The sequence below is a fragment of the Alnus glutinosa genome, chromosome 7 (genome assembly GCF_958979055.1).
Source record: "Alnus glutinosa chromosome 7, dhAlnGlut1.1, whole genome shotgun sequence".
Lineage (NCBI taxonomy): Eukaryota > Viridiplantae > Streptophyta > Magnoliopsida > Fagales > Betulaceae > Alnus > Alnus glutinosa.
This window is the reverse complement of record NC_084892.1, coordinates 24437229-24507308: the sequence shown is the minus strand read 5'-3', so window position 1 is coordinate 24507308 and position 70080 is coordinate 24437229. Positions and strand designations below refer to the sequence as shown.

Genomic DNA, 70080 nt, shown 5'->3' with positions numbered 1-70080 from the left:
AGGAAGTGAGGGAACTCAGGGAAGCACCCCGAGAAGCTAAGCCAGGTTCTAAGAAAGCTTCCACTAGAGCCAAAAAACGATTCCGGGAGAGCATGGAGTGGTTAAAATGGTTGATGTTCGAGGGTGAACCTGCTGCTGCCCTGAGGCACCTCTCCAAAATGAGTGTTGGCCAGCGTGGTGTTTGTGGCGCTGTTTGGGGAAACAATGATGTAGCATACAGATGTCGGACTTGTGAACACGACCCGACATGTGCAATTTGTGTTCCTTGTTTTCAGAACGGGAACCACAAGGACCACGATTATTCTATTATCTATACGGGTGGCGGTTGCTGTGATTGTGGGGATATTACGGCATGGAAACGTGAGGGCTTCTGCTCAAAGCATAAAGGTGCAGAACAAATACGACCCCTTCCGGAGGAACTTGCAAAATCTGTGGGCCCAATCCTTAATGCTCTCTTCATTTGTTGGAAAGAGAAGTTATTGCTTGCAGAAACTACTTCCCAAGAAAATTCTAGAGCAGTTGATCGTAATGGAGAGCGAATGGAGGTTGCAAATGAGCTAACATTAATGGTGGTTGAGATGCTTTTAGAGTTTTGCAAGTATAGTGAGAGTTTGCTCAGTTTTGTTTCTAGGATTGCCTTTTCTTCTGTTGGCTTATTGGAAAATCTGGTGAGGGCAGAGAGGTTTTTGAGAGAAGACGTTGTGAAGAAGCTCAGTGACTTGCTTCTGAAACTACTTGGAGAACCTCTTTTCAAATATGAATTTGCTAAAGTATTTTTGAGCTACTATCCAACTGTTGTAAATGATGTCATAAAAGAGGGCACTGATAATTCTTTCAAGAAATATCCTCTACTGTCCAATTTCTCTGTGCAAATCTTGACTGTGCCTACTCTAACACCGCGTCTTGTGAAGGAAATGAACCTACTGGCCATTCTGTTGGAATGTTTGGGAGACATTTTTGTTTCGTGTGCTGGTGAAGAAGGTCGTTTACAGGTAATGCATTTTTGTTTCTACTTTGCAAGCTGGTGGAATTAATGATACCTGTTAAATCATACATGGAGATAATTATTGCCTTAGAAAATTAATTTTTTGATAATTATTTCCCTTCTAAACAGCAGAAATATTTCTGTGTTTTTGAAATATATTCTATTCTTTTCTTAGGAGATAGAATTCCCCCCTCTTCATTCAATTATCAAAAAAAAAAAGAATACCCCTTCTTCATTTCCACTCTTTATAAAAAGATTGTTGATGAATTATTCCTTTGCAGGTTGCTAAGTGGGGAAATTTGTATGACACAACCATTCGTGTGGTTGAAGATATTCGGTTTGTTATGAGCCATGCAGCAGTGGCCAAATACATGACCCATGACCAGAAAAATATATCAAGAACTTGGATGAGACTTTTAGCTTTTGTGCAAGGGATGAACCCTCAAAAGAGAGAAACAGGCCTCCATATAGAAGAAGATAACGAGAATATCTTTTTTTCTCCTTTTGCTTTATGTAATTCTATTGCTAATATTAATTCTCTCTTAGTGGATGGGGCGTTTTCAGCTGCTAGTAGTGAAGAGACGGGTGGTGAAGTTCTTTCTAACACATATAAGGAAGATGTGGTTGATGCGGATGGCCTAAGACATGCAAAAGTAGGACGGTTATCTGAGGAAAGCTCTGCATGTAGTGCAACATGGAGGAGCAGTGCCTTGACTTGTGCTTCAGAGGTGGTTGAGTTTAAACCTGATGCCATCTCTTATCTCTTAATTCCACCGTCTGTCAAGTGGTTAATGTATGAGTGTCTGAGGGCTATCGACAATTGGTTGGTTGTTGATAGCACGTCAGGGGCTGCTCTTAATGAATTATCTCCAAATAGTAGCAGTAATCCTATTCCTGGTAGCAATTTTTCAGCATTGAAGGAAACATTATCTAAGATTAGAAAAGGCAAATATATATTTCGCAGAAATTCAAGTTCAACTGAAGATCATGGTAGGCAATGCTCTTCACATGTAAATAGTGGTTTGGGTATGTTTTTAGAATTGGAGAATGGAAAAGGCAAAGACAATAAACTAATGACCAGTGGTGAAATTGATACTGTTAATACCTGCTGCCCGGCTTGGTCTAATGAGAGTCTGATGGAGGGTGATACCATGGACATAGATGCATTACGTGTTTTGAGTTTATCTGATTGGCCAAATATAAGTTACAATGTTAGTTCACAGGATATATCCATTCACATTCCATTGCACCGGTTACTTTCCTTGCTGTTGCAGAAGGCATTGAGAAGATGTTTTGGTGAATCTGCAGTGCCAAACATGAGTAATGATAGTTCTACTAATTCATTATCCACAAGCTGCATTGATTTCTTTCAACATGTTCTTGGGGGCTGCCACCCATTTGGGTTCTCTGCCTTTGTTATGGAGCATCTGTTACGGGTGAGGGTATTTTGTGCTGAGGTTCATGCTGGAATGTGGAGGAAGAATGGTGATGCTGCCCTGTATTCTTGTGAATGGTATCGTTCAGTTCGGTGGTTAGTAAATCATGCATTATGATAAACGTATGCATGAGATAATAGGAATTTTTTTTTTCTCTTTCCTTTTCTCTCTTTTATTTTTTTGGGAAGAGAGGTGGAGTTGCAATGTGATATGATATGTTGAGTATACATTTGTGAGTGTAAAAAGAAAAAAGAGTTCTTTATTAGAAAGATGTCACAAGTTTGAGTAGTTAATATGTCATAGTTAGACCTAAATCCATAGGCTTAAGCTTTTGGGTTGAGTAGTGTCCCAACATGCTGTATTATGATCGACTGAAATACTCCCCTAGGTCTCAATCGCCCTAACAAGATAAATGTCTTTCTGATAGTAAATCATGCAATGTGATAAATGTCTTTTTGATAGTTTCATGCTGCAGGTCTGGACAGGGTATAGAGCTTGATCTATTTCTGCTGCAGTGCTGTGCTGCATTGGCTCCACCTGATCTTTTCATCAATAGAATTATTGAACGCTTTGGGCTATCAAACTACCTTTCTCTGAATCTTGAACGCTCTAATGAGTATGTGCTCATCTCCTTAATCTCCCTATTTGGTATTACAATTTTGAGCTGTCAGACTTGAATGCTTTATCTCTATCTGGTATTACAATTGTACTCTGTTAGTACCATCAGGTACCGCACCTTTTATTGATGTACAGATATCCTGTACAACTTTTCCCTTGGAATTTTTTTTCCATCATCTGTTGAAGTCTTTGCATCCAAATACTGTTGGTTGGTGTACACTACTACATTGTAGGATTTATGTAAATAATATTCTTACTTTATATCACCTTGAAATTGTCCTCATGATTGTAACCTTTTCTACCTTGAGACGCTTCATAAGGAGACTTATTCCATATTTGATTTATGTTAATCTCTTCATAAAAGTACACTTGTTTTCAGGTATGAACCGGTTCTGGTGCAGGAAATGCTCACTCTTATTATTCAGATTGTAAACGAAAGGCGATTTTGCGGGCTAACTACAGCTGAAAGTTTAAAAAGAGAGTTAATTTCCAAGTTAGCCATTGGAGATGCTACTCGTAGTCAATTGGTTAAATCTCTCCCTCGTGACCTCTCCAAATTTAACCAGCTTCAGGAAATTTTGGATACTGTTGCTGCTTATTCCAATCCATCTGGCTTTAATCAGGTTTCTTTTGTTCCCAAAACCTGTTAGTGTTTCTGAGTTGACACGCACTGGTCCTGATATTTTTTCTGTATCTCAGGGTATGTATTCACTGCGTTGGACATTTTGGAAAGAACTGGATTTGTACCATCCTCGTTGGAATCCAAGGGATTTGCAAATTGCAGAAGAAAGATACTTTCGCTTCTGTAGTGTCTCCCCATTGACCAGTCAGCTGCCCAGGTGGACTAAAATTTATCCTCCTCTCAAAGAGATAGCTAGAGTAGCCACTTGTAAGGCAGTCCTTCAAATTATCCGTGCAGTGCTGTTCTATGCCATTTTCACTGATAAAGGGAGTGAATCACGTGCTCCTCATGGTGTACTTCTTACTGCATTACATTTACTCTCGTTAGCATTAGATATCTGTTATCAGCAGAGAGCATCTAGTGACTGGTCACTTTCGAGTAAGGATGTGGTTCCCATCCTAGCTTTTTCTGGTGAAGAAATTTGGGAGGGATTGAATTATGGTGCTGGTGAACAAAGCTTGTTGTCACTTCTTGTTTTTTTGATGAGGATGGAGAAGAATGAAAATGTCGACAACTTTTTCGACTCAAGCAGTTGCAACCTTTCTTCCCTGATTGCAAGTATATTGAAGAAGTTTGCTGAAATTGATTCTGGATGTATGGCCAAATTGCAACAACTTGCACCCGAAGTGGTCAATGACATTTCACAATCCAAACCCAGTAGTGATACAAATATCTCAGGGTCAGCTTCTGATAGTGAGAAACGGAAGGCAAAAGCTCGAGAGAGACAGGCTGCCATCTTGGTGAGATTTATTTTATTTCTCTTGTACGGATTTCTTCTTGCGACTTTGCAAGAGAATGGGAAAACTAATTTGTATGCTCATATTGAGATGAATGGGATCTAGCCGGAGATGCTCTATTTGAACAGTACATTTAGTACGAGAATTCCTTGTTCCATATTTTGTTGAGCTGGCTATTTTCCTAGATGTAAAAGGAGATAGTTTGTCTGGTTCTATTTGTCACCTGAGTGTATCCCTTCTCCATGCTGACCCCCTGGGTGGTTCACATTTTCCCCAGAAATTATCATAGCTATTTTTTTTTATTTATAAAAACTGAACCTACCATGATTTGGCTGTATCAGTTATTCTTTGATTGCACCAAATTAAGTTGTTCCCAGTTACGAATTAACTTTTAGGTTTGTTATGCAGGAAAAAATGAGAGCTGAGCAATCAAAGTTTTTGGCAAGCATAGATTCTGCTGTGGATGAAGGTCCAAAATCTGGACAAGGAGTGAGTAGCTCTGATGTTGGAAATGATTCAGAAGAGACAGCAGAAGTTGTTTGCTCCCTTTGCCATGATCCTGATTCCAAAGATCCCATGTCATTCCTGATTCTTCTGCAGGTAAGCAACCACTTGGTGTCTATGCTGTACCCTGCAAGGTTTCCTATTGCTGAATAATTGTCCTGCTATCAACTGATGTATACCATTTGTAACTTAAGTGAAAATTGATGGTATACATTTTTTTTGTTGTTGGAACAAGAAATCTAGGCTTGTGAGTTTCGTTGACAGAGGTCCGCCGTCATGGGATCAAATTTGCCGGTTAGAGAAGGAGCATGTTTCTGCTAGCACAGACAAGGTGACTGATCAATCTGGAATAAGCACCTCATCAGGTGGTTCGGGATTGATTTCATCATCCCCATCAGCACAGTTGGTTCAGAATGCAGTCAATGAATACTCTTATTATGGACAACCTGAGGAAGTCGATGCTTTTGTAGATATTGTCAAGGCTTGGTTCCCTGCAGCGAGGGATATTCAAGTGCCACGCGCATCCAGTGATGGAAGGGAGAGGACTGTATATTCCATGGAGACGGTGGAACAAGATATGTACTTCTGCATACGTAGAGAAATGCTTGATACTTTGCTGCATTCAAATTTTCCAGAGGAGGATAATAAACTTTCTACTGCTGAAGGGAGTTCAGAAAGAAGGAAAGATGCTGAATCTGTCTTGCTTGGAAAGTACATAGCTGCTCTTTCAAGAGAGATGAAAGGAAGTCCTTCTGCATCTCAAGATGCTCGTAAGGATAAGGCTTCAGTAGAATCTACTTCAAAGTGTCCAGCATATGATGGATTTGGCCCTTCAGATGGTGATGGAGTTCATATTTCTTCCTGTGGGCATGCTTTGCATCAGGGATGTCTTGATCGCTATTTATCTTCATTGAAGGAGAGGTAAGCCATTATCTATATAAAAAAAAAAAAAAAGGAGAGGTAAGCCATTGGAAATTGGAATTTCATACTATTGTCACCTTTTATGGTTTTGGATCTTCTTGATTGCTTTTTCTCTTAATTTTATTTATTTATTTTTTCTTATCTTTGAAATAGTGGAGTTGAAAATTGAAATATGCCAAATTTTCACAAGTAATATGCCAGATCTTTTTTGTCATGGTTTTGGTGTTGGAATCTTTAAATGCCTTCCCCTTTTTTCCTAGATCGCATATTATGCGTTTTTTTCTTGGTATAACCTCAAATGTGTTTCAAACTACTTCATGCAATTTCTATTTATAACTTTTTTTTCTTTATAAGTAATCGAATTATCATTAAAAGCGTAAGGCGCCCTAGGAACAAAGAACGTATACAAAAGAAAACACCTAACTAGCTAGAAGGAGAAAAAAGAAGAAAGAAATCATGATAACTAAGTTTTAAAGAGGAAACAAATGCAGCAGTCCAAAGATACAATTTCTATATAATTATAAATTATTATCACAAGTCGTGGAGTATTTGGAGAGAAATGAATCGTGAGCTTTTGAGGATAGAGACCAATGTTGGTGCTTCTTAAATCCTTTTTCCTGAGATCTCTTATAGATTGGGCTTTTGCTCATGTTCCAAACTTCTCTTCAAGGAATTTGGTAGATCTGATTGGTTTTCTAGATTGTAATAGTAGCTAGTTCTTTGGTGCTCTTGATTCTCTCGTATAGCAGCTAGTTCTTTGGTGCTCTTGATTCTCTTGTATACTCTTCGTATATGAGGAATTTCTTTTTTCTTCAATAAAATTATTGTTATTCATAAAAAAAAAAGTCATACTACCCTTTTAATTAGGAGCAAGGAATATGGCTCTTGAGTGTCTTAGCTTGTACGCTTAATCTTTATATTAGATTCTGCATTTATAAATAAGGGTTAATAACACTTAATCCCCTTCAATTACCACTTATTTACGTTTGCAGAGTTTTTAATTTCTTGCACTTTTGTTTTCTCTTTTTAGGTGCACTTTTGTATACTTTCTGTGTACTTTAGTTGCACCTTTCTGCGCTTTTTAATGATATGATATTATTTTTCAAAAAAAAGAAAAAAAGAAAATTATCACTTGTCACACCAATCGTGCCCTTTAACTACCAATCGTTCGCAAAAAAAAAAAAAACCTTCCGTTAGTCGAGTGCTTTAAATCAGACGGAAAAAAAAATGTAGATGTGACAGGCACATGCTCATTTTAACATAAAATGACAGAAATACCCTTAGTTTAGAAATTAAATACCCTAAGAATTAAACAATTTCAAGATAAAAGAAATAGAAAATATATTAGAAATCTTAAAATTTGAAAACAAAAAAGGGTGGTTAACCACCCTTGGGGGTGGTGGCCAAACCACCCTTGGGGGTGGTGACCAAACCACCCCCAAGTGATTCTAGGTGGCTCATCCACCCCCCATGTGTTTCGTGGGTGACAGAGCCACCCCCATGTGATTCAAGGAGTGGTCGAGCCACCTCCCATGTGATTGGTGGGTGGCCGAGGGGTGATTCTGTGAAATAGAAAGTAGTTTTGAAGTTTTTTTTTTTTTTTTTTTTTAATTTTTATTTTATTTGAGGGCATTTTCGTAGTTACACAGAAAAAAGATCATGTGCATCTCACGTGTGTTTTGTTGAGCTGGCCTAACGGAAGGCTCAAAGATCACATGCATTTCACATCGTAGGGGCAATGTGTAAATAAGTGGTAGTTGATGGAGGGTAAATGTAATTAACCCTATAAATAAATATTGCTTTATTGAAGCCTTAAATGTATGTCAAACTAGTTTGTGGTATTTCCATGAAATCGGAATTGTAAGCCTGGAAGCAGGAAATAGGCTTTAGAGTGTCTTGCCTTGTATGCTTAAGCTTTGTGATAAAGCTTTGAACTGACGTATCCTTGAAGATGCATGTGTTTATTCACATGGACATGGATATATTATATGGGCACTAGGACAGACAGATATGTGAGGGATAGTTTTGTTGCGACTGTTTTGTAGTTCATTCAGCATGTTTTTATCCTTCTATGCTATGATGTAGAGAAGAATGAAAAATAGTAAAAAAGATAGTGAAAATAATAAATTTCAAAAACTATGTAAAAATTTTTCTTTTGACATATAGATCAATAGTTATATGACAATATTATCTTTTAATGAATTTCTTACAGTTAAATTAGTGACTTGAAAATATAACTAAAGATAGGTCACTTGGTCATATGACAAGTCAAGGTTTAAAATGATGTAGAAGGTGCACCAGCAGGTTGTGGACCATGGTCCAAAGTGTAAAATGATGTAAAAGGTGCACCAGCAGGTTGTAAACCATGGTCCTAGTGAGATAATCTATTGAATTTTATTGCCTGTGGGCATGTCATAACCACCTTGCCGTTTTGGCAAGTATCAAGGCAAGCCTCGACAACACATTTGAAAATCTCAAGTTTGTCTTCTGATTTTTATTTATTTTTTGCTTATAATCTAGATACTTTTGCTTATATTATCACTTTTTATTGGAGAATTGCAATTAAAAAAAATGTTAAATGAAACCTATTAGTGTTTGAAAGGACTTTTGGTGATTCTATGGATTTGTTGCGATGGTTGGAAGAGATATTTATAGGTTTATTGTAACCAGTGTTGTGAAGGAGAGAACTTTGGCTTGTTTGATTATGTAAAGTGCCTAAGATATTGTCTGACATTGGTCTTTTTATTTTTTATTTTTACATTTTTAACCCAGATCTGTCAGAAGAATTGTTTTCGAAGGAGGACATATCGTGGACCCAGCTCTGGTAAATGCTCCCACTGTCTTTTATTTTCTACAGTTGATAAAGAATCACCATTTTGATCTTTCATGTACTCCTTTTGTTAGGGAGAGTTTCTCTGCCCCGTATGTCGTCGACTCGCAAATTCTGTCATGCCTGCTTTACCTGGGGATTTCAAAGATGGTTGGGAGCAGTCTGTAAGTTCAACTGTGAGTTACTCATGTGCTGCTGGCCCTTCAGCCACATCATCTGAAGAAATTAATTCACTTCGCATTCAGCAAGCCTTGGCTCTCTTGCAATCTGCAGCCAATGTGGTTGGGAAGGGTGGAATTCTTAAAGCTTTCCCCCTGCAGGGAAATGGAAGAATGAGGTCAAATCTTGAGTCTGTTCGTCAGGTGCTCGCTAAAATGTATCATCCAAACAAACAGGATAAGTTATCGGAGTCTGAAAGGGTAAGCCACTCGATGCTTATGTGGGACACTCTTAAGTACTCCCTCATAACAATGGAAATTGCTGCACGTTGTGGAAGGACTCATATGACTCCAAATTATGGCCTTAGTGCCATGTATGAGGAACTCAAATCTTCCAGTGGATTCATATTGTCCTTGTTGCTTAAAAATGTCCAAAACACACGAAGTAAGAATGCTCTTCATGTGCTTCAAAGATTTAGAGGTATTCAGCTTTTTGCAGAGTCTATTTGCTCTGGTATATCTTTAGGCTATGCCAGTAGCACTTCTGGACAAGGTACAGTTTTTTAACTTTTCTGCCTTTGCTTATCTTGTGAGTTATCATTGCTTCTGTATGTTTCTTTCGAGCTTTCTACAGAGTTTTTATTTTCTTAGGTTCCTATTAGGTCAGGCATAGAACTTGTGCACTGTAAGTGTGTTTTGTAGGGAGAAGTGGAAGGACGGATAAGGATGAGAGTACAATGGAGAGTGGATTGCCATTTTCTCTTGTTTGTAGGGTAGAAAAAAGGAAGGAGCAGGGGATGGATGGACTTTGTCCAACCAGTCCCACCATATTTCATCCTCCCAAAATGGGAGAAAAAGAGGAGAAAATGGCTTGAATTAGTGGTTTGACAATTTTACCTCTGTAATTTATCAAAAACAATTTCAAACAAGGGTAATTTAATACAAAATACTTTTCATCCTCCCACCTTTCCATCCTCGTACTAAACACTTGTAATGAAAAATGACAATCTCTTCCGTTCTTTCCCCCTCATTCCTACAAAAAACAGATATAAGGTTGCATTTAAAAGATGTAGCATAACAAAAATGTTGATTTGAGTCATATGCGGATTTATTCTTGATTTTTGGGTAGGAAATTTGCTTAGCACTTGTTTATGATGATTAAAATATCTTCTTAAAGATAATACAGTGGCTAGTTGGAGTTTTGGAGGTCAGACCATGTTGCAATTATGAGTCAGATGAAAATAGATGCTTTAGGAACTTCCTACCCATCCCACAGAAGGCAGTTGGAGATGAGGATTGCTGCTGTTTAAGCATGGTTCTTTTGCTTTGCAATTAATTAAACAAATTGCTTGAGAAAAGGGTAGCAGTTCAAAAGTGTATTGACAACAGAGACCTTTTTTCTTTTTCTTTTTCTTTTTTTTCATTTTTAGGGAAGTTGATTATCAATCTCTAGGAACTTCAATAAATTCTATGAATTTACATGCTGATATCATTGTTTCTATGCTTCACAGGTAATATTTTGGGTATCTTGAAGCATCTTGAGATGAAAGAATCCTTTCCTGATACTCAATTTTGGAATCGAGCTTCTGATCCTGTCCTTTCTGGTGACCCTTTTTCATCATTGATGTGGGTCCTCTTTTGTCTTCCATACCCATTTCTATCATGCAAAGAATCCATGTTATCCCTTGTGCATGTCTTCTATGCCGTCTCTATAGTGCAGGTGTGTTAGCAGCACTTAATTCTTTTTACTAATAAATCCAATTTACCATCACTAGTCTAGTTTCCTGATCCTGATAATTGGAATGCAGGCTATAATTACATATTGTGGGTTACATCACTGCAAGACGAGTGAACTAGGATTTAATGATTGCCTGATTTCTGACATCTCCAAAGTTTTGGGGGATTCTGGATGTGCCCAGCAATATTTTGTTTCACATTATATTGGCCCATCTAGTAATATTAGGGATACAATTCGTAGTTTGAGTTTCCCTTATCTGCGGAGGTGTGCACTGCTGTGGAAACTACTCAACGCTTCTGCCCCAGCACCTTTTTATGATAGGGATAATGTGTATGATAGATCATCTATTGCCATCAATGACATGATGGATATCACTGATGGTTCGTTGATCGAGTTCAATGAAATTCAACAGCTGGAGAACTTGTTTAAGATTCCACTGCTAGATGTTGTTTTAAAGGACAAAGCTCTGCGTTCTCTAGCTTCAAAATGGTTTTATCATTTCTGTGAGCAGTTCGAAGTTCGTTGTTTTGGACGTGTAAAGCATGTTACCCCTGCAATTCCATTTAAGTTAATGCATCTTCCCCATGTTTACCAGGATGTCTTGCAGAGGTTTGTTTTTAACTTTTCCACTTCAGATATGCTTACAGAATGTCCTTGTCCTCTTGAAAATCTCCATTTTTAAAAAATATATTTTTTAATCAGGTTGATAAAACAGCGTTGCCCTGACTGCAAATCTATCCTTACTGAGCCCGCATTATGCCTTCTGTGTGGTAGATTATGCTCTCCAAGCTGGAAGTCATGCTGCAGGTTCTTGTGTTCCTCCCATCCTCATAGTTGTTTTTTTTGTTTTTTTTTTTTAATAAATAATGTAAATTCATTCAAAGCGCAGAATCCATAGAGAAAGAACATAAAGCTAAAAATTCAGAAAAAGTAGAAACAAATAGAGTATTTCAAGTCACTCTCCATGTATACAGGGTTTGTAACACCAACTTCTTTAAATCGAGTAAACCATTCTCACAATCGTCAAAGCTGCGTGCATTCCACTCTTGCCATAGACACCACGTCAAAGCTAAAGAAGCATACTCCACATCTCTGTTATAACCTCACAATGAAGGATTAAGTGATCAATGGACTCTCCACAAGTCTTACACACACAACACCACTCAATAATAATAATATTCATCTTACGTAAGTTATCCTTGGTTAACATTTTTCCTAGAGTTGCCACTTTCAGGAGAACCTTAACTTTCCAAATACTCTTCCAAGAAAAAGTGTACCATACAGGAGTAGACAATACCTGATTGTAAGACTTCACTTCAAATGACTTCCTTTCCGATGGGATCCAACAAATTGTGTCATCGCCTCCATACCTTACTTTTTGAGAGTAAAACAACCCAAAAAATCGAGAGACTGCTTTCACCTCCCAATCATGCACAGGTTGAGTAAACAGAATATTCCAATGAAGGTTATCATTTTGGATCTGAATATTCTCCTCCACCAATGCATCCTTACCACATGCAATAGTGAAAATTATGGAAAGAGGATCTTCAAAGGTAGTTCCCCACACTACACATCATGCCAAAACAACACTTTTAAACCATCACCTACTTCATATCGCACATGATCTGCAAAACCAGCCCGCCCCCTCCTTATACGTCTCCACACTCCCACTCCATAGGGTTCCCCTACGTCCTTGGAACACCAACCACCCCTCATAGTACCATATTTGATGTCCACCACCCTCCTCCAAAATGAACTCCTTTCCATAGCAAACCTCCATAACCACTTACCTAGCAATGCTCGATTAAACTGAAGCATGTTTCTCACCCCTAACCCCTCTGAGTCCTTCGGAGTACATACCTTTGACCAATTCGCTAGGTGAAACTTAAATTTATCACCAATACCTACCCAAAGAAAATCCGTCTGAAGTTTTTTCAAATGATTAGCCACTCCCACTGGAAGAGGGAAGATGAACAAATAATATGTGGAAAAGTTCGTAATATTATTACTTTTAATCAAGCCTTATTGGGGAAGTGGATTTGGAGGTTCTCTCAGGAGCGCAATGCTTTGTGGAGATCGGTGATTGAGGTGAAGTATGAGAGTGTGAGGGGAGGTTGGTGTTCTTTACCGGTTTCGGGTCCTTATGGTGTCAGTGTTTGGAAGTTTATTCGAAGGGGGTGGGATAATGTTGCCAAGTATTTGCATTTTGAGGTGGGTGATGGGTCTCATATTTGCTTTTGGCATGATTTATGGTGTGGGGACAAGCCTCTCAAGCTCTGTTATCCAGCTTTGTAATGTATTGCGCGTTCTCCTGATGCTTGGGTGGTGGATAATTTGTCTGTGGTAGGAGGCGTGGTTCATTGGAATGTTCTCTTTACGCGCTATGCTCAGGTTTGGGAGGTGGAGATGGTGATGTCCTTCTATGAACAGTTATATTCTACTCGGGTTTGGCATGGGGAGGGTGATAGGGTGGTGTGGAATCTTTCCAAGAGGAGGAATTTTGAAGTGAAAACTTTCTACAAAGCATTAGTTTGTCACGAGGCGGCTTCTTTTCCTTGGAAGGGTATATGGCGTGTTAAAGCTTCGAAGCGGGTGGCGTTCTTTGTTTGGACAGCGGCTTTAGGAAAGATTTTAACTCATGACAATTTACGTAGGCGTGGTATTGTGGTGGTAGAGTGGTGTGTTATGTGTAAAAAGCACTTCTTCTTCATTGTGATGTGGCACGGGTTGTTTGGAGTTCTTTTTATAGCCTGTTCGGGGTGGAGTGGGTTATGCCTAGTAGTATCTTGGATTTATTGAGTGGTTGGAGCACTTTGCTGGGTCGTGGTCATGTTCTTCGTATTTGGAAGTAGGTTCGTTCATGTGTTTTGTGGGGCTTGTGGCGTGAGAGAAATTCTAGGCTTTTTGAGGATATGGAGGTTTCGGTTGGAGCTCTTTGTAGAAATGTGCTTAAAATGTTATATCTTTGGGTGTCGGTGCATAGCTCGGGTAGTATGTTCGCTGATTTTTTACTTTCTTGTTCGTTTCTTTCCTCTGTTTAAGGGCTCTTTTGTATACTTCATGTGTACTAGGGTTGCGCCCCTCTGCGCTTTTTAATAAATTCTTACTTATCAAAAAAAAAAGTTAGAAAGAGTGCTTTTGATCAACGTTAACCTACCACCCTTTGATAAATACTACCTCTTTCTACCCACCAATATATTCTCCATCTTCTCAATAATGCTACTTCAAATAGTGGAAGCCTTCTATTAAACACCCAAAGGAAGACCCAAATACTTTATTGGCAATGAAACCACACCACATCCAAGAATGCTAGCCAAGCCCTCCACATCGCCTACTGGAACAATCTCAGACTTGGACAAATTTATTTTCATCCCCAATACCATTTGAAAACAAAGCAACAAGCATCTCATGTTTCGGAATTGTTCAACACTAGGCTCACAAAAAAGCAATGTGTCATCTGCAAATAACAAATGTGACACTATCTTTTCCTCCTAATTTCTCGAATTCACAAAGAAACCAAAAAGAAGCCCGCTCTCGACCGTTGCAGACAACATCCTACTTAAAGCCTCATCACCACCACAATCAATAAAGAAGACAAAGGATCCCTCTGTCGTAGTCCCTTGTGAACTACTAAAAAACCCCGAAGGTGACCCATTAATGATAATGAAAAAACGGACACCAATACACCATGGAATCTCCAACATAGTCATCAAACCAACTAGATCATCCCAAAGACCTCTTCTTTCAATATCATCGTTAGGCCCGTAAACACCCGTAAATGCCCATTCAAAATTCTTTGTAACACATCTGAAAGCACATGCTATCACATACCTCTCCACACACTCGATCTTCTCAACCAATCTCATGTCCCACATTAACAAGATATCTCTTGATTCCACCCTCGACCCCAGATACAACCAAACAACATGAATACACCCCCATACGCTACGAACCATCTCCCTACTAAGAACCTCCAAGTTTCTCAAAAGTACAAAATTTCCGCTGTTACATATCATGTTTCTCAAAAGTTTTTAAACTTTTGTGGTTCATGCTGAACATTTGATCTCAATGTCACATGTTTACATGCTTATGCTTTATCAACTAACTGGAAGTTCGGTTATATTTTATTCTTTTAAAGCCAAAGTGGATGTCAGGCTCATGCAATGGCCTGTGGTGCTGGTACTGGAGTGTTCCTATTGATCAGGGTATGCTTTATACCTGAACTAGTTTATTTGTAGGAGGCTCAAAAAGTCTCTCCATAGTTCTATTTCTTCTTTTTCTTACCTTGAGCTTTTTCTTTTGAGTTGATAACTGATAAATCATATTCTTTGTTATGATAGAGGACAACAATCCTGCTACAGAGATCTGCACGCCAGGCTCCTTGGCCATCACCTTACTTGGATGCTTTTGGTGAAGAGGTAAATTTTCTTGCTTTTGTTGTTTTCTTTGTGTCTTGATGAACCCATATTTTCTTGTCCCTTTGAAGGGATTCTTCTTCTGTTCATTTTTCTTCCTCAAAAGGTTTTTTTGTCCATACCAAAAATAAAAAATTCTCAAAACAATAACGCTTTCTTTTTAAATTTCCTCACTTAGACTTAAGTTACAATTGATTGATTGGACGCCAAAGTTTTAAAGTTTTCTGTCTGAGGTTTTGATTTGTTTATAGAAAACCCACATGCTGATTTCAAGTCTATTCAGTTTCTTGCCCTTGGAAAAGATATAGATAATAAACTGTTAACATTCACCTAATTCCATGAAAATGCTGCAATCTTTTTATAGAAAATTAGTCAGGATTTTGAAGTGTTTTAGATATCACTGCTGAAAACTGAAGTACTTGTTTTAAGTTTTCTAGCCTTCTGCCAGCTTTGTTGTAAGTTTTGTGCCTTTAATGTGTACATGAACATATGTAGGATTTTTCTGCTAGCTATTTATACTTTTTTTCCCCCATTTCGCAGGATATTGACATGCATAGAGGGAAGCCATTGTACTTGAATGAGGAACGCTATGCTGCTCTAACTTACATGGTGAAGAGAGCATTTCTTTTGTTTTTTTAGGGTCTTGTGATTATTTTAGTTTTATCATTTTAGCTTGAGAAAGGGTCTTTTGCTTTGTTTATACGTATGGACATTTCCTACAATGACCCATTTACCTGAACTTAAAGATGTATTCCTACTTAAGTTACCTTCTTTTTTTTTGTTGCCTTTTGTTCAAATTTGTTTTCAGTTTTCTTTTTTTTTTTTGGTAATTATTAAGTAATATTTTTGTTATTTAATTCTACTTGACAGGTCGCTTCCCATGGCCTTGATCGGAGTTCTAAGGTTCTTCACCAAACTACTATCGGTTCTTTCTTCATGGTGTAGTTTGGATTTCATGCTTTTGGTTCTCGAGAAGGTCGGTGTCATGCATTTTCTTTTTTCATGATCTTGCTTCAGTGCATGTATGTCTCTGGTCTATTATTGATGCTGAATATCTGAGTTTTTCAGACTGTTGAATTTTGAATGAGATCTATAAGGAGTGGAAAGTGTTCCTGCATAAGCTGTATATATCTGATAGCGGCAATTTATTAAGAATCTTGGACTTTGGCATGGTGTTGTACATACAGCTCATTCAGGTCAGTTTGCTATAGTTGTATTTTGTGGCATTTGCCTCATAACTTATTTATGTTCAGGTTCCAGTCTGCTTAGAGCGTATCCTCTTTGATATATTCTTTATTCAACTTTAATTAAATGGTAATAAACTAAAAGTAAAGTTTTAAATTGGATATGTACTAGGAAAGGATTCTCAAGGTCCTTGAAAAGGAGGTGTTACTACTTGAAGGCAGGATCTGTATGGATCAAGTTTTGTCAATTAGGGTTGATTTCCCCTGAAAATCTTCAATCTTCATTTATCTTGCACTATTAGTTATTGGGTTATATCTCACTAAAAGCTTTTTACTTCTTTCTTTTCTCTCCTATCTCTCTCTTTCTCTTCCCCCCCCAAAAAAATAAATAAATAAAATAAAATAACAGAGTGTATACTCCGCATTGCAAAAAATTGTTCACCCTTTCCCTCAATCAGCAGAGTTATTGTATTTAATCTTCTTGTCTATTGGTCTGGAAACCACTCTGCCCTTGGTTCTTTTTCCACTCTCAAAATGGAAATTTATATTTATGATGCTTGGATCAGATTTATCATGAGAAAATCCTCAGAAGAAATTTGCATTTTCACAATGGAATATGATAAGTGAGATTGGGATTTATACTCTTCTGTCCAAATTAATGATTCATCCGAGTTGACTTAACATTGATATCAACAACCTTAACCTAATGGGTATCGTGGGCATCCCTGATTCGCTATGACCAGAGATGGTATTGACACTGTCTGGCACTTGGTTGAGATGGACCCTGTTCTTTGTCTAATTGCCCCGTCTTTCCTGGTAAAAGTTCTATGCTCGTTTTTTACCACCTTTTCGTGGTTAACACTGATGAATCATGAGAATCTGGCTTGCACATTACAGTGTTTAGGGTTTTGTTCCTGAGGGTTGAATCTAATGCTTTGGATGGTAGATAAACTTTATTCACAAGTCACATTTCATTAATTGGCCATAGGAAGCTTCCAATTTAATGAACATGTGTTTGAGAATTTTAACTTTCTTTCCTCCTTTTCATGTGGTCTGTGAGATGTGTCATCGTTGCTGAGAGTCACCTGTGTACTATTTATTTCTTTTTCTGTGACAGATTATTTCCTGCCACTGCCTGTTATTTGCGGAAAAACTATTCTTCTTTGTACGATGGATTAATGTTTTGCCTTGTACTCATTTACTTACATGTATTTTATTGCAGATACTTTCGTAGTCCTGGTCCACAAGGGGAAATTTTGACTCCTACGGTGGATTTGGGTGCTGCTCATGGTTGTGCAGTTCTTCACAACGCTTTTGAGGACCTAGCTGTGATATCCCACCCCTATCTACTGGGTCTTTCATCAAGCAGGGGGAAAATATGTCCTCATATCCATGGTGAGCTGCTGCTCTGCTCCCAGTATATTGTGGAAATCTACATTCTTCGTTCCTGTTTCCTTTTTTCTGTTTTTACTTTTGAAAACAGTCACACCAGTTCCCGTAAGCAGTTGTAATTCCTTTTATAGATGAGTATCTTGTACATAAAAATGCAATCCATTACTTATTCATCTGTTTATTATACTGATTTCTTGTGCCTTTTTTAAACTAGACCCCTTTTTCTTTTTCTTTTTCTTTTTAATTCCTATTTATTATTATTACGTATTATATTTTATAGTAGCATATAACCTGCTATTATATAATATATATATATATATATATATATATATATATATATATATATATATATATATATATATACCCTTAAAATTGATAACCACCGTACACTCAGCAAAAGTTCCTTCATTGTGGAGCTCTACCACTATATATCCTATTCCTACTTTCCATCTCTCCTATGCTTTGATGTTCATATAACTCTGTGGCTAGATGATATAAGTTCCACTATCCTTCCTTACCATTAGACATTAGTTTTCTCAATTAGGTTCCACAACCTTGAACAAATACAAGGATGATACAAAAATTCAAAACATTTAGGTCTGAGAAAAGTATACATAGTCCTCTCAAATTACCACTCTATTGCCTATGTGCCCTCCAAATTATTATTTGTGTCAATGTCCCTTTAAACTCAACAAAAAGACAAAAATAACCTTACAATTTTTTCATTAAGACGAATGTCCTAATAAATTTGAAGGGAGTAGTATGTATAGTGTATTTTTTCTCTTTTTTAAGTGTTCTTCTTGGTCCTTTCACCCGCTTATAAGCCATAAGCCTAAAAGGAAAATGGTTCCAATTTTAGTTGTTTTTATGGAACATAAAATTCTAGTTTGTAGTGAGATTGTGCTGGATCCCTCCATCTTGTTTGGGATCCTAATATATTATATATAGATCCCCGTTGTGTACGATTTTAATTTGCATTTAGATCATTTTGGTTTCTAAATACAAACTACAAGTTCAGATAGTCTTGCCTTTTACTTGTGAGTTACTTTGATTACCATAAGTCGAGATCCACGGCCGTGGGGACTTGAATTGCCTCCAACATTCCCAACTCGGCCACTCATGTTCTTCCCCGGCTGCGAAGCAGTGCTTGATTTTATCATTTTAGAGTAAGTCAACATATTCTTTTCAAATTATCATTCAATTCACAACATTAACAATATTTTGATAGTTTAAGAGAAATATTGTTAATGTTCTTTCAAATGACAAAATTACTCTTAATAAAATATAATAATAATAATTCAAAAAAAAAAACTAAAACTAAAAAAAAAAAAAAATTATAAAAGAAATACATAAAAACCAAGGGTGGCCAAATTTGAAAATTAAAAGAAAAATTAAAAAGATTTTCATATTTTTTTAAAAAAAAAAAAAAAAATTAATATTTTTGGGTAGAACTTGAAATTTTTTTTTATTATCATTATTTTTTATAGGGGTATTTTTGTGTTAGCCTTGTGGGGGTACATTAACAATGTTTTGGTAGTTTGGGGAGACATTATCCTAATTGAAAGTTTGGAGAGAGGAGGAGACATTGTCAATTGAGTGGTAGTTTGAGGGAGGATACGTGACATTTTCCCTTCATTTAATAAAGACAAATTTTCTCCAAATTAGGTTGAAGGAAATTCTTCCAACCTAGTCTATTAAATTGACATGTGTCTAAAATGCATGTGATTCTTACATGAATTTTTAAAATGTAGGTGATACATTTTGGACACACGTCAATTTAATAAACTAAGTTTGGAAAAAATTCCTCCAACTTAATTTGGAGAAAAACTTTATTTTTTTGATGGTAATATTATTCAGAACGTTTAGAATAATACTTTTGCTTGTAAAAAGAAGTCTGCCTTTAGACTTTAACCTATGCTTTTATACTAAAGCTATGTTTAATCCATAGACATATTATTTTGTTGAATAATTTATAATTGTCACCTACATATTATTTTAACTAATTATATTATTGGCATGTTAACTTATGTAAGCGTTTTAATAATGTTATCAAATAATCAATGTGTATGTTATAAATTAAATCTTATCAATGATTTGATATTCTTTTATCCATTTAATTGGTGTTATTATTGTACCATAAATAATAATTATAATTAAGCCACTTGAGCTTGCCACTTATCACAATTTTAAGCACCTTAAAATGCCACTTGTCAAAATTTTAGACAACCTAAGTCTTCATTCTTTTATATATATGTATATATATATATATATACATAATGGGGGAAAATGCACAATACTTTCCGGGTTTTCAAAATGCTCTTTGAATTTTAAACTTTGTCAACAACAATCTAATTTTAAAATTTGACAATAACAATCTTGGGTTCTAGTCGTTTTCCCATTAGATTCATTCATTACTTTTTGTATCAATTTCTTGACGGAAACTATTTAAAATGTCATATACATTTTTAAAAGATTATAAAGAACAATAAAAAAAAATTATTTAAAAAAAAATTAAGAGTGGTTAGACCATCATTCTAAAAGTTTTAAGGGATGGTCGGATCACTCCAAGCCTCCCTAAAAGTGGGTTAACCACACCTTCAATGGCTTTAGGATGTGGTTTGACCACCTTCCAAGGTAGGCCAACCCCTTTGAAGGGGACAAAAAATATGACCAAAGAACCTAATTGAAAATCGACCAACATCCAATACTATTATTATAAAATTTGAAACCTACATATATATATATATATATATATATATATTGAAAACGACCTCCCTTGTTTACGTCTTATCAAATTTGTTTCCATTGCCGTTAGTTTTCTTTTTTTCTTTTTGGGAATTAGAGCAATTTTCCTTATTTTTTCTATGATCAATTTTAGTTGGACAGTGAATGGCACCTGAAAAGACTTGACTACGTTAAATTGACTATAATACCACAGAGGAAAAGGAGATCAAAAGAACAAAGATGGGCCAATCTCAACAACCATAAATTTTCAAAACAACGAGTAGAACAGCATCAAGAATAAAGCGACGAGGGAAGGATGTGCTGGCTGCATGACTCTTTTTTCTTTTTTTTCTTTTTTTTTTTCTTTTTTTATGGGAAGCCCCTTCAAAGTAGGGTTATTTCATGTATCCACTCTTATCTGGCAAACCTCAAACCCTTACAAAGTACTCCCTTCACACAGATTAAATAAGATTCTAACTTCGCCAGCAGACTAGGCCCCAAGAAATTATTTGTACTCATGAAATTCAAACTTTAAACCCGGATGCCACCAAAACTCAGGTCCTTACCACTTGAACAAACCCCTTGAAATTAATATGACTTGTTTCTCTAATAGACAGAACCGCATGGATATGGGTTGGTCAAGCTTCTTGGATATGGGCGAAGCAATATTATAGTTCGGAGAGAAATACTCCTAAACTTTTTGAAAATTGGTGTTATATTTAAGGAATTTTTTTTTTTTTATTAAAACTATAAAATATATAATTGGTCTTCCAAATTTTTCCTATTTTTTAATTAGTCTTAAAATCCCAAACTTCATGAAATCTTTTCTTTAATTTTCATCCCATTTTCAAAATCTTTTCTTCAATTTTTTATATTAATCTTTCATTGGGTTGATGTGACAGTATTTAACAACCTTTAATTTTATTTTATTTTTTAAAAATAGTTAATCTAAGAGCTGATGGGTATCGCCACAACAGTCCAATTAAATTGGTGTATAATATTTAGCATTAATCATTTGATTTTTTTTTTTTTGGGGGGGGGGGCTGTTAGCGAATCTCTTCAAAACTAGCATATACAAATCATTATTTTTTTAAAAAAAAAAAAAAAAAAATTGGCCACCCGGTCTTCATGTGGCTCTGCTATTACATACAGATGTTAGTTTAATGAGTAATGCTAAATGTTTCTCTCGTATTCCTCCAATAATGATGCGGCTTTTAAAATCACTCTTGATCTTGTAATTGATCATTATTGAATTTTAATCAAATTGTAATTTTAAAAGCCACCTCATATTTGGAGGGATACAAAATTGACATATAGAATAAATTCAATTTAATAGGTAAGTTTTTTTTGAAAAAAAAAAAAAAAAAAAAGAGGAAAAATGTTCTTATCCGCCAAAAATAAACAGAAAAAATATAATGTAGCACTGGGACAACAAATCAGTATGCACCATTCGAAGTAAGACTTGTATTTTTTTTTTGAAGTACAGAAGTCTTACGAGTACAATTACATTGCTACTTCCACCTGTAGAAATATGTAGAAAAGAATCCAAGACATCAAGGGGGGAGGGGGGGGGGGGGGGAGAGAGAGAGAGCAATGAAGTTTTCAAGCATCATTTCCCTTCTTACGATGGGGTATCTGTACAAATCCAGTACAGTCAAATCTATTTTCACAGGTAATTTGGGACCTATCCTTTCTTATTCTACACTTACCAGAAGCCTCCTGCCACTCACTTTTGTTCATGTGGGTATGACGAAAAAAAATTGTCCGTGTACCTACTAACCAGTATCTGCAAGATGATTATGCCATTGGAGATATTTATTGATGTTCCAAGCATCCAACTTCAAAATATTTGGTCGCTTTTGAGCAGCTTTTGTAGAATGAAAAATTTGGTCGCCGCACCAAAGGAAACTATCAACCAACTTCAAAAGATTTCCAACCTTTATCCCTAAATCAAGAAGAACAAACAAACAAAAAAACATATTAGAGACAATATATGAGAACTTGTGTTCATGGTTTCATGTCATCACTAACTCAATGGACAAATGTATAGCAAAGAAACAAAGATTTTAAATCAATGAGAAAAGGGGATAGGTAATTAAATATAAACCTCAATCATCAAACCCACCAAAACGGGAATTTCTCAATTTGTAATATACCAATAATGACCAACATATGTTACTGATCCAAATAAGTCAAAGCTGTGCTTTGTCCAGTTAACCAGCTTGCACCAACTCTGGGATCAAAATGCAGTCAGGCTACTCCAAGTTTCTGTGGGTTCACACTTGGCTGATTTGTTGTTGGACCAATTAGAGGTGCTCATCAAGTGATGAAACCCAACCAACCCAACGGTACCGACCAACACCAGTCAATTTCCAACAGTACGTAAGCACGGGTAGGTTATGATTTGGGTTATTGATGACCGTTGGATTGGTAGTTGGTTTTGGGTGTTGGGGAACCCAATAGTACCCATCCGACCGACGGCACACACATGTATAAACCTTTTTGTCGAGTTAATACTTTCCTCAATCCTTATGCCTCTGACCTCTCTTCTCTCAGCTCTGCCTCTAGCCTCTTCTCTCCTCCCTCCCCAAGCCTCCATCTTCTTGATTTTGATTTTTTTTTTCTTTCTAGTTTTTAAGATAGAAATAAAATTCTCGAATATGTGATTTGAAGAGGATAATGTTATGGGGGTGGCATTGGCGACCTTGGTGTTTGTGTTGGTTTTTGGCATTGGAGATGAGGTTTAGAGAGGTGAAAAATGCAGATAAGGTGTTTAGTGAAATGCAGCTATAACGTGGGTTTTGGTATAGATGGGTTTGATGAAGTGCAGGTAAGGTATTTGTTGAAATGCCATTGCGTGGTAAGGTGTTCAGGCCAGCTAGCCAGACCCAACCAGCCAACCATTGTTGGTATCAGTGAGATTCAGTAGTTGTGTACTGACCACTCAGTTTGGTATGCAGTCTCCTGTGACCGACTCCCATGTACTCGATTGTTAGAATCTGCCAAAAACCAACCTAAGGGGGTTGGTGCTCAGCACAAGGACCAATTCTGAACCAAAACCCTCAAATTGTATAACATAATATATAAGCAAAAACCTAAGAATATAAGTTCAAACAAAATCAAGATAAGATTGATGATAGAAGATCATAATCCATATCAAATAATCAGCACACTTTTTTTTTTATAAGTAAGAATTCATTAAAAAGCGCAGAGAGGCACAACCCTAGTACACAGTAAGTATACAGAAGTGTCCCTAAACAGAGGAAATGAAAGAACAAGAAAGTAAAAAGTCAGCGAACAACAAACTACCCGGGCTATGCGCCGACACCCAAAGATATAACAAATTAAGCATCTTTCTACAAATAGCCCCAACTGAAAACTCCACATCCTCAAAAAGCCTAGAATTTCTCTCACGCCACAAGCCCCACAAAACACATAAAGGAACCTGCTTCCAAATACGAAAAAACAGGACCACGACCTAGCAAAGTGCCCCAACCCCTCAATTAATCCACGACACTGGGCATGAACCATCTAGTTAACATTGATAATAGAACAGTATAATCCAGTCATGGTTTAAAAAAAAAGTACAATCCAGTCGTGGTAGACATTTCAAGCTGGGATCCATTCATTTATTTTACATTCTACCTGTCACTAGTCCATTTATAAAGGGAGCCACAGTTATGTACCCGGATTTCCACATATTACAAAAGATGAAAATTCTTATCATATCATTTCAAGTTTAATTTCCTCGAAGGATTTGCATATGTTACAACACATTAACTATGTTGAAGGGCTTTTCTTCCAAAGGGAAAGAAAAAAAGAAAAAAAGAAAAAGAAAATAGGGGCAAGAGAAATGATGTGAAGGGTTATATAGAGTGGTTACTGGGAAAAAGTAACTCTAAAGTCCCAAAACCATAAATGACATTGTGTCATGTCTCGGTCCACTGATGATTAAGATAACTGCCTCCGCATATATCTTACATATTTGTGCAAATAATGTATGAAGATTTCTTATTCAACTCAGCAAGCACATTCAAAGATATGTCATAAACTGAAATGCTATCAGACTCATCAAGATCTTTCATCCAAAGATTTAGGACTTCCTCATTGTAGGATCAAGTTTTGATCCTGAAGCAAATCAGAAATGCATTTTTGTTTCCAGTGTCCACTGAAATGATCAATATTTGAAGGAAGGAGCCAAAGTGGAATATTTAATTACTTGTGAAGATTGTAGTTCAAAAAAAGAATCGGTCAGACCAGAACTTAAAGAACAATGGTTAGAGAAGTAAGAACTTACGATTAAAGCCCTAGGTCACTCCAATCTTTGTTGCATGCGAACAATCTTCAGTAACAGGGGAGCTCCCGTTTGTGGATAATTCTATGGATTTGGTATTACCATCACACTTCTCTTTCGCAAATGTGAAATCAAGTTGTTTCTCTACAGACTTCAAAACAGCAGTTCGTTTGGATCTTAACCGATATGGAGGAGATGCATTAAAAGCCTCACCATTAGCCCCAATAATACTGTTACCATGACAAGTCGGACTCTCACACAAACTTTCATCTTGACACTCGGACTTCTCCAAACTGTTACTTTTTTTCTGTTCATCAGAACCATGAACAACATTTTTAACTGATTCCTCATCTGCTTTCGCAATTTTATTAGGATGCAGATGCTTTTGACCTCCAGTCGTCCTCTTTCTTAATATGGAAGGAGTATTGGGGAAGCTCTTAGCGGCCATTTTCAATATTGACTCCGGACTCGGCATGCTTAAACGACCGCCCTTCACACAAGGCGGAGTGAAGAAACTAATAGGCGACACAATCGGACTCGAGTTGTACTCATGCTGCATGCAGCTAAAGTTCAGAACATCGACATCTAATGGATTACAACTTTCTAACTGTGGTGGCTCATAGTACAAAGAACCATATATTGGAGTTTCAAATGACAAAGGTGTTCCAATAACTTTGTCTTCATCAATTTTGCTATTGGTTCCACATTTCTCAACCATTGGGTCATCGTTGATTCCACAATTGTCAATCTTCAGCTTGCTGTTGATTGCACAATTCTCAAACTTTGGCTCACTGTTGATTCCAGAATTCTCAAAATTTGGCACTGACCCTGAGTTACTGCAGCTAAGATCCATATTGGATGATCCTGCCTTGCATTCTTCACATTCAGAATCAGCAGAACTATTTGGAATGACATTTAATGAAGCACCCACGTCACGAGGTGGAGCTGAGGAAACTAACTGATCCTTGCTATTTTCATTTGTCTTACAAATGTCTGTAGTTCCTGATGATGATTGGGCAGTTGAATCCGAGCCTTTATTTGAACAAACAACTAAGTTTTTAGCTACAGTGGATCTATTCGTGTCTTTAGCACCATTTTGGGGACTGTTCTTTGGAAGTGGTGGAAGTTTCCCAGTAGCCAAATAGAAATCTAACTTTTTCTTCAAGGAACTATTCCAGTGATTCTTTATAGCATTGTCAGTTCTGCATAAAGAAAGTCATATAGAAGACTTCACTTAAACTAATACATTAAAGCACACATACTGCAAACGAAGTTAGCCTGTTTTCACAGCATTCCAATTGATTATATATTAGAGATAATGCATTGGATCTAGGTTAAGATAATAAAAATAAAAGTAGAAAAATCATTCACATTTATTAACTACAATTCTATTTTTATTGGCTTCAAATATTGTTCTAAGGGCTTCAGCTGAAAAGCAAATTTGTGTGACCTTGAATTGTTACCGAAGACAAAACCAAGCGGTCTCATCTCCATTGCACATCCATTTACCACCCAAGTTGAATGAAATCAACCAGATTAGTGTACACCAAAACAAGAGAGAAGTCAAGTCCCCAATGCAGATGAAGACAGTAATAGATATTAGAATTTAAAACCTTCAAACAGGAAACATATGTTCAAAAAGAACTCATGCGACAAGTGAACGCGTCCAGGAAACACAATAATTATAAAGCATTTGGCTTCAAGAATTAGTATGCACATGTGCTGGTGGGAAGAAGCAAGTACAGAAGATGTTAAGTTTTTACTCTACAATGAGTAATGAGATTGGGAGCGTCTGTCCCTATATGCACTACATCATGAGCTGAAAATTTTAGTGGGCTGTATTGCTTGATCAACCTTATTAATACTTCAATTTAGCACCCAATTTCATAGAAAATAAAAAACATGACAGCTCAAACAAGAATCAGTACCTTCCACGTAGAACCTTAGCTATTTCAGCCCATTTGTTCCCATGCATCCGGTGGGCTTTCATGAGAGCTAATTCCTCCTCTAAAGTCCAAGCATCTTTTTTAATATCTGGATTCAAATGATTGTGCCACCTGAAGAAATCATAAACATTCCTTTCATAAGTACAAACAGAAGTTAAATCATTTCTTTGCTCATCATGATGAAATCAAATTTAAAAGATCAACACCATCAAGAAGATCATGATAAAACTTTAAATCATGATCATCCCCATCATATAAAACCAGGAGAAATAACTTCCAAGACCATATTTTGGGGAAAAAAACATACAAGATGCATCAATAATTACAAACTGAAAATATTAAACAAAATTACCCAGCTAATTATAGTCACATATAAAAGCTACCTTTCTCGGCATTGTTTCCCTATGCGACCAGGCAAGGACTTGGCGATCAAAGACCATTTTGTAGGCCCATATTTTGATACCAGTTCAATGATTTTATCGTCCTCCTACAAGCCACATAGAGAGCAAAAGCTTTAATGCTTGAATCACAAAATACGAAAAGGAAAAATATTAAACAACGAAAAAGGCCAGGAGCCAACCTCTTGAGTCCATGGTCCTTTTACAAGATCCGGATTTAGAACTTTCTGCCATCGATGCAGACATTGAACTTCGGATCTATCAGGAAAAAACTCAGCTGCAAACACATTGTAGTGACACATTGGATCAGTTTCATGAATTTAAGCGGAATGGTGTTACTTCAAAATAATACTAGAGAATAAAAAGTTAATGCTATATGTATTCCTCATTCTGTAACACAAACTTTCAAAATACCTTTTTCTTTTGTTCTTTCTTTTTTTCTTTTTTTTTTTCTTTTTTTTTTTTCCTCTTTTGGAGGAAAAAGGGGGGTTGTTAAAAAAGTCTAATAACTTAAGATTAGGATAATATCAGACATTTGTAATGATTAATATCAAAACACATTAGGCCTTTAAGTGGATTTTATTTAAACAAAAGACTATGCTCAACTTTTTTTAACAACAAAATATTAATCTATTTGTCTCATTCAACCGTGTTTCTAAAGAATTTGGTTGTTTAAAATGTTCTGCCAATTTCAGCTCTGGTTGCCATAGCAGTACTAACTTCCTTCTCAAACCGTTTGAATACCATGACAAGTACTTGGGCTTCTTCTTATGCTGGAACAAACAATGGACTAGCTTCAAATGCTTGGAGCTCTTGAAAATGGGGTAAACCAAAGTAAGGTTATTCATGATTGATTTAAGTCCTCCACTATTTTTAAACTCTCAATTACTTCAAGTACACACATTTTCCAGACAGAATCTCGGCTACTCAAGTGCCGCAAAAATGAAATTTGTAAAAATGAAATTCCTGACCAACAGCTGCATTTCAGAACTGCTCACAACTAAAGCGGCACAGAAAAACCAAGATCAGAGGCACTATTGAGGAAAGAGGGAAACCTATTTTCTTCCAACTCTTCCCCTTAAAAGCTGCAACAGCATTCCTTAATGTCTCATCCTGTAGAAAAATAAAAACAAAGGCTGCATAAAGCATTGCAACAACAAATGAACATGGGTGAACACAAGCAGATCTGAGCTACATCCACGTTATAGGATAATGGTTTCAAAGATCTTCTAGATCAACATGTATGCTACTGATAACATTAATGGTAAACCAGTCGTTCCTAAACCAAACACCAGGTAAAGTATTTCCACATAAGATGACTAAACAACTGCCCTTGATCAACCTCACACTTTCATAAGCTAGCTGACACACAGGAACACATGAAAAGCTTCTAGACCAGAAATCATAGGACTTCAGAGAACTATGAAAAATACTAACCTCCTGTGCAGTCCAACCACCCTTCGCTCGTCTAATTGGGCCAGTGGCTCTCCTGAAAGGACAAATTCGCATAATTAAGCTCATCACCCAGATAACTGATTACAATGAAAATAACCTATTAGAGTGGTCACAAAGCTTCTCCCATATGCGGAGCAGAGAAACCTAATTCAGAAAAGCAATTTTAAGCTTTCTAAGAGGCCATATAAGTTATAAAAGAAAATTTTGACTAAGGATAGTCAATACAAGACACTGAACATAGCAATTCGACCCCACTTTTTGAGCAACAGCACATCACATAGCTATAACTGAATGCAAAAGCAAACGAATTCAAGGGCTAGTACCGAGGAGACGCTGATGTTGGGGCTGGGCTACACGTCCCCGGGGACTTGAGATTTCCACTACCACTGCCTTCGGATACAGAGGAGCTCGAAGCAGCCGTTGATTGTTTATTCTCAAGACAACGTTCTTCCAATTTCATCTCAGCCATCTCATCCTTCTACAAGTAAAATCATCTATAAAAACCAAAATCCAAATGAACAAAAATAGAAGTAAATAAACAAACAAACAAACAGACATATAGCAAACCGTTCCAAGAAAGACAAAACAGATCATAATCACCAAAAACCCTACAAACCCCCACCGGTGCCCAGATTTCCAAAACCCCCCACCGCCAAAGACGAATACAATCAAAACCCAGATCTTACAATCAGTTATCAGATCAAAACCCAGGACTAAAACCAATAATCCTCTACAAGAAACGCAGAATTCTAGGGTTTCTGAACAAACCAATGAATCATTCACAAATCAGAGCTCTTGGGGTTCCAGCAAACAAGGTTACACGATCAAAAAACCACTGTAAAAATATGAAGAAAAAAAAAACCGGTTTTGCAATACAAAAAGACCAAACAAAAACTTTGATTTGTGAAAGTAAAAGTACCTCCACCCGTAGAGAAGTGGCGGGAATCGAAGTCGAGCTTATCGAAGAGACCAATAAATTCAAGCCCAAGAAAACTCGTTCTCAGAAAGAACCACGAGCTTTTGTTTCGAAAAATCCTCGCCCGTTGAAACAAAGAGAAAAAGAAAGTAAAAGGAAATATTATTGAATGAGATTTTATATGTATGTAGATATAACGAATATGTGAGGCACCGACGTCTCCGTTAATTATTACCGTTATCGAAGCTCGGGGTTGCTTCGCGAGCTTTTAAACAAACAAAAAACCCTATCGGTTAACGGCCGTTGACGGTCCATCTAAAACGTTAAGGGACAAAGTTTTGAACCTCAAACGGCACTCTAAGCCCTTTCAAGGCCACCGCGTTAAATGTCGAACACGTTTGGAGGTTGTGGATGGGGTGGCACGGTTCGCGGGTAATTCCAGACCGTTGGATTGGAAACTAAGCTCGAGCCTTTAAGTCGGTTTTGTGTTGAGAAAGAAACGTTTCAACCACACTGATGGGGTTTAGGGTATTAAAGTCTGCTGGAACGTCGGATCACGGGTCATCAACGGTGATTAATCGTCTAGACACTTTGGCTTCTTTTCAGATTTAATCTCGACCGTTACGTTGCCTAAAGTACTATTTTGCCCATGATACTCCAAATGGCAAAATCGCAACGGTTGTATCCAGAGAATCAGTAACCAGTAATTTTTTACTCGTTTTAAAAATCCTATACAAATATTTCTTAACAGAATTATCACAAATGACGCTATTGGATCAGCATCATTAATCAGAAAGTTTGAATTTGATTAATATCTCTGGATTTTTTGCAATTTCACGTACATTTTTTACTTTTAAGGAATTTACTTTATTCCAGTTTTGAAAAAAACTATCTTCTTTGAATTAATAAATATAAGATTTAACAAATGAAGAAAGGGTTTAGAAAACTTTTAACTCTACCTAAACTCTTTCCTAAATGATCTTCAATTATCAACTTTAGGGTCTTTAATAAAACCCTTAAATATAATCTGCCCCTTTAGTATAGGGAAAATTAAATCCCAAGTCTCCTCTCGTGTAACAAGTTAACCAACACCTAAAATATCTTTTATAAGTTGGAACACAACTAGTTCGATGGAGTAATACTAAAAGTCCTTCTTGTTGTCCCTCCAAAAATGAGATATCAATAGTGATTGATCACTATTGAATTTTGATTAAATAGTGATTTTAAAAGCCGTATCATTTTTTGAGGGACACATGAGTGTCATTCTTGTGTTCCTCAAAAAATGAGGTGGCTTTTAAAGTCGCCATTGAATTTGTGATTGATCACTATTAAATTTTGATCAAATTGTAATTTTAAAAGTCATCTCATTTTTAGATGACACATGAGAGACATCTAGAATTACTCATTAAATAAATTCAATAAACTATCAATCGTCAAAATCACCAAAAGGAGTAAATATATTATCTATAAATCTTTGGGGTGGCGTTTTCTTTGGCTACCTTGTGTGCTACGCTTCAGATTATTTTTTTGGTTACCTGCTTTCGGACGAATGATTATTAATTAGCAGACTTTAAATGATTTTCAAATCCAACCTCTTCTGATAAACACGTTGTTAAACTGTTGTTATCCTCAACAACCAATGTCCAGTTCGGAGGTTTAAAGATTAAGTCTTAAACAGTAGTTGGAAACCTAAACATTGTTTTCCAAGCTATACAAAAATACACAGACCCTTCAACAGTAACAAAAACTAAACACAGCTATTTTATTGATAAAACGTATAGAAGAATTCCTTACCATATTACTGTGAGTAATGTTATTTAGTAAACAGTTATTTATCTTTCTTTTGTCCTTCTCTTATATAACGGATAGACGTGAGTTCTACAGATCCAATCGCTGATCTTTAAAAAAATTATATGAGAGAAAGACAATAGAATGACATTTAGACTTCTTATTTTTTTACAAGTACTGATTCGAGGGTTGATTTTCACTACCACATCATCAAGTTGTACAATGGTCATATAACAGTCTACTAAATAACATTGTTAACTAGATCGTGATTATCTGATTAAAGAGTAATGCTACAAACTCAACTGTCATCTCACTCTCATACAACTGGACTGATGTGACAGTACTCATAAACCAAATTGATAGACACTGTCACATCAACCCAATTATATGAGAGTTGAATATTTCAAATTTCTGCTGGTTAAATATTACTAGCTGCATCATACACAACCCTATTAAGAAGGGGCCTGCTGGTGGTGGCATACCACCAGAAAAGCATATATTTTCCAATTCCAATATATATGTTTCCTTATGAAAGGTCTAGCAACATCGCTCAGTTTCGGTCTTTCTCCAGCACCAAGAGCGATTAGAAGGAATACAAACTACCCAAAAAGCTTCTCCCTTTAGGCCTCGTTTGGTTTGTGGAATGTCTATTCCATTAGGAAAATGAATAACTATTCCTGGGAATAGATGAAGGTGGAATGGAATAACTATTCCTATTCTTTTGTTTGGTTGTAACAGTGGAATAGAACATTGCATATGTATTCTTTTGTTTGGTATAGTGCAATACATTGGTGAATGAAATCATATTATAATCAAATTTCCTAAAACACCCTTATGATAAAAATATAATTTATATTCTTAAGGACATTTTTTTTCTTTATTTTAGAAACATAAACAATCATACTATGACCCTTTTTTTTGTTTTTTTTTTTTTTTTTTTTTTTTTTAATTTCATAGAGTTCATGGCTTTTTTTTTTTTTTTTTTTCATATACAATTACGCTACAAAATGATTTGTAAGGAAAAAAAAAAACACACACACACACACATATAATCATCATATCACCATCATAAAAAAATAAAAAGAAAAAAAATAGATCATCTGCAAAGCCCTTTTTATTTTATTCTTTTTTATTTGTTTTCCAGCAACAAACATTCATTCTTTGCTTATAAAGTAAAATGATTTATAAGAAAAAGAAAAAAAAAAAAAAAAAAAAAAACATAATCATCATAAAAAAATAAATCATCTGCAAAGCCCTTTTTATTTTATTATTTTTTATTTGTTTTTCAGCAACAAACATTCGTTCTTTACTTACAAAGTTTTTCTCAAACCTCCACCAGGCAATTGGAGTCCTCCCGATATTAAGAGGTACTCGTTTTGCTACGTCTAAGTGCATTCTGTAGGCTAAATCATAGGAAAAAAAAAAAAAAAAAAAAAAAAAAAAAAAAAAGACTGACCCACAACAAATTAAGTTGGGTTGAGAAACAGAGAGAGGGGGATGAGAATATAATTGCAGAGATGGAGAGAGATACTGATGGTGCATTTGAGTAATGAATTTTTGAAATCAGAATTAAATTCTTGTTCTGTTTGCGAATTTTGAGATTTGACTTTTTAGAAAGACAAAAAAAAATTGAATAAAATATTATTTGTTTATAAAAAGTTGAATAAAATATGATTTGTTTTTGAAAAAGTTGAATAAAATATGATTTATTTTTAAAAAAAGTAGAATCAGAATTATATTTTATTTTCAAAATTTCGTATCCAAATACACCATGAGTTGAGAAACAGAGAGAGAGGGATAAGAGACTTGAATGTTGAGAGGGTTGGGGTTTTTGGGCAAAAGACGAATTTTATTTATTCCCACATGAAAGGAATAAGTATTCCACTCCTTTTTTAGTGGAATACCTATTCCTCTTCGTAAGGGGATAGCTATTCCATGGGAATAACTATTCCCTTAAATAATATACAACCAAACAAATGAATAGCTATTCAGTAGGAATAGTTATTCCTTTCCATGGGTCTAATCCGCAAACCAAACGAGGCCTAATAAATATGTTTGGACCAAAGCAATCCACTGAGAGTCTGACTGAGCAAAAAGAGACCAGATAACCCTGAGGACAGGAACCTTTTTTTCTACCCACCAGCTATTCTAAAACCCAATCCACCTTCCGTTTTTGATTGCATTATTAGCAGATCCTGACCATAAAATGCTTCTCAAACAATGCATCAAAAAATATCTAATATTAATTAACAGGTTGAGTCCAAGGCAGTATCATCATCCAGAGAGTAGGCGCAAATGGGAAAAGTGCAACACCTAAGCAATGAGCTCTGCATCTAACAACACGTGTATAAGTCAGGCTTACATGTTTTCATTCAACTTCCCAACACTCCTCTCCAACAATATTCCAGGAACTGTAGCCTGAGCTGCTGGCAGAAAACAAGCCAATCATCTCATCCGTCCGGTGCAGGAAGCTAGATACAAACCTAAACTATTCAAACTTCCAAACCAACTCCAGAGATCTACACGGATGACAGTGGTATAGTTTTTAAATTTAACTATCCTGTTTGTAAGAAGAGGGAGAAAGAAGAAGAAGAAAATATAGCAATTCAACCACCAATGTCAACTACAATTAACACTAGAATGGCACCAAGTTGGTAATGACTGCCAAGATCAATATTCTACTGGCAGCAATGAACTCCAAAAAGTTCAAGAATAAATAAATTGTAGGAATAGATTGAAAATCAAGAATGAGAGGAGAAATTACCTAGTCCAGCGAATATCATTTTCCTAAGCACTTGAATTGCGGTTTTTAGTTCATAAAATACCAAAAGTACATAATTCTTAATGCTTAACTTGTGAGACTTCAACAGGCTTGACACAATTGCTGACACAGCTAGTTCAATAGAGCTAGACAATCAGCTAGTAGAATGGAACTAGCACTGGAATTCTCTTACCAGTGAGCTGACATGATAGGCATACAAATTAAGTTTTGGTTCATTACTTTCCCAGATTATATGGAATAAACAACATAACAAAAATATATATATCAAGTCTGTTTATATCCTGTTGATTGCAAAACTTGGTGGGGATAAATGAACAAATTAGTCTTCTTGTCATGAAGAAGTAACACATAAGACGTAGTTCTAGTTCCAAGACTTAAAGAATCGAACTTTTAATAAAACCGTATCTGTGTTACAATAGTTCCATCCACTGAGTCATTAAGAAACACCTTAATCTGTTGTAGCCGCTCCTTGGTTTAGCTCCGCAAATCTCATGCCAACACGCATTGAGTGCTTCAGGAACTTCTCGGCGCACCTACGCACACATGTCTCCTCTTGCTTGGTCAGGGCTTTGCGCTGGAAGGTGTCTACACAGTCCGTAAAACATCTCTCCACCAATGAATTATACATCCTTAGACTGGAATTTGCTTTGATCAAGAAGACAACATGAAAGAATCAGAGGCCTAGAACACCGTAATGTGTTTTTCCTTTTTTTCTCAAGTCTTAGAATTCAAAACTGAAATAACTAGAGAAGACAAGGCATTATATTGTACAGAAACCAAAGTAATGAGATGAAGTAGATTGATCAGTCCCAACAAGAAGGAAGTACTAATTTGTATACAAAATGAAGTGCTATCCTTGCTTATACTGCAGACATCATATATTAGCACTTGACTGTTACTCATAGCCTAAGCTACTTATAACCACTCCTATAAGTTGCCCGTATTTCCATGTTGCTACAATTATCTGAGAATGGAAGAATGATCAAACAAAGAGAAAGCCTTCTGCTGTGCATGGCCTTTGGAAAGTTTTAAAAAGGGAAAAGTACACATATACCCCCTCAAATTACCACTTCATTGTCAATGTTCCCCTCAAACTACCAATTGTATCAATGTCCCTCAATGACAAAAATACCCTTCATAAAAATTATAAAAAAAAAATGAAAAATAATAATAATAATTAATTAATTTTTTTTGTGATAATTTTCAGTTATTGTTTTTCGTTTTTATTATTATCATTATTTTTATTTTTTTATTTTTTTTCCTTTTATTTTTTAGTTTTTCGTTTTTTTAATTTTTGTTTTTCTTAAATTTTATTCATTTTTCTATAATTTTGTTTTATTATTATTATTTAAAAAAAAAATCTTTTTTTTTTTTTTAATTTTTAGTTTTTTTTTCCCCGAATTTATAAAGACATTTTTGTTTTTTGTTGGGGAGGGGGGAATGGGACATTGACATTTTTTTGATAGTTTGGGAGACATTGATAATTGGGTGTAGTTTGAATGGGATGTGTACTTTTTCCTTTAAAAACAAACTGCTAAATAGAGCAGCCATATTAATGACAATTATGACATAATCTGTTAACACTCTGCACGGCGATCTCTCAGCACAAGTTCAACATAAAATCTACAGTATTCTGGGAAAAATATGATACTTTTAGTCTATGTTTTGAAGCATTCTTGTTTACGGTTGTGATATTTCTGTCTGTACAGAATGCATCAGTATCTACTAATTCCTGAGACAATTCTGGGATATAATAATATAACCCAATCTTTACCAGGGCTATAGAGATTGGCAGACATATGATAGAGGTCAGAAATATGTAAACAAAGTGTTGCACATGCCATTGTCTGATATATCAGGTAAGTGGTACATACGTATCAAAAAAGATAGTAGATTGATGACTTTTTAATGTAAAAACGAAGTAAGAGCATGCCACAGAAGATGTTGCAACATATGCGCTTCCTTTGATTTTGTACTAACAAAATCCAAGTACAGAAGCAGGGTAAGAATGGGTTTAGCTAATGGATATATTAACCCATCCTTGGACCAGTAACACCTAAACCATGTCAAACTATCAGTGCACAAATTGTTTGATTCTCTGAATGAGTGTCATTGGCTCACTGATAAAAATTTATGTGATAAATCAGATTTTAAAGTTTAGAATATAGCACAGAAACGCTCAAAATGGAATGATATAAAACTTCTTTTTACCGACTTTCTTCAATAGCTTTAAGACAAATAGACAGAAAAGTATTTATCTACTCTCATAGATGGACAAACAAGTATTTATCCACCTCATAAGTTCTCTTCCATTGCCCTAAAGAAGGAGATACACTTTCCGCCTTTTGGACACCACAGTAGCAACCCTCACATTAATTAGCATCATTTTCCCAACGAGATAATCATCCATCATTATTCTTTTTTGGTCTCTTACATACTAATCGCCCATTAAATAACTACAAAAAATTCTTTTGAATCACTGCCCCCACATTTTTTTTGGCATATAATTCTAACTTCGACGAGTTGGAATGTCAACCTCAACGTTTAGCCCTAAAAATTCCAAATCTAATTAAGCATCCACATGTAACTACTTAAATCTAAAACAAATCACCAAACCCAAGAACAAAAATTAATGGCAAACGCCAAAAGGGCATAGTCCCCACCAATTACATCCTATACAAAACTATCTTAAGCTACTGGCTTTTCCCCATCCACTGAAGCATCAGCCTCATTTCCGATTGAGCCCTTCAATCAACAAGTTAATCCTCTGGGCAGTTGTGTAGCTTTCTAAAAATATACCTCAACCAAACAACAATAACTAATTCACCTTTCTCCATCTCAAATTATCATCACTAAAACCAACTAATCAACCCAATACAATCAGAATTTGGTCTCTTCAAAATTTAAGCCCACAAAAAAAAAAAAAAAAAAAAGGTCCCAATAATTCAAATTTTACGAAAATGGAAATGGCAATAAGGAAACAACTTCAGAAATAACGAAACAATTGTTCATACATAAAAATACTCCTAGAATTGTTGGGATTGTTCAGAGAGAGAACCTGTCGCGGATCTGAAGCTGTTCGATCATGGTGGACATTCGGGCCTTATCTTCTTCAGGAAGAGACTCCAAGTCTGCTATCATGCTCTTGTCCATCTTTGATTCAACGTTTTTCGAGGTTCAGGGTTTAACAGCTCTGCTTTCACAGCTTTAGAACGAACGAAAATGGTGACGCCTCTTAAACCCTACCCTACGTGGCCTTTGTTTTTTTACCGGGTTTTTATGGCAACCCCCAATTCCCCAAATACGAACTATTTGGATATGCTGGGGGAGACAGCATTTAGAATTTGGGAGTAAAATTAAAAATTAAAAAAATTATGGGGTCAAAACTTAAATAAATAAATAAATAATGGGTAAAATTTAATTTTTCTAAAAAAATTATAATAATATTTTTTAAAAAAAAATTGGGAAAAACATGTCGCTCCGCCATGGTATATATGGGTTAAAAATCATTTGTTTGATTTTGATTAATGTTATATAGTAAACTATGAGAGCTTCTACACATGCGCCTTTTAACCGTCCCTCTTCCGTCTTTTTTCCACGTGTAATTGTTTTTCGTTTTTTTTTTTTTAAAACAAGAAAGCTTGAAAACACAGGTTCATTTAGGTTCATTTTTCTCCCCCTCTCCATTGTCCCCTCCCGCACCGACCAAATCCTCCCCTCTCCACTGTCGCCTCCCCCACCGACCGGAAATCCGACGCCCTTGCCGACGCCGACGCCGACGACGCTTTCTCTCCCTCAGAGTACCTCGAAACCAGTAGATCCGGCGTCCAGCTCGACTGGCCGTCCCAGCTCTCTCTCTCTCGAACCCAGCAGAACCTCGACCGACCGACGCCCAGCTTGACCATCCGACGCAGCCCAGATCGACCGGGTTTCTCTACGACCCACCCACCCAGCTCTCTCGATCTCTTGAACCCAGCACAGACCAGCCGCCTAGATCCGACGCCGACGTCGCTCTCTGTCGAACCCGATCTCCAACAGAACCCCGAAAATTGGCCGGAAAATGGGGGCACGCCTCTGCTGGAAATCAGCCGAAAAAGATGGAGATTGTCGGAAAATGGGGAGGGAGATTTGAAGGAAAGAAAGAGGGGAGAAAATTTGCAATGGTGTAGTGAATATTCAGTATCCGAGTGTTTTCCAAATTATTTCATTTTTTTAATAAATTTGTTAGTGCCACGCTGGAAAGAGACGAACATGAGACGAACAAAAGGCTCACGTTTAGCATTTCTCGTAAACTATTGTAGTAGTAAATTATAATTTGATGATGTGAAAATTCGTTATTAGATTAGTCCTTGTAAAAAAGAAAATTAATAAGTAATTTTTATTGTCATGTCATTTCAGTTGTATAACAGTCATACAATAGTCTACTAAATAGCATTACTTTTGAACAAATAGCTCCTTAACTCACTCCACCCATCTTCTCTCCTTGACTTAATGCTAGACATTACAGCAGGGGCGGAGCCACACTATGGCTTGGGGGGGCTTGGGCCCCCCAAGCCAAAGGGCTCCCCCAAAAAAAAAAAAAAAAAAAAATCTAAAAAAAAAAAAAGAAAAAATATAATTTTTACCCCTATTCTTTAAAAAATTTGTAGTTTTGGCCCCCCCAAATTATTTTTTTTCAATTTGGCCCCCCCAAAGCCTAAAAGCTGGCTCCGCCCCTGCATTACAGTATTATCTCATTATTATTTTATAATGTTAACATGACAATTTTAATCAACTTTGGATCAGTCTTTGTTAAAAAAATTAATAAAAAATAAAAAATTAATGATTGGTTGGGACTACCGCGTCAGCATTGTAGAATAGTTAAAGGAATAAAATTATAAAAATGTGATTTTTAGAATTATTCCTGTCCAAACTTTTGACTCATTTTTGTTTTGTTGTCTTTTATTCACTTTGGGGACATAGGAATATACGGGTTTCTATTTAGAATGAGCAATGATACATACTGCATCTTACCTCAATTTTACTGGGTTGATGTGATAGTGTCCATCAACTTTTACCTTTTTTTTTTTTTTTTTAACAATAATTTATTTAATAACGGATGAGTACTATCACATCATGCGAGTGAGATGGGGGCTAATATATTTTATCTTGTACAAGCGATTATAAAAAGGCAAAAAAAATGTTCCCAAGATAGCTACGGATTTAGAGAGTATTCATATTACGGTGCATGTTTGGGTAACACTAGTTTTTTTATTATATGTTATTATTTTTCAAAAATAAGTTTGGGTTTTTTTATGAATTCAAATTCTATTAAATTTTTATTCAACTTTTTTTTTAATTTTGTTTCAAGTTCTCTAAACCATCAAAATATAATTTTAAAAAACAAATTTTTTTGATATTCGCAATTTTGAATATAATAAAAAAATAGTAAAATATAATACCAAAAAAAAAAATCGCACACTCAAAAGAGCCCATAGTTTGTCTTTTCCAATTTTGGTGGTAAACTGATAAACTACAAAAGATCAAACACTTGGACAGCCAATATTTCAATATACCTCACATCATCACTATATGCAATCAATTGAGTTATTGTTGGTCAGATTGACATAATATGTGCTCACCACAAATTGAGGAAAGTTTTGTAATATTTGGGAGAATCCCAATAATCAACCAAGCCATTTATCCAAAAATAAAAAAATCTAGCCCCCCCCAACCCATCAATCAGTTCAGGTATCACCTTAATTAGTCCATTAAACGGTCTAAAGTATCAACCACCAATCAAAAATAAGTCTTTTACCACCACTTTAGGCCCTAAAATGATAATTAAAGAAATAATTCTTAAAGACAGTAAGCATTCATCTATAGTTTCAGTTTAAATTGTGATCAATTAACGGCTTAGAGTTGCCATTATCTTCAACAGAAAGCAACACAGAGAGAGAGAGAGAGAGAGAGAGAGAGAGATTGCAGAGAATAATGATGTTGTATGATCCTATTTAACATAGCCTAGGAATGGAGATTTTGAGGTTATCGTTAGCTCCATCTTCACAACCCAAACAAAGCATTAATTGTTACAAATCATTGAAATCGATCGCTGCTCATGAGGATCTGAGTCAATTTGTAAACAATAAAATGTAAAAGGAAAAGAGGGGTTTTTTCAAATTCTTAGAAAAAAAATATTCCTAAATCCATAAATTAGCAGATGGTTGAAGAAAAAAAAAAATATATATATTTGCTCTGATTAGAGTTGTGAAATGGTCAATGGTGGGACTTTTAAAGCATTCTCATCCAGGTAGAAAAAAGGTTTTGGCTATCCTAGATTTAAATTTGAGTTAAAAATTCATCCAATTCGCTAGTAATTTTGACAAAAAAAAATTGATGAATGTTTTTTTTATGGGAAAAAGATAAAAAAAGTCTAGAACTAACAATCGATTTTAAAATAACTTTATGATTATCAAACTATCTAAATGTGTAAAAAAGACTACTTTTTTATTATATTATTATAATACCCTTGCCACATGTCATATACTTTATTAAAAAAACTAAAAATTAAGGAAAAAAAAAATATGAAGGAGTCATCCCTTTGGACCAAAGGTGGTGGCCGAACCACCTTAAAGCCCATGAAGGTAGCCAAACCACTATTAAATGGCAACCCTTAAAAGCCTTGGTCATTTGGCAAAACCCTAACTTTATTTATTTATTTATTTATTGGCCTGCAGAGATAGCCGAATTCACCCAAGGCCAAGAACCTTGGGTCATGGAGCCACCAATCTTTTTCTTTTCTTTTAATTTTTTAAAGTTTTGATTTTTTAATTTTTTTTTTTAGTTTTTTTTTAAACAAATTATTTAATTATGCATAAGGAATTGTGTCGATTTTTAAGACATATAACGTGAACTTCCGTCAATTTTTTGAAGGAAATATTATTTTCATCTTTAACCATAAATGAATAACTATTTACAATACGAAATAAATACAAGAGACCAAAAATAAAATCATTAAATCACGTTAGGCAAAAAAAGTATTTATCCTAATTGTTTAAACCTCACTCCTTGAAACTGTAGGTAGTTTAAATAAAATAATAAAATAAAAATAAAGAATGTTGGGCTTGTTTGATAGAATACATAACAGAACAACATAGTGCTGTTACTGTTCATGCATTTTTTTTCTTCATTTTTTTATACTTTCCACCACCAATCAATATCAAAATATTTCCACTTTTTTCACTTTTTATACCACATTAATAATTTTTTATTACTATTCAAATAAAAAAAATTCATTACAATACAAAATTTTTTCACTTTTTTATACAAATTCTTTTTATTTTATATCACATCATCACTTTTTACTAATTTCAAAATTAAGAATTTATTATTCTGTTCTGTACATGTCTTTGCCAAACAAGCCGATACTTACTGCTCAGTGGAGCAAGGAATCAGATTCACGAGAATTGCCGTGGAGCACTTTTCACAACATGCCACCTACTTTTTAGTAGGTGGCATGTTACCGAGGTTGAAAGTTATAATCTCTTTTTTTTTTTTTTTTTTACCTCTTCATCTTTCTCTTAAAAAAAAAAAAAAACCAAAAAAGCTTTCATAAGGATTCTGCAAATGATTTGGACTGCAACAATCAAACAATCATTTCCCTCTAAAATGTTCTCTTCTTCATTTTCTTCTTCCTCTCTCTGGTTCGTCTTCTTCTTTGCAACCTCATTGACCAGGTCCGCTCATTGATGACGGAATTGTACCACCACTCCTTTTCAAATGGTATGATAAAAGTAAGTATTTTTGCTTTTCCGGGTTCTAGTTGCTTGTTTGAGTAAACATGTTGATTATTGTTGTGGAAAACTTATAATGACCCAAGCTTCAACTCAATCTGTTGTTCTGAGCGAACCTGGTCAGGACAAAATTAGCGAAAAAATCAGAAAAAAAAAAAAAGAAAAAGAGAAAATCTTTTTTTTTCCAAGGAGTCTTGGGTTCAATTTTTTTAAGTCGAATTTTTTTTTACACGTGGCATATTCCAGGCCGTTCTTAATGAAATGGTTAAAAATGCTCCACGGTTAAGATTTCAAATGGTAAAAGGCCGTTGTTCTGAATCCGAGGAGCAGAAGCCACATAAATGTTTCAACTTTCAAAAGATATCTAACCGTTAAGATTTCAAATAAAAGGGGTCCAACGGTCGCCAGCATCCATTTCTAGGCAACCTCTCTCCCTCTCTTGATCTGTCTCGCTCTCTCTTGCTCTGTAGCCCAAACTGTGAAATCTACCATGAACCCCAACTCGATCTCCAAGGTCAGAGTCATTGTGAGGGTGCGTCCCTTTCTCCCCCACGAGATTTCCAGCAAGAACAGTGACCTTACACCATGGGTTTCAGTTCTTGATCAAGATTCCGAGTACCGTGAAGAAGTCACCGTTTATCTCAAAGATAAAGATACCAGGTAAATAATTCTTGGCTTCTCAATTACAATAGGAAAGTTTTTATGGCAAGTTTGTGTTCGATTTTTGAAAAACTGTGAATACCTAGAGAGTTTGGTTTTTGAAATTATTGTTAAGATGAAAAACACTTCCCACAATTCTCCTCAAAACCAGCATGACAGCCCGCTATAGATTCCCACTTTTCATGGTGATCAGCCTCCCTCACAGCAGTAGCTACACGGCAGCCTGGAGTACACTCTTCTCCTTGATTCTTTCTGCACAATCCAGCTCCGTGTTTCCCGGATGTTTCTCTACTCCTCAAACTCAGCACATACCTTTTTCCTCTTTTGTATCTTCTCATACTTTTCTGTTCTTGTGTTGTAACAACCTCGTAGTGTATGCCTAAAACAATTGTACATGTAACTCTATAAATAGCAGATCATTCACTGGTTTTGGATATGTAACCAAACCAGTTCTTCTCCTAAATCTTTCAATTATGTTTGGATGGTTTAGAAATTCTGAAACAAAAATAGAAAAAATTGGATAAAATCTTAGTAAAATTTGATATTTGAAAAACAGTATTTGAAAAATATTTGGTCTTTGATTTTGATTATGGATTGTTTTCTTTATGGTTGTAGCCGAAATGAGTGCTATCGGTTGGACTCTTTCTTTGGCCAAGAGGACAACAATTTGGGTTCGATCTTTTACAAAGAAGTGAGCCCTTTGATTCCTGGAATTTTCCATGGCTACAATGCAACTGTGTTTGCCTACGGGGCTACAGGCAGTGGAAAGACTTATACCATGCAGGTTCAACAAAACAAAACAAAATCTCTGCGTTGGTTGCTGTTTGTTTACCTAGAAAATCAAGAGAAAGAAATAAAAGAAAACAAATTTTGAAATTTGAAATGTTGCAGGGCACTGATGAGCAGCCAGGTCTGATGCCGCTAGCCATGTCTACAATTCTCTCATTGTGCCAAAGCACAGGAAGCACAGCAGAGATGTCGTACTACGAGGTCTATATGGACAGGTGTTATGATCTTTTAGAGCTCAAAGCGAAGGAAATAGCGATTTTGGGTGATAAAGATGGGAAAATTCATCTTCGGGGACTATCTCGAGTCCCTGTAAAGTCAATGTCCGAATTCTATGAGGAATTTTCTCGTGGGGTTCAGAGGCGGAAAGTCGCGCACACAGATCTCAACGATGTCTCTAGCAGGAGCCACGGGGTGCTTGTGATTTCTATTTCCACTCCTTCTGGTGATGGCTCTGTAGCTGTTGTTACTGGGAAGCTCAACCTCATAGACTTGGCAGGTTATTTTCACACATTTGTCTCAAAAACTTAAGTTGATAGGACAAAATAAATTTAATTATTTAATTTATGTTTGAGGAACTTTACTTTAGTATCATGTTAAATCACCAATTGATTAAAAAGTTAATAGGGAATGGTAGACTTAATCATTTAAATTAATATTTTAATGCTATCTTTTGCTTGTGAGATTCAAAACGTAAATTATTTGATTGAAAAAAGGTTAAATAACATAAATAAAATTCGAATTCATGACATTTGTGTATACAAACACCTGTTAATGAGTGGGTGCTGTGGGTGTATATCCGGTGGTCTTCCCTCTTTTGATTTTGTATGTATCACTTAACTAGGTAATGAAGATAAGTGATTTATCTTCATTACGTAAATTATTTGATTGAAAAAAGGTTAAATAACATAAATAAAATTCGAATTCATGACATTTGTGTATACAAACACCTGTTAATGAGTGGGTGCTGTGGGTGTATATCCGGTGGTCTTTCCTCTTTTGATTTTGTATGTATCACTTAACTAGGTAATGAAGATAATAGAAGAACCTGCAATGAAGGGATTCGTCTCCAAGAGAGTGGCAAGATCAACCAGTCCTTATTCGCATTGTCAAATGTGATTTATGCACTGAACAATAACAAACCACGCATGCCCTATAGAGAAAGCAAATTGACCCGAATATTACAGGACTCTCTTGGTGGAACAAGTCGTGCTATAATGGTTGCTTGCCTGGTATGGACATGGACTTGGCTTTTTTTATTTTTCTTTTTTTCGTTGGCCTACTGGTTATGATTGTACAAAAAATTTCAATGAAACCTCTTTTATTTGATTATAGAATCCGGGAGAGTACCAGGAATCCGTTCATACTGTCAGCTTGGCTGCCCGGTCCCGGCACATCTCCAATTTTGTATCTTCAGCTCATAAGCTTGAGACCCCAAAGGATAAAATGGACATGGAGGCCAAACTGCGCGCTTGGCTTGAATCTAAAGGCAAGACAAAGAGTGCACAAAAATTTGGAGCATTCAACTCTCCTTTTATGGGCAAAACTCCAAGTTCTGTAAGCTCTATTAAGAAACCCAGTATCTTTCGTAGCTCTGTGAAAGCAAAGGCTACAACCAACCAAGCTGCTTCTGCAGCAAAAGAAAGGTATTGGTAACTAATTGAACCTTTTACAGCGCAAGCTAAAGTTATACTCCCATTGCCTAATCACAATATGTGTGCAGGTTTATTCCTGAGCCTGTCATGAATTTGTTTAACAATGAAGGTCCAGTGGATGCCTCCAAGGAGGTAAGAATTTGAACTTGTAAAACTGTTTTGTACAGCATCAGCAGTCGTCAAGATTAATTCTGTGATTGACTTGTGTATTCTTAAATTAGAAGATTCTAAAGTTTTGTAAATTTTCAGGATTATTGTTGCTTATAATTTAGAAGATAGGTTCAAGATTGATTCTGTGATTGACTTGTGTATTCTTGAATTAGAAGATTCTAAAGTTTTGTAAATTTTCAGGATTATTGTTGCTTATAATTTAGAAGATAGGTCGTAAGAAAGATTTAAATAGCTCCGAGCTAAGATAAGATTATGTTGAAACTCATCTAGTTTAATTTGTCTTTGATCACATGGCTTTTTTTTAGATTGGTTTGGAAGAACTTCCTCCAACCTAGTTTGGAGGAAAACTCTGTCCCATGTTTAATATGTAGAGAAGCGAAACTATCTGAAATTTTACACTTTCATGCATATTAATCATAGCTCCAGGTGAAGATAAGACTGCTGATGGTTTAATTTTCTTGCATATTTAATATGTAAAGAAGCGAAACTATCTGAAATTTTCCACTTTCATGCATATTAATCATAGTTCCATTACAGATTGGGCAAGTTGCTGGTATGTCAAATAAGGAAGAGGCTGTGGCTGCCGCTGATGGAATTCTATCAGAGTCAAATACGTACTTGCCCGGTATGTAACTATGAGCATTATATAATTGTAATAATATTTGTAGCATTTTGCTCTTTGTAACGGTAAATGGTACTTTTTTAATGCTTTCAAAACTTGTATGTTTGAATAGATGAACCATCTGATAAAGAGGAGAATATGGCATCTGCTGCTAACGGTGTTGAGGCATCCCCAGTTATGACAAATGCTTACTTGCCCGGTATGTCACTATCAGACATTGATATAATTGTAATAATATTTGTGGCATTTTGCTCTTTGTAACTGTAAATGGACCTTTTTAATGCTTTAAAAACTTGTATGTTTGAATAGATGAACCATCTGATAAAGAGGAGAATGTGACATTTGCTGTCAACAGTGTTGGGTCATCCCCAGTTACTGAGAAGACAAATGCACTGCAGAGTTCTTCAAGAAAAGTTCTTTCCCAAATAGACACCAATATAAATCGAAAACCCCTCGAGGGACTCACATCCACAGGCCAACCATGCCCAGATTTCTTTGAGCCAATTACTCCCAAAAGAACTTTTATTGATACCTCTCCAAACAAGCTGCAAATACTTGGCACCCCACTTGATAAATTCAATGCACAGAGTTCCAATTTGAAGGTAGATTAAAGAAAAAAAAACACTTATATTGCAGTGTTTCTCTTTAGGCTCAAAAATATGATTCTCACCCCTGAAATTTTTGTGTGCAGAGCTATCTTATTAAAGAATATATTGACTTCTTAAATAAAGCTAGCAAGTAAGTTCTGTTGCTAATTGATTTCTATTTTCCATTTCTCAAGTTGGTTTCTGTGAATTTTAAGTACTGAGCTTGTCATTTGGCTTTTATGATTGCAGAGAGGAGCTGCTAGAGTTAAAGGTATATTTTAGCCAAATTAATAGTAACAGTGCAATTATTATCATATTCCCATGCCACTGATCTGATATCTTTTGGTTTTTGTAACCCTCTTCCTTTTGAACATTATTTTGTAGGGGATTGGAATAAAAAGGGCAGAGTACATAATTGAACTCCGAGAAGCAAGCCCATTCAAATCGGTAAGAGAAGTTATTAAGCTTTCTTTGTGCATGAATGAAATTCAGCTACCTCGATTGTAGAAGTAATTCTTAACTAATCTGTACCTGTTGCAGTTGAGTGATTTGGAGAAGATAGGCCTTTCATCCAAGCAGGTATATATTATTGTAATTAAGAGTAACAAAATTTTGGCTACAAAGGATTTACTGACTCACTCAAAACACTTTTATAGGTTCACAACTTGTTCACCAGAGCTGCAAGAGGAATTTTTGATAGACCAGCAGATTCAACTCCCAGTTGTTCAGGTTCACAGATTTTACAGCTTTGAAAACAACATCGAGAATTTAATATTCTTCATGTGCTTTTTATTCAAGTCTTTGTATCTGTAGTTATTAGTGCTTATTCATTCAGTGGATGGGATTAACTTGACAATAGCAACCTACTTCCAATCCTATCTTCTAGAACTTCTCAACTGAATTAATCGTTATCATATTCTGACTCTTAGGTTAACCATGCTTTTTTTATGGGTATGCGTCAAATACCCTTTCCATATTTTAATTATCCCAACGACCTGATGAGACAATCAGATAGTAATTACCTCACAAAAATCACATCTCATTCGCAGAAGACTTGACTTTTGCATTACCCCAACATATCAAGTCTTGCTGCTATAACAGAGCCACCATCATCATCATCCATTCCACAAAAAAATCTCAAAGAGAAGAAAGGAGTTTCCATTTAACCGCATCACAGCAGAGACTGACATCATACATAAAACACCCAAGTAGCCATGGTTTGGAGTAACCCATGGCAAACCTTAGACTAGTAAGATTTGCAGAAAGACAGATCCATGGCTACTTTATTAGACTAATTTCAAAAGGAGTTTCTAAAAAACACCTTATAACACGAAACAACCCACACACATATATATATCTATTACATGCTAAGTCAAAGGCCGTCTCTGCTTCAAAGGCCAGGATCTCTCTCTCATTTACAAGTGCATGGGTCACAGGTGCAGTTCGATCCGCACTTGCAGCCATTCTCGGCCCCCACGCCCATCTCAGCTCCTTCAAAGTGTCTGCGTCATCCAAAATCATGACAATAATAACATTAAGGACAACAAAATATTAAAAAAAATAAAAGTCTTGCAAAAAAATAAAAAACACAATACATACGCCTTCTGGGTAGCAACACCAAGAACAAGGGTCTCGGTGGTGGTCTTCTCTGTGTAGCCCATGTCAGGGTACATCTTGCATCTGCAGAATCATTGTCAAAAAATTTCATAAACCCATGATTTTTTCTCAGATGTTCAGCAAACAAAATAATTAGAACATCCTTAAATTTTCTAGGAAGAGAGACGCTAAAAATGAAACAGAGAGGCATACATACCCTCCACATCCGCTGCCGCACTTGCAGGCAGATCCGCAACCACAGTTTCCTCCGCAGCACGACATTTTTTCAGGACAAAGAAATTAAGCAGAATTGAATTAAGATGGTACGATAATCTATCAGACTCTGAAGCGCGAGTTTTCATAGACACCCCATGACCTCCATTTATACATGGTTGAGGAGAGAGAGCGTGGGATATCCACCGTCCACGTGGCATCTTGCTCGTGATTATCCAGGATTGTAGGTCCAAACTTTTACACGTGGCTGTCGTGTTCATCTCGCGTTGTTCCTCCTCCCGTATACTTAGGACTCATACTTGGTGTGTTTCGGTTGTGTTTTCGAAGTGTACGTCTTCTTCACCGTCCCTTTGCTATCATTAGAAGGTCGATCAACTCAACGGTTGTGATTAACGGACGCCTTTGTTGGGTTATCTGATCACTTCTCACCTCTCTTTTATTGACCACAGGCTCCGTACCGACCATTTGGCATTCAAACTAGTATTACGTGTCACTCAGATGCTCCTTTCTTTGCATTTTGCACGTTTATCTAGGATTATACCGCAACAACTATGGTACACAAATTACTGAGTAAAATGAATATAAGATTAAAATATAAAATAAATAATATCGTTTGGGAATCGAGTAGGATAAGATTCTATCTGGTTTTTTTTTTTTTTTTTTTTTTTTCCGGGTATTTGAATTAACCCGGATTTAACCCGAAAAAGAACCCGAATTTTAAGCGTTTTTCAAAATTCAAACGAAATTCAGCCTTACGTGTGGGTCCCACCTGACATCAGCACAGTACACCTGTCCCTTTCAATTTGGTCAATCGTTTTAATTTTTTTTTTTTTTTTTTTTTTTATAATAAATTATTATTATTTAAATTATTATTCTTCACTTATTTTCATAACATCAATTATTATACATAATTTTCCATACCTCCAATCATACCATTAAAAAACACTACTTTTCAATCTCAAAAATCCAATATCCAAACACAAATTCAAAAAAGAATCTAAATTTCACTTATCATCTAAACACATTTTTTTACCTCAAAATTCATAAACCAAATAAGATTTCAATTCGGATTTCAAAAAATATTTTTTCAATTAATAAAAAATATATACATATATATTAAAGGATAGTTGTATTAGAAACTCTATTTTAGGCAGTAGAGTTTCAAATGGAATAAATTACAAGTGTTTCAAATTTGTTTTTTACCAAAAAAAAAAAAAATGGTAATATAAAGTTTTAAGTGATTCTAGAAGTATAAATTTTTACTAAAATCTTAAAAGATAATCTACATTTAGCTATTTGAAGTAAGCATATAGTCTAAAATACAACTTTTTTTATTATATTTTACATATAATATGATATGAATTGTCCCGATAATTTCTTCCTTTAAACAAGATCAATAATTGTTTGTTGGGAATTGGACTGGCATTGCTATCACTTTGATCAGTCGAAACTCATTATCGGATTGCGTCACTCGAAGCCCACAACTGATTGCGGCCCGTGTTTCAATCCACTCCCGAATCCTAATTGCTAAGAAATCAATCTATCAGCCTATTTCTCGAGATTCAACCTTGTTTCCTGCATAACCCGGGATCCAGTTACCTGTCTCTAGCTCACATGACCTGAAAGTCAAAAGCAATCTATGTGCCATAACCTGGATCCTACAATTTTGGGGGTACGAAGATCATCTTTGTGCCAATAAATAGCATTCGGCCAGCCATGCCAACACAATACCCGCAATCCCATAAATTGAGAAGTACAAGGAAAATAACTCCTTCAACGCAACTTTGAGCCACTATAAAAGCCATACTTTGTTGAGGTAAAGGAAATTTTTAGACTTCCAATAAAAACTCTTGTGATTTAGTCATCATCTATTTTTAGAATGATAACCGATCAGAGTTATCTCTTACTGACTCGCTCAGGCAAGTTCTTGTTCTTAGTTGTTTTCTCCTCGGCAAATGTTGCTCCTTCTCGAACTTAAAACTATCCCATCATAGTTATTAATGAATGGTCACATCTAACAAACATGGTCTTTAAGTAATAAATACATGGCCTTCAGGAATAGTTGATATATACTTAATATCTTCTTTTACTCAAGAAGTTTAAAATATTAATTTTTTGTTTTTGATAGGTCTTACGTGATATTTTTTGTTTTTATATATAAGGGGAAACAAACTTGAGGACAGACAAACGAATAAACTAATTTTATAATCTGAGAGGAAAAAAAAAAAAGAAAAAGAAATCAATTTGATCACTTTTTTTAATTGAACGAATCATTTAAAATTGGATATTTTTTTTATTTAACCTTTTAAAAGAAAAGGAAAAGAAAAAACTGTACAGTACAGAAAGTCAGAAATGAAAGTCGTGCAATTATTCGATATAAGGGGCCCCGATTGTGACGCGTGAAAAATCAACTTCAAATGTACTCACAGCTCTTTGCTCTCTTTTGCTTTAAACGGTGTATTTAGAATTGCAATTTTAATGTTGTTGATAAAGGATAGCTTAAAAACTTCGTCTCATAAAGTGGAGGTCACTAGTTTAAATCTTTATTCTTCTTTTTCGTGTGGACATGTCAATAAAAAAAGAGAAATGATCCCTACACTCATTTCTCACAATAGCTCTACAACAATTTGACGTGGCTGGTAATATTTTATTATTATTTTTTGTTTTGTTTTCTTTTCTTTTTGTAAAAAAATAATAAAATATTACTAACCACGTCAGTTTGTTGTGGGGCTGTTGTGAAAAATGAGTGTAGGGATCATTTCTCAAAAAAAAAAAAATTGCAATTTTAATAAATAAAAAGTGTGATTTTAAATTAAATTATAAAAAATAAATATTTAAAAATTACTTTTTAAAAAGTTGTTATTTGAAAACATTGAAATCTACTTTTTTAAATCATATTTTTTTAAAAATATAAAACTTTAAAGACTAATATACAATTTTAAAGATCAAAATACAATTTTAAAAAACAGTTAAATTAATTGTTTTTAAAAATCGTAAATATGAAGAATTATAAAGCGTCGCCACGTTGAAACTTGGGCAGGAGATGAAATTAAGCCATTATTAATAATTAAAAAAAAAAAAAAGGAAAGAAAAAAAGCATCCATTATTAACTTTGGATGGAAAACGATGAGAATGGAGGCACTCGCAAATTCACAATCCCTGCTACCATCATACCAAACCTGTGTCAATGTCACGAGAACGACTTTTTACCAAAATCTTTGAACTTCTGTAGGGATAGAGGTCGCCGGTCGGTGATAGTTTAGATTACTATACGTCAAAAAATAAATATCTACCGACGAGTGTACGCTCATGGCTCAACGGTACTTCCTCTCACGTCTCTATCACTATGTTGGCAGGCTCCACCTCCGCTCCCAAACAACCATTCCCTTCACCGGATAGAATTTCTCTTTCGGAATATTAATAATTTAGAGAACATAAATATAAGAAAATTCCGATGAAAGTTTATTTATCCTATCACGTCTCAAACAGCTCGCCAACTTAAACCAAGTGGATTATATTCAATTTATTAAATTAATATCTATTCAAACTGAATTTTTACTTATTAATGAAAGTAATTTTAAGTATATTATGAGTGCTTCATATTTTAGAATATTTGTTGATATTTTTATTTTTTTTTTAAAAAATAAAAAAATAAAAAAATGCACGTCGAAATGAAGAACGTAAGTTTAATAAAAAGTGAAAGATTTAAGCCGATTTAAAAGAAAATTTAATTCATTTTAAAATGGATAGCTCTACCATGAGAGCCCATCAGATCTATCACAAGCTGTCCCATCTCGACTGTCAAAGAGATATGAAGTGTCTATTCACTCTAAAGTAATATCTACTATATAGCCTTGATTGACACGCAACATAAAAATTTTTAATTTTATTTTTATACTTTTAAAAAATAATCAACATCAAAATATTTAAATTTTTTAATATTATATATCATATTAATAATATTTAAATAAAAAGATTCATTACAATATAACTTTTTTTCACTTTTTTATTTAAATTTATTTTACTTTATATCATATTTATCACTTTTTATTAACTCAAAAATTATTTTCTGACTATTCTGTCCTCTGCACTCATTTGCCGAACATACCATATATTATATAGGTTTTGTACATTTTCGAATGGTAAGAAGGGTATTCTAGTGAATAAAGGCAGCATAGCCGAATAAAAAAATGTTAAAAAAACAATTAAGTGCCTATTAAAGCAATTACAAGCTGTCAAACATTCCATCAACTACAAATAGTGGAGCCCATACTTTATGTTTGATTTGAGTGAAACGCAGATTTCACTCGACAGGATATAGTGATATATGTGGGAATTTAATTCAATCACTTGTCAGTAACAAAGGATGGCTCCCATCTTTGATTCTCTTGCAACCTCATATCATTGTACTTTTGTCTCTTTTGATTGTTGATTTTTATTTTTATTTTAAATCTGATTTATTTTTTTTATTTTTATTTTTATAAAAAAAATACATAAAATTAAATTTAAATCGTCGAAAAAATTATAAGAGATTTCTTGTATTTTTTTTTTTTTTTTCTGCACCTCTGACAAATTCATTTTTGTCAAAGTCCAGGAGGTACAAATAAGGATTTTTCATACTTAGTGGGGGCCACGGTCTTCTCCACTTTCGTTATTAAATAATTCAAATTCTATTGAACACACAAATGATTCATTACAATATTAATCTAATTTTTAATTTGGTTCCTTCATGCTAGTCTTTTTTCTTTCTCAAATAGCACTCACAACAGTTTTGTTATAATCTATTTATTTCTCTGAATATAAGGAATTTTTTTTTTTATTCCTTTTTTATTCACTGGCCAAACCAAAAGAAAAAAGTATTTTTTTTTTATTTTTTATTTTTTTTTTCATTAATAAAAAACTTGTTGTTTCTTTTACTGTTTGAAAAGACCTATCAGCTGAAGGCTGAAAAGAGTAATGATTCACTACCACCTAAATATACAACTTTTTACTACCTTGTTTATGTGGCAAGGTGGTCCTCCACTTTAATTTATTTTTAAAAAATAAAAAAACTCAAAAAATAGTAGGGAACCACCTTGCCACATAGACAAAGTGGTGAAAAGTTGTATATTTAAATGGCATTGAATCATTATTCGGCTGAAAAAGGGCTAATATCGTGGTGGGCCTTAAATGAACTTGGTCCGTTTGCTGCGTGGATGTGGATTCCCTTCTGACATGGCCCAAAAGGTGCATGTGGGGAAGAAAGCACATGCATGAATGATGATGATGCACTCACAGCCTTTGCTTTTTCCCGAATTCCCAATGATCAAAAGAGTCTTGAAAGGATCTAAAATCATATCAAACACTCCTATCATTTCTATTTTAATACATTAATTTTAAAATCCGAGTTTTCTGTCAATTTCGATGCTGTAAGACTTCTCTCAATTTTTCTATCAAATTAATATTTGAAATCAGGCAAAAATAACGTTGCCCAAAAAGCTTTGACGCCCACCGTGGGGCTCGAACCCACGACCACAAGGTTAAGAGCCTTGCGCTCTACCAACTGAGCTAGACGGGCTTTGATAACCGTTGGAATGAAGATTTTAATAAAATTCTTTACTCTCAAAGCCCCACGAAAGGAGAAGATTAACACGTCCTCGTAAGTCGTAACGCGATGTATTAGTTATCTAAGGGTTTAGATTTGATTTTAAACCCATGAAATCAAATCAAATATACAATTTTTCACCACCACCTAAATATACAATTTTTTATCACCTTATCTATGTGGCAATGTGGTCTCCTACTAACTTTAGAGTTTTTTTATTTTTAAAAAATAAAATAAAATAGAAACCACCTTACCACATAGACAAGGTGGTAAAAAGTTGTATATTTAGGTGGTGAAGAATCATTTCTCTAAAACTATTGGGGTCTTTTTGTTTCATCATTAATCTAGACCTGAAATGAAAAGATACGTAGGCATGATAACAAGTTCACACTATTTTCCCAAACTTGTGCAAGAAAATCACACTGAAGAACTTTTTAGAGTAAACGAATGTAGATTTAACACCACCAATAAAAAAAGAAGAATATCTCAACCCTATTAACAAAATAAAAAGGATTATACACAGCATAGGTGAAGTATTGAACCCTTACAATAATTAAAGCAAGGGAATTATTGAACCCTTATATATATATATTGCAAGTTGACATCAATAATTAAAGTTTCTTTAAACAAAACCAAACACCTGAAGCTTCCTAAACAAAATTTTGTAAAAGAAAATCTTTTGTATTTTTTTTTTTTTTTCCTCTCATTTGTAAAAGAAATTATTTTTATGAAGTCTGAGTGACTTGCTCCAGGCATAAGCTTATCATGTCAAGAAAAGACATGTTATATGTACATTTTTTGTACATCTCTTTTTTAAAGCAACCATTGGATCTGTAGGACCCACATGTAAGTTCTTGTGAATCTTCCAAATTCAATAGTTAATTTAGAAAAAAGATGTGCAATAATTGTAACAAGAATCATTTCTCGATCTAGAAAACTTCCTCCAAAAGATCGTCAAAAATCAAGTCATCCAGCTCCAGCCCCACACACTCAGTTTCGAATTGGAGATTCATCCACCCATCGCTCTTTGCTAAATCTTTGCTCACAGCATAATCCTCGGACTGGTTAGCCTTAGCTCTTAAGCTCATGTACCAGCTTACAAGTGCCCACGCTTCCTTGAGAACATGATGTCCTACTGGCAATGGGCGGATGTGGGAAAGGGAAGACAAGGGAATGGGGCAGTAGCTGCATGACCTCCCGTATATCTCCATCAGGACCTCATTGATTAGATCAAACAAAAGCAAGTGACTGCAATTATCACCTTCTTCATTTCCCCAGCAGTCCTCCACTTCCTCATAAACCAAAGGATCAACAGGCTGCTCATCAGAATGCCATGTTCCGAGGGACTCATTCCCACTGAACTCAGATAGCTCCAGGACATCTCTCACGTAATCAAATTCAGCTCTCTCTTTTGCATCCACTTGAAAATGCAGGATTTCATAACCTGGAAAGTTGCACACAAGTTGGTGAAGGGAAAGGTGATTTTTTTTTTTTTTTTTTATAACCCAGTTTGCAGGGACTGGATTCTTATTAGCAATATGATTGAATCTAAACTGTACTTCCATATATGCAAATCGAAAGGAGATGTTTTGAAAGCTAAAGTTTGAAGACTAATAGACTATCAAACCCATAAATCAGTAACTTATATCTTTGAAAATATTTTGGCAGCACCAAGTATTCAAAGTCTTGAATCTTTCAGCCCAAAGGCAAGACCTTTGCTCTATAACATGATAAGATAATCAAAATGTACGTAGTAAAAAAGGAAATAATCTTGAAATACTGACCCAACTTATGCTTTTCTATATAATTTAAGATGTTAAAACAATAATCCACTTCAAATATGAAAATAATGCTATCCTCCTGTATACCTCACCAATCTAAATTGCAAATTTGAGAGAGAGAGAGAGAGAGAGAGAGAGAGATTACACGCACTTGGTACCGACTTAGCTAGAAAGAGAACATACAAGCTTGAATTGGGATGATGTAACACAATGTAACGAAAATCGATTGAAGGGAATACCTTCTGCTATGGAAAACTGTTCAGGGCTGGCTGTGTCCTTTAGAGAATTGGATTCAGTCAGAGAAACTGGAATGAGTTCTTCCAATTCAGCAGTGGGTTCCTTTGAGGGACCAACATCCTCCTCAATGTCCTCATTTTGAGAAGTGATTTCCCTTGCTTTCAAGTTTCCAAAATCGTCAGCAATTAAACCCCCCTGAGCATTTGTCTCATTGTTTGCAATTGCTGATGTTGATCCAACCTCATCTCCCAAAACCAAATTAGTTTCACCAACTTCAAGCAAGTTTTCTTGAACTTTACTTTCTACAAGAATATCTAACTGCAACCGATTTTCTGAATCTTGAGAAAGCTCTAGATTTTCCTGTTCATCAAAATTGATTCCTTTGCTTACAGAGCCATCCACAACAGTCCTAGTAATCATTCCTGAAGAAAAAACATCAGAAGAATCTTCACTCTGATAGATATAAGATTTGAGTTCAGGTAAAGAGTGAACCCTTGTCAGGGATTTTGGAGCACTTCCTGAAGGCAAAGATGCCTCTTCTGTTTTTGATCTCCCAGAGGTTCTGTGTTTGGCTTCTCTGTTGAAACTAGTCTCGTACAGCTGACAATATCTGTCCAGCGACTCGTTGAGAGATGATGTTCTTCTCATGTGGCGCATTCGAGCAATAGAATGATCAATCTCATAACTAATTCCAGGACTAGCTTTGCCTTGTCTATTTATTGCAGAGTCCTTCAATTGATTGAAAATCTCTTTCTTTCCTTCATTAGAAAACCCCTGGCCATGAGGAATTTTGTGAAGGATAGCATCCATAGTAATCCGATGCCTCTCTTTTCTGCTTTCCTTAATCACATGCCTTATCTTCTGTTTAAGATCCTTGAAACGCTTGATAGCCATTTGATTCTCATGCATGTCAGCTGTTTTCTGGTTTGATTTTAGAATTCCATCTAGTTCATTCACTGCTTTTGATGGCATTGACTGGTTAGCAAAATCTCCCGAGTATCTGAACTCAACTGACTTATGCGATTGACTACCAAATTGGATCTTTCCTTTTTCTTTTGCATGAAACCCAATCCCCTCCTGCATGTGTTTCAGTTTGCTAGGCCCAGAACCTCTTCTTATTAACGAGCCAGGTAAAGGGAATGATCCAGACTTACTTAGTCCCATTTCTAATAATAAATTCTTGTTTACATTGATTATGTCAAGAGGATTCAGAAGCTCCTTTGTATGGAGTGAAGCATCTCTAGTGAGTTCCTTTGTATGTGTCAGCTTCTGCTCCGACATATCTTGCTTTGTGTTGTCCAACTTTTCCTCAACAAGTGTGTGGTTCTCTGTTGGTTCCTTCTGATACTCACACTCTTCATGACTTTTGTCGCTGGTAACTGGATCCTCACAGCATTCCAGAGGCAGTGAGTCCGATGTGCTGATAACGGGAGAGTCTTCATGCTTTTGGTGAACACTTGTAGGACTTCTATTGTCTAATACAAAATCAGCAAGGGGAGCCGAATCTGAAGGTTCCAAATGATGAATGGAATTCCTTCGAACTACCTGTGATCGAACAGGACAGCTTGAACTTCGGTGATGTTTGCCCTTCTTTTTGGACATTTCTTCAGAAATCATTGCTTTTATTCGGGCTCTAACAGAATTTTTAGGTGCTGGAGTGGAGTACTGCGTCGTCTTTTCTCCAATCTGATGCATTTCAAATCAGACATTAACTTCACTAAATTATATTTTATTGAGAGGCGAACTAGAAATTCATTTTCCTATCTATCAGGACCAAAGAGAACCAAAACTTGCCATTTTTTTAATGTTATAGGTGGTTCAGATATAAACATTGCTTTAGGGCAAACTACAAATGCATGCAATAACAAAAATCCTTTTGCGTCAACTTACAATACAGTAGTCCATCTCAGCACAATTCTGTTCTTGCATTTTATCATCACTGAAGGCATTTGTATCATTCACTGGATATCCAACTCCTACAGAAGCAGAAAAAAGGTTATTAACATATATAACTCGGGAAATTAATCTACTTATCAGTTATCGTCAAAGAGGTCCTGCACTGAGTGCTAATTCCACCTAGGACATTGTGCTCACCAAAATTCATCCAATTACTTTAGAAATCATGTCGCGGCATTGAAATGATTAAATTTATCATTTTCTAAAGTTAAAAATTTTGGGGTCATAAATAATTTACCACATTTCAATTAAATATTTCAGATGATGCAAGAATATTCGTACATGACATCTAAGGCATAATTAAATGGAAGACTTAATAATATCATTGAAGGATCAAATATAAATATAATAGAAGCCAAATTAGCATGCCTTGCTAGAGCAAGAGAATTTTTCATATAAAAAAAAAAAAAAAAAAAGTTGCTTACCAGCGACATGGCTACCACCTGCACACTTTTTGTTTGAATATCTTCTCTTACCATAACGCCAGTGATGATACTTGATGACATGAAGTATATTCCACGTACATCCAGGATGACTACTCTCCGAAAGAAAGGAGCAGTGTTTGTCTCGAAAGTGCTTTCCCATTGCTAACAAAAGTCACCTCTTAATTTTATTTTCTGTTTGACAAGAAAAAGAAAAATTATGCATTAGCCAGCAAAAGATTTTAGGGTCCGAACCATAGCAGGGAGAAACATATAAATGGATCAGTTCAACTTGAAGATTTAGCTATAGAAATGAATGGGAACAAAAGGGAAGGAAGACCATTTTAAGCATTTTTATTTGATGAATTTCTATGTTTAGTTGAAGAAACAAAAGGTAGGAAAATTATTATGGACCCTGAAATTCTCTGGAAAAATACAGCGAACAGTTGGAGTAAAATCTGAGCAAACCCCATTCTTTCTTTCTTTTTTTCGTTCTAGTTGTTTAAATTTCTTTAAATATTGATCACTAAAACCAACGAAGAGCGAAAAATTACAGGAAAAAAGAAACAAAAGATCACGCATAGAGAAAGAACATTATACCTGTGGGAGGAGAATCGAGTGGCACAACGAAAGTGATTGCGCATGTCCAAAGCCATGGCTAGAAACCAAAGAAGAAGCTAGTTTTGGTTTTGTTTGTTGGATCAGAATACAGAGATTGGTCTGAAAAGACGCCTAAGCAGGAGAGCATTCCATATATCGCCCAAGCTTCTCGGAAGCTTTAATGGCTTCTACTCTCCTTTTCTTCGACATGATTTAACGATATAACAGTTACGGGTGCAACGTCAATTAAAATTTTTAAATATATATTCAAAATTAAATTTATAATTATGAAATGGTCCAATGGTCTTGGGTTGCCCTTTTAACCAACTTAACTGTCTATCCTGTGTCTCTCTTTATTCTTCAAATTATATTATTATTATTATTATTATTATTATTTTTTGAGTATTGTATTGGAGCTTGACAATATATATTTAATTATTTTTAGATAGGGATGTGTTATTTTTAAATTACAAAGATATTGGTCTATTAATGTTTTTCATTAAAAAAATAAAAATAAATAAATAAAAAAAGACTTCGAGAGTTCATTCCAACAGTGAAAATTTGTACTCTTAAAGCATTATAGAGATCTCTTTTATTTATTTATTTATGTTTTAACTAAAGTCAGAACTTTTATTGAAAATTCATCAAATCAATTAGGGACATAAAACTCCCTACCTACAATACCACATATACAATTTAGAGTTTCTTCAACCCAAACCCTATTTATGACACACAAAATAGTTTCTCGAGTTATGGTATGAACAACCGAATTTATACTCCTCTTGACACGTTCAACGCTCCACGATCTCAACTAGAGCAATTCGTTTTTGATTCCATCAACTATATGTCTAAATTTACTCCAATTATTACCCTCTGCATTAATCGCCGTTACAATCTATAGGGCATCCCCTCCAAAATAATGGCATTAAAGCTCATCCCTCTACTTAACTCCACGGTGTGTAAAGCAGGCAAAGCTTCAACCACAGCCACAATTGGATCAGTTACCACATTTATAGTAGTACTACATGCCGCTAAGACAACGCATTCATAGTCCCTTACAACAATGTCAATTCTAATACGTTCCTGATTTTTATCCACAACCACAACCCAATTAATTTTGTACGTTCATGTGGGGGGAGGCTGTCAAGAAACTGTAGATGCTTCAGAGGTGATGCTTTGGAGCTTTATATATATAAAGAGAAATACTACACATGTAATTAAATCTTTCTGTTGATTTATTTTTCAATTTACTATGAAGTACATGGTAAAATTATCTACACAAACTTTTATATTTAGATTTTTTTTTTAAAAAAAAATTACTGTGTTGATAAATATATTAATTTTTTGGGTTAAATACATATTTGCCCCCTGTGCTTTACGACCTTTATTTTTTGCCCCCTCAGTTTCACTTTTTATCAATTTTGGTACCTGTGGTATATGAAAAGACGGAAATGGTACCTTCGTCTGATTTTCCGTCCAAAACTAACGTCCACCCACGGCATTTTCTGTCATGTTGTTGTCTGGATGTTGTTGGAAACGATGTGTAAAGAATTGGGTTCTGGGCTTCAAATTTTTAGGTACCCAATGACGTGGGTAGACGTTAGTTTTGGACGGGAAGTCAGACGGAGGTACCATTTCCATCTTTTCATATACCACAGGTACCAAATTTGATAAAAAGTAAAACTGAGGGGGCAAAAAATAAAGGTCGTAAAGCACATGGGGCAAATATGTATTTAACCCTAATTTTTTTAAATGTTTTAATTGGTATGAAATCTGTTATTGTAGTTATTTGAAATTATGGAGAGTAATGATTCTGTTGAGCCCCAATTAAATCTTAAACGAGTTGACACCGAGGTAGATTTAGCAAATTTACAGGTATATCCTTTAATCTTGTATGAAATTTATAATTGCAATTTTGTTGATTTTATTTATTTATAATTTAATATTTTTAATCATTTTTTTTTAATTCTATCTTTTAATGTTGTCCATTTTGAACCAAAATTCTGGCTATATCACTGTGCGTCATTGTGCCTAAGAGCACTAGTAGCAGACACCCAACCAAACAACTTTTTGATTCCCTATAAAAAAACACCCCACAATAGATTCCTTTCATTTTCTCTATATCAATTAAATATTATTTTTTTACTCTTATTTTATTTTATTTTATTTTTTTTATTCATTTATTTTCTTCTCTTACTCTCTCGTCTTCTCCGAATCTCCGGCGCACTCCATAGAACCTGTATCTTCCGTTTTTCCTTCTAAATCCAAAAGCATAAAATGGATGAAATCCAATAGTCACTGTCGTCGATCGCAGTGCAGGCCGTGGATGAAATCCAATAGTCATTGTCATCGGCGTCTCTCTCCGGCGACGAGCAGCAGAGCGGCAACAGGGCCAACTCGACCATCTGGATCACCTTGGCTCGGCCTGAGAGCACTAGCAGCAGATTCCCAACCATTTTCCCTATATTTATGGAACAAAACTACTTTTTCCTTCCCTATAAAAAAATATCCCACAATAGATTCCCTTACCTTTCCCTTTATCAATTAAATATTATTTTCTTTACTCTTATTTTATTCTTTTTCTCTCTTTCCTACTTTCTCTCTCTTTCCTATATCAATTAATTATACTTCTTTTATATTAAAATAATACATAGGGAAGGAGTAGTAGACATGTATACATAGGGAATTACTATTCATTCCCAACCCCCTCATCTAAATATAGGGAATCTGCTGTGAAAGGTTTTTTGATTTTTTTATAAAATTTTTCCTAAATATAGGGAAGGGAACCAATATAGGGTAACAGCTACTAGTGCTTTGAGGACGAATTCTGCAACATCCTCCTCAACCACACCTCTTCGATCGAGCCAGACTCCACCGCCACTTCCGCCGATCCCAGCTCCTCCAGTCTCTCCTCTACTGGCACTCTCTCTGCAAAGCTCGACGACCTCGACGATGACCATCTGAGCGAGGAAGATGAGTTGCATCGGAAGAAATATGAGTGGAAGATGAGAAAGTGATTACTGATTGGAACGTGAAGGAGAGAGGAGAGAAAGAGCTTTTTTTTTTATTATTATTATTAAAATATATGATTGGGAAGCACTGTAGCTTCCCAAGGGTAGTCCCCTAAAATAGGGTAACTGTTGTGGCTTGATTTTTTGTGACTTTTTTTAAATTTTTCCTATTTTAAGAAATAGAACTACTTATAGGGCATCTGCTACTAATGCTCTAACATATGAATTGATCAACCTAGCTATTATCTAAGGCATATTATTAACTATTTGCATACTTTTTATATATGCATATCTCTTGACTTCTATTCATGTCTCTAATATACATTGTTAATATCACATTCAACGTCATGCCTATTATTTTTAATTTAGGATTAATAATACCGATGAGAGGTGTATACTGTATACAAAATATATTTATAAAAATATTACTTGCCTATATAAAGTGTACATGGCTACATCTTATGTGATAATAAACAAGTACTGCACTGCAGAAATAAGTACTATGTACTACATGGCACACCAAAAAAAAAAAAAAAAAAAATTTAAATTAAAATAAAGAATAATTTTTATAAGAACCTGGTCAAACTAGTGTAGAGATAAAAAATTCGCAATGCATACCACTAGGGGTGTGCATGGCGGGGCGGGCCGGGTTTCTGCCTTTTTTGGGCCCGCCCCGCACTTTTGTGGGTTAGAAATTTTTAACCCGTAAACCGTACTTGATAAAGACTAACCGTGCGGGGTGGATCACTGCGGGGCGGGTTCGCGCGGGGCGGGTATTTTGAGTGGCATTTACGTAATTTTGATTTTATTTTGTAAAAAAATAAAAATTCAAAAAAATACTGGTTTTTTAAATAGAAAATTAAATTCATATTTTCATTCAAGAACATTTTCCATGGAATTAGTCTTTTAAACTAAAAGCCCTATTAATTATAAGATAAAATTCTAAGAAACATGATTTCTATTTTTTCCCATCAACAAAGCATAATTGAATAAATGTAAAGAATAAAAAGTTATAATATTTCACTATTCCATGTAATCAATTTTCTTGTCTTTTCCAGAAGTAATGAAAAGATTATTTCAAATAACAATACAATAAAAATGTGTATACTTTAACATCCCATGAAATTGAACTATAAATTGTATTTCTCACACAATGAAATGAGCTAGTGGACCCTTTTTTTTTTTTTTCCTCCTTTGTACGGTGTGGGGCGGGGCGGGGTGGGGACCCGCATTTTTTAAAAGGTTAAATCCGCAACCTGCCCCACCCCGCATAAATTTCTTAAATTAAGACCTTAACCCGCAAAAAAATTTGAAAACCCAGTCCTCTGCGGGCGCGGGGTGGGGCGGGTGCTGTGGGGCGGGGCGGGGATTGCGGGTTTTGCACATTCTACATACCACACAGGAAAAAAAAAAAAAAAAAAAGAATATTCAAATAGAGAATGGATTAATTAAATAAGGGAAAATGACACTTTACCCCTTGATGTATCTACTCATTGGCAATTTGACGTCCAATGTTTAAAAATTAGAAAATAACCCCCTGATATAACCAACTTTGGCACTTAAAATCTTCCGTCGGCTTGGTCTGTCAAAAATGACGAAAAAGAGGTCAGGTGCAGCTCACATGACCACTTGAAGGCAAGCTTTCCAAAATTATCCCTCTTCAAAACGGTGAGTTTCATGCCTTAAAAAACAAATTGGTGAGTTTCATAGAGGGCCATCACATCATCGAGTGTCCTCCTGGACAAGTTCTTCGAGGACGCCGATTCCGCGAAGGATGAACTGAGGAGTTGGACCGCCTCAACCACGCCCACCGTAGGGCGCACGAGCAGAGCCAGACCCTCCACAACCCCATAGCCGTCAAGGACCTCTGCTCTCGCATGGATGCCGACGTGGCACTCGCTCTCAAGAAGGTCATGCTCGAGGCCCTCGACCGCTCCAACGGCTTCAACCGGAGCCTCCCCGGCTGAGGACCGGGTTCATCGTCGGACCGGACCCGAACTTCCGTCGTGAACAGGCTTATGAAGAAGCTCAAGGTCTCCATTGACAGCTTCAATCACCTGAGCAGGAAGGGTGTTATCATGCTCTGTTTTTTGAATGTCAAACAGAGGACCATTTCTTGTACCGTTCTCAACTCTCAGAGCCGAATTTGGATTTTGCGATGACCCTTGCTCGGAATTATTTTTTATAAACACCAATGAACTTGCGTCATCTATCAGAATTAATTGTCTATTGCAACATATCCGATGCCTTCATGCATGTACTGCGAAACAGAGCAAGGAAACTGACCCTCCTATCCATCCTAACTGTGAAGTACTCCATGCCAGAGACAAATTCCAGATCCAATAACAGTAGTAATGATATGATCGACACAAATCCATAAGGTTCCTGATGATTTGAGTTTCAAGATGAATTAAAAGTGAATTTTAAAGGAATTAGTGAATACAACTACTGGAAAAGAGACAGAGCTCCGTTGGTTTCTGTCTCTTTACTTGAGATAAAGTAAATGAGCAAGTAAACAATAATGTGATATTTATGTACGTGCTGCTATCGTGGTTGTCGCAGACTCATCTCGTCAACTCGTAAGGGGACACCCTGTAGTTCAACGTGTTTCACGTTTGACTGCTACTGTACCGATTCCTTCCCGAAACGCCACCTTCTCTACAGAGACGTACACCAAACAGCATTTGGCACGTAACCTCATGGTCCTCATATCAACATCTCACACAACCAGTTACATGCAACATGTCCACTGCAGAATGTCGTAGCAAGAAGCACACAGATCAACAATGTGATATCCAGGCTGTCACCTAGAGAGCACATGCTCTATTGTTTTTCATCACATGTTGTATTAGCTGTAGTTAATTAGTTGTTGTATTAACTATAGTTAGTTAGATGTTAATCAGTGTGGTTTATTACAACGTAGCTTAGTCTTCAAGTTTCTGCAAGTTGTATAAAAGGAATACTTGATAATTATTCAATACAAGTTACAGATTTCATTCTCATTCTCTGTTTTCTCTGTTTTCACCTAAACCGTTCGGTTATTGATATGGTATCAGAGCTCTTCTGAAATTCCTTCCATGGCGACTGTTTCACAAGATTCTTCTTCTTCTTCCCTTATTGACAATTTCTCTAATCCTTTTTTTCTGCACAATGGCGATAGTCCTGGTGCAATTCTAGTTTCTCAACCACTGATTGGTGAGAACTATAATACCTGGAGTAGGTCTATGACCATGGCGTTGCGAGCCAAAAATAAACTCAAGTTTGTTGATGGAACTTTGATCAAGCCGTCTGATCCAGATGGAGCAGAAGCTTGGACTCGATGTAATGATATGATTTTGTCGTGGATTTTGAATTCTCTTTCAAAGGAAATAGCTGCAAGTGTTATATACATTAACACATGTTCTGAAATGTGGATGGATTTGAAGGAGAGATTTTCCAAGAAGAATGGACCTAGATTGTTCCAATTGCAGAAATCCATTTCTGCTCTTGCTCAAGATAATCTCTCGGTAAGTGCTTATTTCACCCGTCTGAAGTCACTTTGGGATGAATTGAGTAATTACAGGCCAATTCCGACCTGTACATGCTCTCCGTCGTGTTCTTGTGGAGCCTTGAGTTCTGTTGTTGCAAATTATAATCAAGAATACATATTTCAGTTCTTGATGGGTCTCAATGACTCTTTCTCTAATATCAGAGGTCAAATTCTCTTAATTGATCCTCTACCTTCAATCAACAAGGTGTTTTCCTTGGTTGTTCAAGAAGAAAGCCAAAGAGAAGTGTTTCTCGGAACTTTAACCCATGATACGGCAGCCTTGATGAGTAAGGCTATACCAGTGCAGCAGAATAAGTTTACCAAGTCTTATAATCAAAAAGAGAGGCCGATTTGTTCTCATTGCGGTATTGCTGGACATACCGTGGATAAGTGCTATAAATTGCACGGCTATCCCCCTGGATTCAAGTTCACAAAGCGGCCATCCTCTACTGGTTTTGCTGATAAACCAAGTGCTTATTCGGTGCTGCATTCTCAAGAAGAAATTGCTGATAATTCCTCACAACCATTGCCACAACTGCCATTCACTGCAGAACAATACCATCAGCTTTTAGCTCTTATCAAGCCTCAAGCTGAATCTTCTCATGCTTCCGCCAATCAAGTAGGTATGCTACCTACAAATCAAGATCATCTCTTTTCCAAAATGACAGGTATTTTTGCTTTCACTTCTGTTATTCATTCCAAATATTCTGTTTTTCATTCTCAATTTATCAAAACCAATCAGTTTCATAATCCAAAGGATTCTCCTTGGATTATTGACACTGGTGCTACTGACCATATGGTCAATAGCATCTCCTTTTTTACCACCATCACAGCCACTGTTTCCACCTCTGTCACTTTGCCAAATGGTGAACTTGTTAGTGTCACTCATATAGGTACCATCAAAATTTCAGAACACTTAATTCTAACCAATGTACTTTGTGTCCCCTCCTTTTCTTTCAATCTCATATCTGCAAGCAAGTTGATTAAATATCTTGCATGCTGTCTCATTTTCATTGCTAATCACTGTTTCATACAGAATTTGGTCACATGGAAAACGATTGGAGTGGGTGAAGAAAGAGGAGGCCTATTTTACTTGTTGCAAGCACCAAGAGCAAATGTTCATTCTCGGGTTCTTGCTGTTTCTCTTAAGAATCCCTCCTCTGATCTATGGCATTATAGATTAGGTCATCTGTCTACTTCTCGGCAGAATATGTTGCATGCTTTAATTCCTTCTATTTCTGTTGACTCTAATAAGGTCTGTAATGTTTGTCCTATGGCCAAACAACGACACTTACCTTTTCCTGTTAGTACCACTGTTTCTAAAAATCCTTTTGATCTTGTACATGTAGACATTTGGGGTCCTTTTTCAGTTCAATCAATAAATGGCTCTCGTTTCTTTTTGACCATTGTTGATGATTTTAGTAGATACACTTGGATATATCTTATGCACAATAAATCTCAATCTCGATCAATTGTTCAATCTTTCTTTACTATGGTTAACACTCAATTTAACCTCAAAATTAAATCTTTGAGATCTGATAATGGGGTTGAATTTCAAATGAATGATTTTTTTTCTCATCAAGGAACTCTACATCAACTGAGTTGTGTAGAGACTCCTCAACAAAACTCAGTTGTTGAAAGAAAGCATCAACACCTATTGAATGTAGCTCGAGCTTTGAGATTCCAAGCTCATCTTCCTTTGAGTTTTTGGGGTGATTGTGTATTGACTGCCACTCATATTATCAACCGCATTCCCTCTCCCCTTCTGTCAAACAGATCTCCCTTTGAGCTTCTATTTTCTATTCCTCCTAACTACTCCCATCTTCGAGTCTTTGGTTGTCTAGCCTTCGCTTCTACCCTTACTCGTGACAGAACCAAATTTGATTCTCGGTCAATTCCTTCCATATTCATTGGCTATCCCCATGGAACTAAACGTTACAAGCTTTTTAGCTTAATCACCAAATCAGTTTTTGTCTCACGCAATGTGATTTTTCATGAACACATATTTCCATATGCTTCAAGAATGATACACACTGATTCTCAGGGAGTTATTCTTCCTTCATCTCCTTCCTTCCATGATTCTCCATCTACTTCTTTTCCTTCTTTTATTCCTGATTGTACTCCTACTCCTATTTCTTTACCTCCACTTGATGATAACCATCCATCCTGTTCAGATGTTCCTGTCTCTTCTTATGATGTTCCCATTTCTTCTCCTGACATCTCTTCTCAACTTCCACCTACTTCTTTACCTCTTAGGCATTCTACTCGGCCTAAGAATGCTCCTAAGTACTTGCAGCAATACCATTGTCATTTAGCTTCTCTTCCAAACTCACTGAAGTCGTTTCCAACGACCAAAGCTGGCAATGATACAGGTAATCCTTATAGCTTATCCTCTGTTCTTTCATATGATCGTTTATCCCCTTCTCATAAACATTTTAGTTTGTCTATTTCTTCTCACTATGAACCAAAGTTTTTCCATCAAGCTGTCAAATTTCCACATTGGCGTGAGGCCATGAATGCAGAAATTTCTGCTTTACAGCAGAACAACACCTGGTTTTTGACCTCTCTTCCACCGGGTAAACGGGCCATTGGGTGTAAATGGGTTTATAAAGTGAAGCTCAAGGCTGATGGAAATGTAGAGCGTTACAAAGCACGTCTTGTAGCTAAAGGATACACTCAGTCCGAAGGGTTGGACTACCATGAAACTTTCTCACCCGTGGCTAAGCTTACTACTGTTCGGTGTCTATTAGCTCTTGCTGCAGCTAAAAATTGGACTCTTCACCAATTAGATGTTAATAATGCTTTTTTGCATGGAGAATTGGATGAAGAGGTCTATATGACTCCACCTCCGGGTTTTGCTGCCAAGGGGGAGTCTCAAGTATGTAAGCTTATTAAATCTCTCTATGGATTGAAGCAGGCTTCTAGACAATGGTTCTCTAAATTTTCTACTACTCTGCTCAATCATGGTTTTACTCAGTCTAAAGCTGACTATTCTCTCTTTACTCGCATTCAAGGATCTTCTTTTATTGCTCTTCTAGTTTATGTTGATGACATAATACTAGCCAGTAATGATCCTGCAGCAATTTCTGATTTGACAATATTCCTTGATCAGAAATTCAAACTCAAGGACTTGGGTTCTCTCAAATATTTTTTGGGGTTAGAAGTGGCTCGGTCTGCTCAAGGTATTTCTATTTGTCAACGCAAATATGCTCTAGAAATACTTGAAGATGCTGGACTATTGGCTTGTAAACCTGCCAAGTTCCCTATGGAACAGAATCTTAAACTTTCCAGCAAGGATGGTGTTCTTTTGGAAGATCCTTCTAGCTATAGACGCCTTGTAGGAAGGTTGATCTATCTTACTATTACCCGTCCTGATTTAACATTTGCTGTCCAACATCTCAGCCAGTTTATGCAGGAACCTCGGCAACCACATTTAGATGCTGCTCATAGATTACTGAGATATATCAAGCACTCTCCAGGACAAGGACTTTTATTTCCTTCTAATTCTGATCTTCATCTCAAAGCATTTTGTGATGCTAATTGGGCAGGGTGTCCAGATACTCGTCGTTCAGTAACCGGTTATTGTGTTTTTCTTGGAGAGTCTTTAATCTCTTGGAAGTCCAAGAAGCAGCAGACAGTCTCCCGGTCCTCTGCTGAATCCGAGTATAGGGCCATGGCTTCTACCTGTTGTGAGTTAATATGGCTGTTCTCCCTTCTCAAGGATTTTCACATTTCACATCCACAATCTGCTCTCCTTTTCTGTGACAGTACAGCGGCTTTACATATTGCTGCTAACCCGGTTTTTCACGAGAGAACCAAGCATATTGAGCTTGACTGCCATTTTGTTCGGGAAAAGATTCAACTTGGTCTTATTCGAACTCTTCATGTTAAATCTCACTTACAATTGGCAGACATCTTCACTAAACCTCTCGGTTGTGCTTTGTTTCATAATTTACTGTCCAAGATGAATATCTTAGATATTTTTCATCTTGAGGGGGAGTATCAACATCTCACACAACCAGTTACATGCAACATGTCCACTGCAGAATGTCGTAGCAAGAAGCACACAGATCAACAATGTGATATCCAGGCTGTCACCTAGAGAGCACATGCTCTATTGTTTTTCATCACATGTTGTATTAGCTGTAGTTAATTAGTTGTTGTATTAACTATAGTTAGTTAGATGTTAATCAGTGTGGTTTATTACAACGTAGCTTAGTCTTCAAGTTTCTGCAAGTTGTATAAAAGGAATACTTGATAATTATTCAATACAAGTTACAGATTTCATTCTCATTCTCTGTTTTCTCTGTTTTCACCTAAACCGTTCGGTTATTGATACCTCATGCATATCCATAGCCCTTAGATGCCAGTTGTTCTAATCCTATGTACCTTATGGGCACGAGAACAGTTTGCTTGATTAGTTGATTATCACATTATAAGAACAGTTTGTCAGTTTTACAAACAAAGTAAGGTGATAGAATAACACAGAAACTGACCTGCAAACACAGTTTGTTACTCGCCGACAACTCCTCGTGTAGTGATATTGTTTAATCACTGCTACAATGGCCATGTAAACTGTGGTGCTCAGAAATGCATCTTTTCGACTTTGTGGGTCAATGGGCACCACCAAATTGAGTGCTTCCATAGGGAAGAAGTTGGGAGCTAGCTAGCTACCGGCGGAAACACGAGCATCACTAGGAACATGGGCAGTAGGTTGGTGTGCGTGGCTGTGTGCATGTGCTTGATGGTGTGCGTGGCTGTGTGCATGAACATAACTAGGAACATGGACAGTAGGTTGGTGTGCGTAGCTGTGCATGTGCATGAGCACAGGAACGGAGCCAGAAGTTCTTATGAGCAGGGGCCGAGGGCCGAAAATTTTTTTTTGGGTAGGGGCCAAGTAAGCTCAATTTTCTTTTTTACCTTAAATTTTTTAATTTTTTAGATTATTTTTTTTTCTCACCTTAAAATTTTTTT

The 70080-nt window shown here is 35.9% G+C and overlaps 6 protein-coding genes and 1 non-coding gene across 10 annotated transcripts in view; 2 read left to right on the top strand and 5 right to left on the bottom strand.

The window, feature by feature from the left end:
- The window catches only part of LOC133872642 (E3 ubiquitin-protein ligase PRT6), an 18835-nt gene extending 1045 nt beyond the window's left edge, over positions 1–17790 (top strand). Inside the window, exons 2-19 of one of the 2 annotated variants that reach the window (XM_062310222.1) lie at positions 1–992; positions 1267–2498; positions 2897–3037; positions 3419–3662; positions 3739–4461; positions 4867–5058; positions 5198–5883; positions 8656–8707; positions 8788–9424; positions 10383–10591; positions 10680–11218; positions 11312–11416; positions 14748–14814; positions 14950–15027; positions 15565–15633; positions 15895–16000; positions 16093–16220; positions 17431–17790. The exon at positions 1–992 is cut by the window's left edge and continues 115 nt beyond it. In XM_062310222.1, coding sequence (XP_062166206.1) covers positions 1–992; positions 1267–2498; positions 2897–3037; positions 3419–3662; positions 3739–4461; positions 4867–5058; positions 5198–5883; positions 8656–8707; positions 8788–9424; positions 10383–10591; positions 10680–11218; positions 11312–11416; positions 14748–14814; positions 14950–15027; positions 15565–15633; positions 15895–15969 — 6041 coding nt within the window. In that variant the 3' untranslated portion in view covers positions 15970–16000; positions 16093–16220; positions 17431–17790. Of the gene's footprint in view, positions 993–1266; positions 2517–2896; positions 3038–3418; positions 3663–3738; positions 4462–4866; positions 5059–5197; positions 5884–8655; positions 8708–8787; positions 9425–10382; positions 10592–10679; positions 11219–11311; positions 11417–14747; positions 14815–14949; positions 15028–15564; positions 15634–15894; positions 16001–16092; positions 16221–17430 lie in introns of both variants that reach the window. The other variant, XM_062310221.1, reaches the window with a different exon arrangement.
- Positions 17791–21748: 3958 nt separating this feature from the next.
- LOC133874060 (transcription factor MYB3R-5) lies at positions 21749–29473 on the bottom strand. 3 transcript variants are annotated; one of them, XM_062311893.1, is made up of 9 exons: positions 29337–29473; positions 28741–28911; positions 28400–28451; positions 28018–28075; positions 27145–27239; positions 26948–27051; positions 26547–26675; positions 24622–25820; positions 21749–22269 (listed from the first exon to the last, which is right to left on the bottom strand). In XM_062311893.1, the coding sequence occupies exons 2-8, from the start codon at positions 28884–28886 to the stop codon at positions 24632–24634; spliced, it is 1773 nt and encodes a 590-aa protein (XP_062167877.1). In that variant the 5' UTR covers positions 28887–28911; positions 29337–29473; the 3' UTR covers positions 21749–22269; positions 24622–24631. The 3 variants fall into 3 exon arrangements, with proteins under 3 accessions (XP_062167877.1, XP_062167876.1, XP_062167878.1); XM_062311892.1 differs by having other exon boundaries at positions 28741–28895; XM_062311894.1 differs by lacking the exon at positions 29337–29473 and having other exon boundaries at positions 28400–28494; positions 28741–28857.
- Positions 29474–34187: 4714 nt separating this feature from the next.
- LOC133873778 (mitochondrial import inner membrane translocase subunit Tim9-like) lies at positions 34188–37202 on the bottom strand. The gene is made up of 2 exons (XM_062311532.1): positions 36962–37202; positions 34188–34538 (listed from the first exon to the last, which is right to left on the bottom strand). The coding sequence occupies exons 1-2, from the start codon at positions 37054–37056 to the stop codon at positions 34352–34354; spliced, it is 282 nt and encodes a 93-aa protein (XP_062167516.1). The 5' UTR covers positions 37057–37202; the 3' UTR covers positions 34188–34351.
- Positions 37203–42061: 4859 nt separating this feature from the next.
- Positions 42062–47068, top strand: LOC133872820 (kinesin-like protein KIN-10B). The gene is made up of 14 exons (XM_062310437.1): positions 42062–42335; positions 42951–43119; positions 43227–43620; positions 44148–44353; positions 44457–44767; positions 44845–44908; positions 45485–45572; positions 45682–45768; positions 45879–46171; positions 46261–46307; positions 46406–46427; positions 46541–46603; positions 46697–46735; positions 46813–47068. Exons 1-14 carry the CDS (start codon positions 42166–42168, stop codon positions 46906–46908), a joined length of 2049 nt encoding a protein of 682 aa, XP_062166421.1. The 5' UTR covers positions 42062–42165; the 3' UTR covers positions 46909–47068.
- Positions 47069–47293: 225 nt separating this feature from the next.
- LOC133872822 (metallothionein-like protein 2) lies at positions 47294–48126 on the bottom strand. The gene is made up of 3 exons (XM_062310438.1): positions 47970–48126; positions 47756–47836; positions 47294–47658 (listed from the first exon to the last, which is right to left on the bottom strand). Exons 1-3 carry the CDS (start codon positions 48032–48034, stop codon positions 47568–47570), a joined length of 237 nt encoding a protein of 78 aa, XP_062166422.1. The 5' UTR covers positions 48035–48126; the 3' UTR covers positions 47294–47567.
- A 5344-nt stretch (positions 48127–53470) lies between these two features.
- Positions 53471–53543, bottom strand: TRNAK-CUU (transfer RNA lysine (anticodon CUU)). Its single transcript has one exon. It is a non-coding gene; the product is annotated as a tRNA-Lys (tRNA).
- Positions 53544–54421: 878 nt separating this feature from the next.
- LOC133873777 (protein TRM32) lies at positions 54422–58779 on the bottom strand. The gene is made up of 5 exons (XM_062311531.1): positions 58567–58779; positions 57970–58161; positions 57479–57564; positions 55591–57274; positions 54422–55014 (listed from the first exon to the last, which is right to left on the bottom strand). Exons 2-5 carry the CDS (start codon positions 58127–58129, stop codon positions 54500–54502), a joined length of 2445 nt encoding a protein of 814 aa, XP_062167515.1. The 5' UTR covers positions 58130–58161; positions 58567–58779; the 3' UTR covers positions 54422–54499.
- Positions 58780–70080: the final 11301 nt, after the last annotated feature.

What these genes read in the sequence shown, in the direction of transcription:
- LOC133874060 (XM_062311893.1), bottom strand. Translation starts at nt 28,886, where the DNA reads ATGGCTGAGATGAAATTGGAAGAACGTTGTCTTGAGAATAAACAATCA. An exon ending in CCAACATCAGCGTCTCCTCG is followed by an intron (nt 28,452 to 28,740) that starts GTACTAGCCCTT and finishes TTGTCCTTTCAG; the next exon opens with GAGAGCCACTGGCCCAATTA. An exon ending in GCTAAGGTTCTACGTGGAAG is followed by an intron (nt 25,821 to 26,546) that starts GTACTGATTCTT and finishes TTCTTTATGCAG; the next exon opens with AACTGACAATGCTATAAAGA.
- LOC133873777 (XM_062311531.1), bottom strand. Translation starts at nt 58,129, where the DNA reads ATGGGAAAGCACTTTCGAGACAAACACTGCTCCTTTCTTTCGGAGAGT. An exon ending in AGGTGGTAGCCATGTCGCTG is followed by an intron (nt 57,565 to 57,969) that starts GTAAGCAACTTT and finishes CTGCTTCTGTAG; the next exon opens with GAGTTGGATATCCAGTGAAT. An exon ending in ACAGTTTTCCATAGCAGAAG is followed by an intron (nt 55,015 to 55,590) that starts GTATTCCCTTCA and finishes GCAACTTTCCAG; the next exon opens with GTTATGAAATCCTGCATTTT.
- LOC133873778 (XM_062311532.1), bottom strand. Translation starts at nt 37,056, where the DNA reads ATGGACAAGAGCATGATAGCAGACTTGGAGTCTCTTCCTGAAGAAGAT. An exon ending in CAGCTTCAGATCCGCGACAG is followed by an intron (nt 34,539 to 36,961) that starts GTTCTCTCTCTG and finishes AGCAAATTCCAG; the next exon opens with TCTAAGGATGTATAATTCAT.
- LOC133872820 (XM_062310437.1), top strand. Translation starts at nt 42,166, where the DNA reads ATGAACCCCAACTCGATCTCCAAGGTCAGAGTCATTGTGAGGGTGCGT. An exon ending in GAAAGACTTATACCATGCAG is followed by an intron (nt 43,120 to 43,226) that starts GTTCAACAAAAC and finishes GAAATGTTGCAG; the next exon opens with GGCACTGATGAGCAGCCAGG. An exon ending in GACAAATGCTTACTTGCCCG is followed by an intron (nt 45,769 to 45,878) that starts GTATGTCACTAT and finishes ATGTTTGAATAG; the next exon opens with ATGAACCATCTGATAAAGAG.
- LOC133872822 (XM_062310438.1), bottom strand. Translation starts at nt 48,034, where the DNA reads ATGTCGTGCTGCGGAGGAAACTGTGGTTGCGGATCTGCCTGCAAGTGC. An exon ending in TGCGGCAGCGGATGTGGAGG is followed by an intron (nt 47,837 to 47,969) that starts GTATGTATGCCT and finishes ATGATTCTGCAG; the next exon opens with ATGCAAGATGTACCCTGACA. An exon ending in GGTGTTGCTACCCAGAAGGC is followed by an intron (nt 47,659 to 47,755) that starts GTATGTATTGTG and finishes TGGATGACGCAG; the next exon opens with ACACTTTGAAGGAGCTGAGA.